At 45.7% G+C, this 61515-nt stretch overlaps 4 protein-coding genes and 1 non-coding gene across 6 annotated transcripts; all 5 read right to left on the reverse strand.

The window, feature by feature from the left end:
• Nucleotides 1-2831: 2831 nt before the first annotated feature.
• LOC111946795 (protein FEV) lies at nucleotides 2832-6359 on the reverse strand. The gene is made up of 3 exons (XM_023951129.1): nucleotides 5497-6359; nucleotides 4918-4989; nucleotides 2832-4065 (listed from the first exon to the last, which is right to left on the reverse strand). Exons 1-3 carry the CDS (start codon nucleotides 5543-5545, stop codon nucleotides 3524-3526), a joined length of 663 nt encoding a protein of 220 aa, XP_023806897.1. The 5' UTR covers nucleotides 5546-6359; the 3' UTR covers nucleotides 2832-3523.
• Nucleotides 6360-8541: 2182 nt separating this feature from the next.
• On the reverse strand, nucleotides 8542-8637 carry mir1788 (microRNA 1788). The gene has a single exon (NR_107228.1). It is a non-coding gene; the product is annotated as a microRNA 1788 (primary transcript).
• A 3008-nt stretch (nucleotides 8638-11645) lies between these two features.
• On the reverse strand, nucleotides 11646-14111 carry cryba2 (crystallin beta A2). Of its 2 annotated transcripts, none has more exons than XM_004086934.2 (5): nucleotides 13871-14111; nucleotides 13155-13359; nucleotides 12393-12534; nucleotides 12135-12277; nucleotides 11646-11966 (listed from the first exon to the last, which is right to left on the reverse strand). In XM_004086934.2, the coding sequence occupies exons 1-5, from the start codon at nucleotides 14094-14096 to the stop codon at nucleotides 11819-11821; spliced, it is 864 nt and encodes a 287-aa protein (XP_004086982.2). In that variant the 5' UTR covers nucleotides 14097-14111; the 3' UTR covers nucleotides 11646-11818. The 2 variants fall into 2 exon arrangements, with proteins under 2 accessions (XP_004086982.2, XP_004086981.1); XM_004086933.3 differs by having other exon boundaries at nucleotides 13155-13342; nucleotides 13871-13960.
• A 9907-nt stretch (nucleotides 14112-24018) lies between these two features.
• Nucleotides 24019-28079, reverse strand: umps (uridine monophosphate synthetase). Its single transcript, XM_004086935.4, has 10 exons — nucleotides 27830-28079; nucleotides 26711-26864; nucleotides 26353-26477; nucleotides 26089-26276; nucleotides 25924-26018; nucleotides 25695-25855; nucleotides 25507-25624; nucleotides 25269-25444; nucleotides 25074-25188; nucleotides 24019-24901 (listed from the first exon to the last, which is right to left on the reverse strand). The coding sequence occupies exons 1-10, from the start codon at nucleotides 27977-27979 to the stop codon at nucleotides 24729-24731; spliced, it is 1455 nt and encodes a 484-aa protein (XP_004086983.1). The 5' UTR covers nucleotides 27980-28079; the 3' UTR covers nucleotides 24019-24728.
• A 4232-nt stretch (nucleotides 28080-32311) lies between these two features.
• Nucleotides 32312-57579, reverse strand: fn1 (fibronectin-1). Its single transcript, NM_001201524.2, is given in 49 exon segments — nucleotides 32312-33226; nucleotides 34531-34650; nucleotides 34736-34842; nucleotides 36113-36238; nucleotides 36643-36810; nucleotides 36892-37030; nucleotides 37108-37278; nucleotides 37363-37582; nucleotides 37679-37793; nucleotides 38450-38539; nucleotides 38606-38797; nucleotides 39340-39429; nucleotides 39521-39706; nucleotides 39775-39862; nucleotides 39975-40186; nucleotides 40264-40533; nucleotides 40631-40744; nucleotides 40831-40986; nucleotides 41065-41229; nucleotides 42047-42163; nucleotides 42245-42511; nucleotides 42584-42673; nucleotides 42751-42827; nucleotides 42922-43036; nucleotides 43320-43592; nucleotides 44014-44205; nucleotides 44275-44361; nucleotides 44441-44609; nucleotides 44731-44825; nucleotides 45151-45414; nucleotides 45692-45970; nucleotides 46644-46838; nucleotides 46923-47012; nucleotides 47319-47447; nucleotides 47534-47719; nucleotides 47791-47959; nucleotides 48040-48161; nucleotides 50822-50965; nucleotides 51266-51394; nucleotides 51609-51764; nucleotides 53518-53694; nucleotides 54032-54214; nucleotides 54316-54498; nucleotides 55375-55533; nucleotides 55752-55889; nucleotides 55972-56103; nucleotides 56214-56348; nucleotides 56425-56550; nucleotides 57441-57579. Coding segments are annotated over 49 exon segments (7512 nt in total). The 5' UTR covers nucleotides 57577-57579; the 3' UTR covers nucleotides 32312-33157.
• Between the last annotated feature and the right edge of the window lie 3936 nt (nucleotides 57580-61515).

The raw sequence follows: 61515 nt of genomic DNA on the forward strand, positions 1-61515 counted from the left end.
AAGATGGCATAAAGCATATATCAGATTCACAATAAACACTTCTATGTTTGGGTCAGAGGGTCTGCAACCTGTAGCCCCTAAACCGCCACGCACCCGGTTCAGTTTACCCGCAAAATCCCACTTCATCATTCAGAAAAATGAACTGTATCTATGTTTTTGTGCCTATTAAGCCATTCCTTTATGATTTCGGCTTTTAAATATTTACAATTATGAATCACAACAGTGTTTAGACATGTGACAATTCCAACTTTTGACAGCAGCACACACAAGTTCTTTTCAAAATAAAGCACACCCTGTTGCAGCAGAAGGATCTTATTTTACACAGGATATGTTTTATTTTAAATTCCAAAAAGTCAAACATAGTATTTTCCCTGCTGACTTCGTGTGCGCCCCTTCACGCTTTTTCTTCTTTCCCCATCAAACACAAGCATAACGTCATTGGTGTAGAATCCATGTGTTAATCTATAGATGTAGGAGCAGCTGTGTGATTGAAGAACTGCCTCTGATATGACTTCAAGCTCATTCTGACAGCAGCTTCTACCATCATTCTGCTCATTTACCTGACGTGTTATAAATCTAAAAGTAGATGAAAAAACAAATGAACCCCCCCAAAAACAATATTTATTCCGAATGTTACCATATTTCTTCAAAGCCAAAGAGCCACATGGAGGGATGAAAGAGTCGTTCGTGGCTCTGGAGCCTCCTGTCTCCTGATGTAGGGAATGTTTTACAAAATATATATACATATGCATCCATCTTCTTCTGCTCATTCAGGGACCGGGTCGTGGGGGCAGCAGTCTAAGCAAAGATGCCCCGGCCACTTGCTCCGGGGGGGGGGGGGGGGGGTTGGGGTTCCCAGACTGGTGTTCTACTGGGTCTTTATAAATATATATTTTTAAATCAGACAAAACTTGTAACTATTTTAAGTTTATTTTGGTTCAAATATATTTTTAAAATTTTATATTTTAAATGTATTCTGTAAAACTCATGATTATAGATTTCAACCTACACATATTATTAGTATTGTGTTGTATTTTCTTTTAAATTTCAAAGCAAATGTAGTTTGTGAAAAAGAAAAGAGAATCTGAGATTTGAAAACAGACTGAAACGACATCTTATCAACAGCAGCATTAAAGTCAACATTATGGGGACCTAAACTCTAAAAGTTACAGTTTGTTCATGTTTTGTATTTAAATGTGTTCTGATTTCTTACTCCCCACAGACCAAGAACTTTCTGATCATTTCTCCTTTTCTTCTGTGACATTCCTGCTGATCTGCAGATCGGGGGAATTCAATAAACGGTTCAGCTCTTCTTCAGCATTAACAGAATTTCTCTCCAGCCGTCGAGTCCAGTTATCAGAACCTCCTGGGTTCCTCCATTCTGATGTTTCTGAAACCAACAGATGGGTTTTAGCTGCATCTCAAACATCTGTGCAGCTTCTCCCTCATCCTGGTTGATTCCATGCAAAAACAACGTCAGAAAACCTTCAGCCAGACTTTGTTTCTCTTCTTATTTATGTATTTTTCATCTTGTAATTGGTGCAGACATTTGATCTATTCATTCTGTGATACAGAATGTATTTCAGATTAGTTTAGTTTTACCCAATACTTCACTGGATTTCAAAGCAAACGTTTAAATTAAATACTTTTCACAGATGTTCAGAAATGGAACCGACATGAAATCTTTCCACCTTTATCCACCTTTGTCATGGTAGGGAGAACACGCCAATGGAAGGGGGGGGGGGGGGGGGTCATCTAAGATAGCACAAGGGTAAGAGAGTGCAGGAGGAAGAGGAAAATGTGAAGAAGGAGGAACAGAAGGAAACCAAACTTTATGTTCTGAGTTACTTCTGTGAAACAGATCGACCCCTTCGGGTTCTGAAGGAAACAGAAGAACTGAAGGTGGAGACTCTGCTGATGACATGAAGATGAACCAAAGCTCTTTGATGCATGTGAGGGGTGAAGAGCGACCTGCGAGGTCCGACACGACCGATGATGTACTGCAGCTCAAACGGATGAAGTAGTTCATGTTGGTTCTGATGGAAAAAGCTGCCATGGCAACACCTGCCAGTGCGGAAAGCACCAGCAGAGGGCGCACTAGCCATGAACTGCGACCTGAAGAGTCCCATCACGTCACCTGAATGATGTCCATCACCCAGGAAACTCGGCCCACTGTGGGCAGAAGGTCACCAGCGGTTTCATGGAACCGGTCTTCACCTCTTTGGGGTGTTGACCTCCTGACTGTCCGGACGTCACTCCTGCAGACTGTAATGGGGGTTGCTGGGAAACGAAGCTCCTTCTCTGTTTATTCATGAAGAATCTGCTGCTGGTTTCTTCCTGCCTTCAGGCTTTGAAGGAGTCTTTGTTCTTCCAGTAAACCTGTTTTCTTAATCAGCTGTTTGAGTGTCTGTGCAGCAGAACAGCTGCCTTCACACACAAGGAGCTGAAACCTCATTCAGGAAATGAGCTCGGTTTAAATAAAAGATGAAGAAACAGGACTTTTGGCAGAGTTGTTGAGATGAGAGGCAATAAACACGATTCAACGCACAAAATACGATGAATGGATTCTTTTTTTCTAAACTAGAGGGTGCAACCTTTCCCTTTTCCCAGGATTGGACTCAAACCTCAATTTTTGGGTCACGGTTTGGTTTCCGTTCGACATATGATTTTGTGTTTGACAAAACAACAACAAAAACAAAAATATGAGAAAAAAACGCAGCGTCGCTGTAGAAACTAATAATCCAGTGAGCTGCAGGAAGCCTTGCAGCAGAAACTCTGAGTAAAGGTTAACACCAAAGCACACATGAAGGGTCTGAACACGTTTGTTTTCTCCATTTCCACCATCCCAATCTTTATTCGTCTTTTCAAAGTATTAAACATTCTCCTCGGCAGAACCAAATACTGCAATTTAGCTCTGATTTGATTGATTTTCCTCGTTTTCTGCTCCAGTCTGTTGACACGACGGCAGGAGACGGTCAGTCTGAAGAAATCAGGAAGAGGAGCAGAAGTTTTTCTCCGCGGAGACGCTCCTCTTCTAAAGTCTCTGAGCGGTTCTTTCCTTCTCCGTGTTGGAGTTGAACTAAATCTAACGTTAATCTTCCGTTCAAAGGTCAAAGGTCAAAGATGGATCGGTGACTATAGATGAGGATCCATCCATCTGAGGGGCGAATGGACGGTTCCACCGCACAACCACGAGGTGGCGCCAGGAGTCCAAACCTTCAGAGGCGCAGAATCAGGAAAAACGGGATTTTCCAGACGCGGAAAGCAGCTGTTTAGTCGGGTTAAATGTCGTCATGATAATCCATTACATTTAGAATTATAAACGGCAGATTTTTAAACATAAATTTACAAATTAAATTAGGCTAAAAAGAAGAAAAAAATTAAATGTATAATTTAATGCTCTAAATCCTGTGAAATAAAATAAAACATCATTTTTTAATAACAAAAAGGAGATTTTTCCCCCCGAAACGAGACTGTTTTGGGTCCAGGGTTTTCCGTGCGCGTGCGTGCGTGCGTGCGTCGGTCAGTTGTAGTGGTTGTTGATGTTGCTCAGGCTGTTGATGTTGTTGACGCAGCTGATGTGGGACGGGGACACGGTGCCGAAGGGCCCCGCGGGCTGCAGGTTGTGGCTGTGGTACAGCGCCGCCGGGGCCGAACCGGGCCAGTAGGAGAAGCTCGAGGGCCCCACGCCGGGGGTGACGAGGTTTAGTTTGGAGATCCCGGAGAAGGGGATCGGGGAGAAGTTCCCCTGGAACTTGTAGATGGCCTGCTCGGTGGTGGTCGGCTGGCACACCTGCGCCAGGCCGTGGAAGTCAAACTTGTAGGCGTACCTCTTGCCGTGCACTTTGGTCATGATGTTCTTGTCGTAGTAGTAGCGCAGCGCGCGGCTCAGCTTGTCATAGTTCATGTTGGGTTTGCTCTTGCGCTCCCCCCAGCGCCGCGCCACCTCGTCCGGGTCGATGAGCTTGAACTCGCCGTTGGTTCCCTCCCAGGCGATGCAGGACACGTTGGTGCTGTCGGACAGGAGCTCCAGCAGGAACTGCCACAGCTGGATCTGCCCGCTGCCTGCATCAACAACAACACAGCCACCGTTTCAGTCATCCGTTCATTTCCAGCCTCTCAGTCAGTGAATCTGGTGCGTAATTTGAACCGATGATGACCCACAGACAGACACGCAGTCCTCCTTTGCAGCTTCACATTTAAAACATCAGATTCTAGGAATCCGTTTTATTTTACAGCCTTTGGGGCGCAAAGCATCAAGTGGATCTTTCTGCTTGTTGTTTTTCCATCAGGGCGCCGTGGAGGTGAAGGAGATCCACGGCTCTGCGCGCGCTTCCATCCAATGTAAGCACGGAACCAAACGCTATTTAAATCATAAAAACCTTCACATTTCTTTTTTAGAGCTTTATTGCCGTAAGGTGCGTCATGACAGACAATTCACATAACGTAGTGAACGCGCTGAGATTGGGCTCATATAGCATTATTCAAGGATCAAACAAAAATCAGTCCAAATCCATAAACAAACATATTTTAAAGAGGAGAGATGAATTCAAATATATAAAAAAAAATTCTCTAAAGCCTAACGTATTTTTGTAGATTTTATTTCGATGAGACAAAATAAAATCAGGAAAAACTATTAAACGAGGCCTCAACAATCCGACAAGAGAAAAATAACCCTTTTTTTTAATTATTTTTATAATTTAAATGTCAAATTTTAGAAATGTTTCCGACATAATTTGTTGATTGATCTCATTTTATTTGTGGAAATAGAATGAAAAGTGGTTCATCGTTTTAAACTAATTATTTTTTTGTAAAACAAAAACAAAAAAAAGAAAGACCGTTATATTCTGTGTTAACGTGCAAATATTAAAAAAGAAAACAAAGGCAGCAACAATGAACATTTGGTCTTTTTTTTACCTTTTTGGACGCCTGTGTTTAATGGACCCCAGGATGCTCCTTTGCTTTCTTTCAACAGATTTTCTGTTGGATCTGAAAAAGAAAAGAAATCTGAATATTTTTTATCTATATTTACATTTATGAAGAATAATTAACATGTATATGATATAATCAATACAAATAAACGAAAGGGGGGGGGGTGTTGGAGTAAAAATGTCACAAAGATATTCTAAAATATTCTTTATAAGTGCCGTTTGGTTTAGGAAAAAGATCAAATCATTCAATCAAATCTTGTCAGTTGTGCAGAAGCAAGAGAAATGAGTTTGAATCAAACGCGCGCGCGGAATCGACCAAAACTCCCCAAAGCCCATCCTGGCGCGGCTGGGGTCCAATGCGGTTCCGTCTGCGCGGAGCAGGAAACGCGTCCAGGAAAGAGGATTTCCGATTTCCGACAAAAGAGCAGCCGGGCTTCAGAGGGAAAAAAAGGTTCCGTGACGCTCTGCGCCGCGGACGCCGCGCGCCGGACGCGCAGCCCAATCTCCAAAAAAGACAGAAAAGATGGGACGTTTGTCTGATTCCTGTGAGGACAAAGTGACGAACCTGAGAGATACATGTTGAACATGAGCTTTCCTCCGCGGTCCAGTCTCATTGTGTTCGGGTGTTCAGAAAGGGATGGATTTCATTTCGGTGGAGGCGCAGGAAAAGATTTTTATTAAACTTTATCTCGTAACTGGGATCTGGAATAAATGCGGGAGGACAGATTGAAGTTTCCAGGCAACTGTCACTGGCCCCCATCTCTGAGACAATATTCAGACAGCAATTTCCCCTGCTGCATTGCTTTAATTAAAAGAGCAATTTACCTCTGTCAGCCCGCCTGGTGCCCACAATAAAAAGAGGCCGATAGAAATTCGGCCTTATCAATCCGCCATCACAGTTTAATAAAGTTTCCGCGTTAAGATCTGAGTTTCTATGGTGAATTGAAGTGTTTGACATGGAAACCAGTTCAGATCCTCCTCACTTTTCCGCCTCTTTACCTCTCGGTAAACAACAAAGGCCTGCCATTTCACCTTGGAAAAATAATATTTACCTTGAAAAACGCGTCAGTGCGCACGAGAAAACAAGAACATTTCATCCCTCCTAAGCTGGGCTTGGAGGTTATATGGCCTCAATCTGGGGGGTTATGAGGTCGTAAGTCCAGAGCTTCTGATGCCCACTGACGCTCTGCTGCTTTTTGGAGCCACGCGGGCTTTATGGTTCTGCTGCAACATCTGCCTCAGCCTGAACATCTGTGCATCTGCAAATTCAACAGTTGCTGCTCCATCTTGGCCGTTTCTCCAACCAAGATCCCTCTCAGCAGCGAGTCAGCCAAAAGTAGGAAAACTGAGAAATCAGTACAACCTCTTTACTCGCACTTCCAAAATGTCCAGTCAGTTTTGTAGTCCACCAAAACTTCAAATTCTAGAGCCCCATCCCTAACGTTTGGTATCATTGAAAAGCCCCAATCATCATCTGTAGATACTAAATGGAGTTTATTCAGTAGAATGCAGAGTTTAGGAGAAACCATTGTCTTCTACAAAGCTTATTGTCAGGAAGTCAAAGGAGGAGCTACTGATCATCAGCAGATGCAGAATCTGTTTAAATAGTTACAGAGGAAGTTCTGAACCAATGTCCAAAGAAAAGATGAGAACAAATTCTCTCTGAACCAATAATCAAGCACGCTTTAGAGGTTCTGGAAATGTCTTTATCTTGAAAAAAGACACATTTCTAGAGAAAACAGTTTGTTTTTTTGACATTGTGGCCTCAGATTCCAAACATGAGTAGATCTCCCTCCCAGCTGAGATAAATCCATGTCTTCAGACGTCTTAAATGTTTCAATCTGGAAACTCAGTTTTGGCTCTGAGACTCAAACCAGATGATGGAAAACGTCATCTCTACATCCATTGTCAAGCACAGCAGTGGAAGTGTGATGATTTTTAGTTTGTAGTTTTTCTTAACTTTAAGTCATCTTCAACCTTCTGCATTTACTTTTCTGTTTTGTTTTAATTAAAAAGCATTTGAACAAGCTTTTCTTCACAACTGTCAAAATTGCTGTAGTGCTGTTGAGCTCTGCATTAAAATGTTTTCCTTTCTTGTACATTTGTCCCAAATGGTTTACATCACCAAAAACACATTTTAGTCAAGAATCAACAGCCACATTTTATAGATAAAAGGTTTTTCTGCAGTGCGAGTCAGTCTGCGATTCTGAAGTGTTTAATCTTTTTTGTTCTGCTCCAGTTTGGAGAATTGTTTGTTTCTGACATGACTGGAGAGTTTTTTCTGCAAACACCGTAAAAAGGTCACTTCAAACCCCACATCTGTTTGTTTATGTCATCCTCTCAGAGACGGACTTCCTCGTGGTTGTCCTGCTTCAGAACCCGAATCCCGTCCTTTGTTATGATCCACAGTAAAACATTTAATCAAGCCCGGAAGTGACGGTTCTGATGTATGTGGTAAAATGTCTACATGTACAAAGCAACCCCACACCATCACACTACCACCTCCATGCTTCAGTGTTGTCAGCAGATGTGGGAGGATACAGACCTTCCATAAATATCCTCTTTTGTCCCCAGAATGTTGGTGCTGATGGTTCTGGTGGGTTTGTCAAATAATGCACCACATTTAGTTTTTTTTTTTCAGTTGTCGTGACCCTTGAACTGCCTGCTCAACCAAATGGTAGAGCACATCACCAAAACACAAGTATTGTGTGTGGTATAAAGGATTGAGGATGCATTTTTTAAAATAATGTCGTTTTTTCATCATCAGAATTCTTTGGTTTGGTTGGGGGGGGGGGTCCATCTTGATCACTTCTGTATGCACTGACAGCGCCGCCCCCCGCCCCTAAACATGAATAATTATAAGCAGCACTGAAACCCAGAGGGCGAAGGACGTCAGCGAGTCCAGGTGATGCAACTCGAAACTGAACTGGGGGACTTTTCCTCAGCCACGGCGTCATCACATGATGCTCCACAGCTTAAGGTTTAAAAACACAAATGCTGTTGCTTTTGTTGAGATATTTTCTCACAAAGTAACACAACAGAAACACATCAGAGCGAGTCAACTTAAACCTTAAAGGTAAAGAATCCAGCTCGAGTCAGACAGCAGAGGAACCGCACAGATGATCACTATTAGTCTCCAAATTCTAGTATTCACCCTTTTTTGGACCCAATTCCAAGATATTAGTGGTGGTTTTGGAAATCACTACTATTGTATGATGTTTAGAAAAAATCACAAACTGTATTTAAACGTGTCACGTTTATGTCGCCATTATGTTTAATATTTAACCTTAAAGCTAAAGAATCACCACTTTTATTTCTCCACCTTTCTGTTCATCCAGCAACCACACACACATCATCACATCAACGCTAAAATGACGACACCGTCGACAAAAGATGATCCATCAAGGAGAAACGTTCAGAGACCGTCTCTTCTGAGCTCCATGAGTCGGCCTTCATCTCCAGCGATGGTGAAGCCTGGCAAAGTGTCTCGACTGTTTGAGTTTCTCCTAAAAATGAAGAGACACTTGTCCTGCCTGTCCGGTTTGGACGTGAAGAAGAGCAGGTTGGTGGTGTTCCTCCTCTCTTCATCTTCATCTTCCTCCTCATTCTTGTGCGTTTCCAGCGTTCCAGACTTGCTTTAGCTGCCTGTGTCCATGTACGAGCCGCAGGCAACTTAAAACAAGCCTCGAAAACTGGACTGAAGCTCCGAACCCAAGCAGAAGAACGTCCATCAAGTGATGAAGCCAGAAGTCCACCGAAGACTGAGAAGAAATCACACAAATTCACGTTTGACATCAGACTTTAGGCAAAGAAAGTTCTGCAGGCGCGTGATGCTCAGGTGAGTAGAAAGGTTTCCACTGAGCGGGGGGGTCTGCCAAAGCGTACCTGTGTTTACCTGTGAGCTCCCAGTGTGGCTGCAGCTCCTCTCCCAGGTGTCTCTGCCCTCTGAGGCTCTCTGCTGAAGCTTTAACTTCGTGCAGAAGAATGTATGTTTGAGAAGGGTGTGTGTGCACGGTTACACATTTATTTAAAGATCCTGTTGTTTCTAGGTGTGGGGCCGTAAGCCGGGGTGTGTAACAAGGAAACTCACGTCCTGGAGGAGCGAGAGTGGAGCAAACAAACTCCAGGATCCAGGTGTCAGCAGAGAACATGATGGTGTCTCATGTCGATTAGCAGAAACGACCAAAGATTTCCTGATCAAACCTCCCATCTGTAGAACAAAATGCAGCTTTTTGTAGTTTAGGGGCTTGAAGTTTTGTCGTTTTAGCCGTAATTGATCACAATAAACAGCATTTATGACTCAAATTCCTTCCATTAGAGTAAAAATGTTTGAGACTGACTTCCAGAGCAGTGGGCTGCAGTTCTCTCTGGCCTCTCAAAGGTCCAACAGGTCTTGTTTTCATGAATAAACTTCCCTTATTGTTTGTCGTGTTCCATTTATCAAAAGCTCCTTCAGTTACTGACAAAACCTAAATGTAAAAGAAAAAAGTTCTTTTTAAAAGCTGTTATGTTTTCCCTCTGTGATTAATTCTCAAGGAATCAATCAAACAATCAAACAATCAATCATTCAATTGCTTGTGTTTTGAAAAAACAAATGTAATTTTCGCTTTCCCCCGTCTATGGTTTGTCCATAAACACACCATCAAAAACTATCTGTAACCAGACCAAGCTGACTGTTTGATCATCCAAAGTCGGCTTTTTTGGACATCAAAAAACCTTTTGAAAGTTTTTAAAACATAAAATAAAACAGATGGTTGTTGCTCTGCCACTTTATTTTCTCAGTAAAACCCTGAGGGGAAGATAATGATGATGTCTAACCCTTGTTTTATCTTAGATGACCCCCCCCCATCCATTGACGTGTTCTCCCTACCATGAAAAAGGTGGATGAAGGTGGAGAGATTTCATGTAATCCATGGACACCAGTGAAGATCACAAATCATTGAAGAAAAAAGGTTCAACCATTTGATTGAGTTAAAGGGTTCAAATACTTTCTAGACCAACAGGTGAACCCTCAGGAAGATCCGTTACTCTGGAGTAAAACCTCAAGCTTACAGCAAGAGCACCGTCCTCTGAGTCCAGCATGGTGGCAGCAGTTTGATGGTCTGGGCTGGATTCATGGTAGAACCAAATGGCATTACTTCACGGTGCACTACTACAAAAGAGGGAAATCTATTTAGCTTTGGGGAACGAAAAAATAAATTTAGATTGTTAAATTGAGATTTATTTACTACAAATTCAGGACTTTTTTACAAAGGAAAGGAAACCTGATCTAGAGCAAAAAAAGGGACAGCAATAACTTAAGTAATATCAGATGCTTATAAAAACAGCAAAACAAGGGTTATTTCAACATTTTACCGTTCTTTTACTGCAAACGGGAAAAGCTCATCACTACACTAAAAGTAAATGTGAAGCTGAGCTCGATCCAGAAATTCTGTCTCAGTGATCTTCTACCAGCTCTCAAATATGTAAAGAATTAGTATGGAAGAATCTTACACGGTATTTTAGAACGCCCCAAATCAGAAGCAGACTACTGAACACGCCAAAGTCTTGTGGGAGTCAGGAAGGGAATCGCACACGTATATTTTGGTGGTGTCCCAGACTGCTATCCTTTTGGAAAGAAACAAAAATGTTTGGGACGGGTTTACATTCAGTACTTATGGAATATTGAAGACTCCTGGTAAGGATGTTACTCTTGGCAGGCGAGAAAAGCAGTGACAAAACAATGTCACAAGGTGGACACACACACACGCACACACAAACAAACACACACGGAAAGGATGACTGGGTGAAGATCAAATGTAACATTTACTCAATGGAAAAAATTGATATTTCAACCAAAACTAAAGTTTGACATTTACCAAAAAAATGGAGAAAATGGTGCCAAAATGTGGAAAACCACTAAAAATCTAAGAGATTTCAGAAAAGAAAAACACTATTATTATGTATTTTGTTTCCTTTTGTTTTTTGTTGTAGTTACTGACCCATGTCTGTAAACACTGACAACTGGAAAACCCTCAATAAAAACCAAGTTACAAAAAGTCAGAACCTTTAGCTTCTCTGCAGCAGAGCTGGGGCCCAAAAACCTGAACTTGATCCAAAATGAAGTTTTTTTAGTTGAAGTCCAGAATCCGTCTCACTGAGATGCGCTTTCAGGAGGTTTGTACAAACCGTCCAATGAAGCTTAAAACAAATCTTTTTTAATTTAATCGGTTCACGATTGTTGTAATATTCACAGTTTCAACAAAAACGTTTATGAATTAAACCTTTTGTTTCAGTTTTAACATGACTTTCCTCTGGAGCTCAAAGTAGGTTTTTCACAATTCTGTAGGTTTGACAGAAAAGAGGAAACTCTCTCTCACTATGATCACGTTTTCATATTCACCTTTTTTCTGCCACATCTAGCATCTGCTGCTCCTTCTTTAAAGGAGACAATTGTTTTAACGTCTACACTCAGAAATGCCTGATGCTCCGGTCATAGATTCTGTACGTTTGGCCTCATGTCCCAAGAAAATCAAAGCCTCTGGAAACTGGCGCTCTTATTTTATTGGAAATAAGAATCCAGTCTGCCAAGAACAATATCACCCTAAATAAGAGCTAACAGAAGCAGAGGACTCTCCTCCTCTTCATCAGGCTAAAGCTTCAGATGAGCAGTAAATGTCTGTGCGTCTTTCTCATGGTGGTGATGAAAGGAAAAGAATGCAGACAGACAGTCTCTAGGGTGGAAGAAAAGCCTTTATTTCCTATTTCAAGAGCATGAGAGTGGAAGCAGGTACTTAGATTTCCATACATGCAGAGCCACAGGGCGATCGAAAGCATTTGTCCATCTACTGATCTGTGACAGCGGTCTGTCCAGGTCTGGGGGGGGGAGAGTTTCTTTGTTTTCAGGCTTAGTGCTGGATCCTGCGAATGGACTGCACCTGGTTGGTGTGAGCCTGGGTGCTGTACTCGTTGTAGCATCTGTACTCGCCTTGGTGTCTGTCTCTCTCCAGGATGTACTGGTATCCACGGTAACCAGGGAACTGGTAGGCAACCCAGCTGCAGAGAGGGAGGAGGGGTTGGAGGTGAGGCCAGGTAGCTGGATTCAGTGAGACTTTGTGACACGACACGCTCATGCGGACTTTTTAATTGGCACTTGTTTGTAAGCCGGATTGTGTGAGCAGGAAACTCCAGCTGCACTCTGAGGAAACAGGAAGAGGGACTCACGCGCCTGAGTTGATTTTGATGGAGGGCACCTCCTTGCTGCACCAGCCCATGGCCTGTAGGGAGGGGTAGTCGTCGCACAGCTCAAACTTGCGACCCTGGAAGTCCTCGCACTCGTACAGGGTCACCTTGCTGTCACTGTGGTTCTGCAGAGAAAACAGACAAAAAAGGCCTCACTTTTCTGCCCCGGATCTTCGCAACTCACCTGAAAGAGCAAAAGGGCGGAGCAAGGAGCCGGGGCAGGGGTCCGGACGGACTCACGGCGCACTTGATGGGTCTGAAGGAAAGCAGGTGCTCAGTTCTGTAGCTGCTGTTCCCACTCCAGGCCTCGTAGCGAGGATAGTCGCCCTTCTCCAGGATGAACTGCTGCCCCTGGAACTCTGGGTACTCGTAACCCACCCAACTGCAGGAGACACATGAGGGAGGTGCAACAAGAGGCAATTAAACCAAAAAGGAGAGACCCCCGCCTCAGAATGCGAATGTATGATGAACTGCATGGTTAAACAGAAGAGCGGACACTAAACACAGCTCCTTTTGTCTCTGAGAGGCGCAAACAAACAGACGGGGCCGCCGCTGCCGCCTCCGCCGTTTCTGCAGCAGCCTGCGCGCTTTATCTGATCTGCAGTCAGTCAGTCAGTCAGACGGCTTTCTGGCTCCCAGACGGCAGCTGCACACGGCCAGCTCATATCACAACAGGGTCACACTCGGATGAATGCGCACAAACGCACACCAAGGTCCTAAGCCAGCAGATTGTGATTTGTAGATTTTCCATCTTTTGTTCGCGTGCACATTCAAGCCAAGTCTGCTTTAATCAGACTTTTTCAAGCAGATGACAGAAAAAGCCAAGAAAGCATCCCAACATGTGAGACCTAGAAATGATCATATTTCATTTTAAGAGGTGGTTCCCTCAGAGACGACTGACAGGAGGAGCCAAGCCGAAGAACAAAGAAGCCAAACAGGATCCATTCAGATGAGAGGAAAGTCCAAGAGGGACAGAGAAGCCATCCGGCAGATCCCACTTACGGTCCATTCTCCACCTTGATGGAGCGGATCTTGTGGAAGCCCCTCTCCATGATGTTCTGGCACTCCAGCATGAACTCACAGCGCTTTCCCTGGAAGTTCTCCTCCTCCCAGACTGTGATCCGGAACTGGCCCATCTGCTCCATCTGTTGAGTGTTCATGGCTGCCGCTTCTCCCTCAGGGGTCAATCTCTGTAGAAGAAGATATACTGCAGGTGAAGGGTCAAAAAACAGATTCAGAAAGCAAACTTTAGTTACTTCGACATTTTTAAGTGAGAAGATTTCATTTGAAAGTTCTTGACGTTTCTTCAGCTTCCTGCATTTCAGTCTTTTACAACAAAAAGCTGCTGATATAGCTGTAGATATTCCCCAAATGAACGTCCCTTTAAAGTGTCTCTGCTGTCCTCACAAAAGCAGACAGTGGAACTTCAGCATCACACCTTTAAAATAGCAGCTAGATGGATTTAAAAGCTCCTTTGGACTTCTTTCATTTGATTTGAAGGTGACGCACCATCCCAGGTTTGAAAACAGCTGCTTGTGTGTTTGTTTTTTTCACGAGCAAACCTGCACCTCTCTGACCCATTTCTAATCATTTAGCATTTCAGAGTTAAATAAAGATGGAGTGCTATTTGTATTTTTAACTCCCATCAATCCAGTCATCGGTTGAGGCTCCACCCCTCCACGCACTTTCTAAGCCTGAGGCGGCGTGATGATACTTACAGACGGTACTGATGTGGGACAGATCCAGTATAATCAATGTCGGGGAGGAGAGCCTCGCCTGCGTTTTTATAGGGCCGGGGCCCCCTGGACCCGGGACACTCCATTTGCCCCTCAGCCTTGCACACTCAGCAGCTGAGCGGGCCGGCTGAAAGGGCAGCATTAGCCTGGCGCTTTGTGGAGGCTCCAGAGCCCCTTTGTCCTCAGAGCCCCAAACCCTCTGAGTCATCAATACGGCAGAGGCAACCTGACCCGCCGCTATACAAAGGCAACGCACTGACACAACAGTTTGATTGGTGTGGCAGGATAATAGACACATTCTGGGAGCTGATCCCCTCTCTCCCTCCGACCCAGAGGTAAGCCGGACCCTGAACCAGAGGAGGGGAAGCGGTCCGAGGCTCCCACCGAAGTGAGGACGAGGGAGCGTGTCCATGTTATCTAGAGGGCACCTCTCTGTCTGTTCCAGATGATCTAGAGAGAATGGGCTGAAGGGAAGCTCTGGATGCTCGGTTGGGCCACACATCATCTCACGCTTCTGCAGAAAGTGACATGAAGTTTTAGATTTCCTGCAGTAGTGATGGTGACAGGGAGATGTTTAATAAAATCTGTGCTTTTTTTATGCCGTTCATAGACGTGTTGCTGTGAAGGTTTTCTCTGCTCTCTGAAGGAGCTCCATATTCTAAAGGAAACAAAACTCAATGTTCCTAAATGAATCATTTAGTTTGACTTAAAAAAAAAGTTTAAAAGCTAAAAGATCAGGCTTTGAATTTCTGCTTGGTGTCTTTAATCTGATTTTTTTTTTGATTGATTTCATTTTTTCTAAATTATTATTTTGTTTTTTCGGTTTTCTATGATCTCCAATCCTGTTTTGCTGCTGCAGCAGTGACACCTAGTGGCCAAAGTGTTTATTACAGCCCGTGCAGCAGTTGAACCTGAGTCTGGCCTTCAGCTCCTGCTGCAGCTGAGAGCTGCAGATGGATGGAGCCTCTGCGGTCGGATGATGTGGATGTCAGCGTCCCAGTCGGAGCGGGTTAGACGCTGAAGTTGGATGTAGTTTCTCAGTGGGGTGGGGGTGTTGTTTACATATGTGAACAGCTTTCTCTTTGTCCTCCGCTCACTCATCCTTTGTCTTTCTCTGCTCGTGTGCGTCTGCCTGCTTCCCCCCAGAGCAGGTGATGGGCAGGTGAAAGGCTGGGCTTATATAGACACAGATGTTTTCTTTGTGTTTTATTGCAGGACGGAGAATTTTGTTTACCTTGATACACTGACCCAACATGCCTTGTTCATTTAAAAAAAAATAAACAGCAGGTCAGAATTAACACAAGTTGTTTTTTATTTTATTATATTTCACCTTAAATTCTGAGCTCATCTGGAAAAAGGAATCATTTTTGTTGTTTTTATAAAGAATTGTGATGTAATTTACATGTTTTTCATTAATAAAGTAGTTTGACTCATTTAACCTCAGTAAATAAAACATTTCCGGTTTGATTGGTGATTGTTTTATTAAATGTGTGACAAATGTGCAAACTTCGGCTCCCGTCTGTGCAGGAATGTTGGCAGATCCCTTTGGGAGGATCATTTCAGTTCAGCCACATTGGAGAATCAGTTGTTTTGTTCTTCATCATTCAGAGGTGAACTTAAATCTGAAAGAACCCAATTGCCCTTGAGCCAAAGTCCATGAAGTGAAGTTAAAGTCCCATTCACATTTGACCCCTCCCTTGGGGGAGCTGCAGGCACAGCAATGCTGAGGAACCCCTTGTCAAGAAGGGAGGGGGTCGGGTTCTATTTTTAGTCTGAATCAGTTTGGATTTGAACCCATGACCTACTACTTTCAGGGCAGACACTCCATCACTAGGCCGCTGTGACAGACTGTTGGATCCATTTTTGTCCCGGAATTTCTTCCTGACTGGGATCGGAGTCACTGACGCCTCCTTCCTCTGGATGAGTTCTCCGTGTTCTCCTGGACTCACTGTTCCAGCGTTCCATGTCTGCATGGAGGATGGATCTCACATCTCTATAGTCCCAAAGATGGAGAAACGTCTTTCCGACTTTGTGGAAAGACTTCATGTTGGTTTGTTCTTTTGAGGCCTGTCATCTGTTTCGCTGACGGCTGCGGTGGTTCTCAGGTCTGGGCGTGGCCAACGTAACTCACCTTCACAGAGTTCTATCAATCATTGTTCATTCCTACTTTTCAAAACATGGAATAGCTTCGTTAAAGTGAGATTTGAACAGTTAGATTTTACTAAATTACCTTTATAGATTAAAAAAATTGTATATGTCTGTGTGTCACAATAAAACTGTTTTCAGTGCATCTGAATGAGAAAATTGTAGAAGAAAGCGAGCGGCAGCCTTGTCACATGACCAACCCGGATCCCTGTCTGCAGCTTTGGAGCTGCAGACAGGGATCTTTGAACCGAACCTACATGAGTCCCAGACAAAGGAGAACACACGCGTGCGCCCTTCATTTCCCTGTTAAATCCAGCCGACAGCAGGAATTTGCATGCGTGAGGTTCAGTGTGCTTCAGTACAGACTGGGTACTGTTTGGTTCTACTTTGAATCCTTATCTGGCAATATAACAAGAATCCATTCACGTGCGCTCACTGATCACACGGGGAGGCTGAGCTGTGCAGCCTGTGGGTATCCAGCCGCTCGCCACCATTTTCAGATAACAGCGAGGAGCAGCGGGCAGGCCTCACAAATGCAATCAAGCTCCAGCTGCACCGATCCAAACACAGCTGGTGATGAAGCAGACGCCGTTTAGGGTCACACAGGAGCCAGCAGGCGAGGAAGAGGAGTCTCTGCTGAGAGACCTCTGACGCTGAAGATCAGAAGGCGGGAAGAAGAAGCTGAAGCTTCCATCTTTTCTTATTTCCCCCTCTCTGCATCCGTCATCTCTGTTTCTGTTGCTTTTCCACAAAAACATCCAACTTCAATGTAATTCAACCCCAAAATAAAGAAGAGGAACTGTGTTCTGCTGTGTGTCAAACAGGTTCAGGTGAGAACAGTTCCTGCATCCGTCTGCCCTTCTAGACTTTAGAAAGGTTCAGTCAAACACAGGGGAAGTCACTGCAGAGGCCTTGCAGTGTCACTGGGACGGGGGCGTCATTCAGCTCCTGACAGGTGAGCTGTGCAGCAGAGGCCGTTCCCGTTCTACGGACTATGAGGTCAGCTGACCTTCATGGGTTAAGTCTCAATTTGTCACACCAGACAGATGTTCACTGTTCCATAAATATCTGTTAAAAACGAAGCGGAAAAGTTTAAAAGTCACGACCAGCTCGTGTAGTCCTAACATTTGGTGCAGCCTTTGGTTGTGGCGGGGGCGTCTCTGTTGGGGAAACAAACCCTGCCGTTAACAAAAAAAAGGGCTTAATAAGTCTCTGTCATCCTCCAGCTGCAGACTCTGTTTCCATGGTAACTTTCCGTGTTTTGTCCTGCTGAGATGCTCGGCTGCATGAACTCAGACAGACAGGTGTGTGTGAACGTCAGGCCCAGTTTTGACAAAAGGTCCATCAAACCTGTTTGTGATCCAAATCCATTGTTGTTCTGAAGAAAAACTCACGCTAAAAGGAGAATTTGAGAGATTTTAGCCTGAGTTTGTATAAGAATGGTCCTAAACGCGGCCTGGACTCCAAGGATTTGAGCAAATCTGGCCTGATGCTTGTTCAGAATTTATGGAACCACTGTCTGGATCTCATTTGTGTCACAGAAACTAAATCAGGAAAAGTTGCAAACATCCACAATGCACCTTTGCACCTCCATTCATCCACCCATCTAAACCTGATTATTGCTGATCGGGGTCATGGGGTTGCTGGAAGACACCCAGCTCCCGGCAAACAAAGGTGGGGTGGATCCCGGCCAGGTCTCCAGTCCGTCACAGGGCTACACAAAGACACAGACACACTCACAACTATGGAGCAACATGAAGTCACCAGTCAACCTCTTCATGGAGCATTGAATTGAATAGACAGAGCTCTGAACCTTTGTTCTTCAATGATTTGTGATCTTCACTGGTGTCCATGGATTACATGAAATCTTTCCACCTTTATCCACCTTTGTCATGGTAGGGAGAACACGTCAATGTAAGGGGGGGGGGGGGGGGTCATCTAAGATAGAACAAGGGTTAAGTTTCATTTTCATTGAGCAATACAGCATCCAATCCTGCATGTTCTTCTGGAAATGCAGCTCCTTCTGCAGAACTCAGAAGTGGGGAACTATGATTTATGATGAAAAACAAGGTCGAGACTCTTCTGCAGACGAGCTTTTCATCCGTCATGAGGGTTTTGTGAACGAGTCCCTCCTGGGTTTCTGTACAGTGTGTCCAGATGCAACAGGACCGCTTCCGGGTCTCTGTGTGCAGCTGCATCCCATCAGGATGCTGTTCAGGTTTGGCACCATGGACACGTAAAGCCACACGGAGAAGGGGAGTCAGACGGGAAGAAAGTGCAAAAAACATCAATTCCCTGCAGAAGAACTTGTTAACACGCCAGACACCCCAGAAAAAACAGGCTCTCTGCAGTTTTAAACAGTTAAGACCAACCATCAAAAGGTTTTTCTGTTTTCCATTTTCAGGTCCATTTACTACATCATTAAACAGAAAATTACCAGTTAGTAGCAGTCAAATGCTTTCTTTTTTTTTAAATTGTTTCTGCAGAAATTCTTTTCCTTCACCATCTGGTTTTGTCAAATTTCAGTGAAACATTCCAACTGAATCTGACCTTTTTCATAAAATCCTCTTTAGACCATGAAGTTGTTTGTGGTGGTGAAAACTATCTTGACTAGTTATAACCAGTTCACAGCTGCGACACACACAAGTGTGCTGCCATGTGGATTGTCCTGAATAAATGCCCTCCTTCAGGTGGAACGTTACCATGGAAACTAATCCAGCTAGGGGTGATGTGAGCAGGACATCTGCTCGCCGCCTCCGCTTGTCCTCGCTGTTCTCTGACCAGAAACAGCATCTGGACACGAAACACGGAAAAATCTCACATGGATCCTGGTGGGTTGGTTGTTGTTGTTTTTGGAAGCCTCATGAATCATTGCTGGGGGAGGCAAACAGAGATAAACCCTCTGCAGAATTAAAATGTGATGACAGCCCCCCCCCCCACGGTGAGGCCGTGAACGCAAACAGGCTGCAGTGAAGAGGCCGTTTCAGCGGGGAAAAGAATCAACTTTTAAGACTTATTCAGTCCAGCATGACAGGGAAAAGGTGAGGGGGGAGCCACCTGGAAACAGGCCTCAGGGATTTGCATGACTCTTCTTTATCAGTAACTGTCAGAGGAAACAGCACACGGCCTGCAGGCAGGGTGTGCACGTGCACACACACTCACAGCCTGTGGGTAGCCGCTCGCCACCATTTTCAGATAACAGCGAGGAGCGGCGGGCAGGCCTCACAAATGCAATCAAGCTCCAGCTGCACCGATCCAAACACAGCTGGTGATGAAGCAGACGCCGTTTAGGGTCACACAGGAGCCAGCAGGCGAGGAAGAGGAGTCTCTGCTGAGAGACCTCTGACGCTGAAGATCAGAAGGCGGGAAGAAGAAGCTGAAGCTTCCATCTTTTCTTATTTCCCCCTCTCTGCATCCGTCATCTCTGTTTCTGTTGCTTTTCCACAAAAACATCCAACTTCAATGTAATTCAACCCCAAAGTAAAGAAGAGGAACTGTGTTCGGCTGTGTGTCAAACAGGTTCAGGTGAGAACAGTTCCTGCATCCGTCTGCCCTTCTAGACTTTAGAAAGGTTCAGTCAAACACAGGGGAAGTCACTGCAGAGGCCTTGCAGTGTCACTGGGACGGGGGCGTCATTCAGCTCCTGACAGGTGAGCAGGTGGGGGCCCAGGAGGGTCCCAGGCGCAGCAGTGACAGCAGGAGCCGTCTGAAGGGTAACCAGGATACCGAGGAGCGCGCGGCGTCCCCTGCCTTTAAAGCAAATATTGACTGGATGTTCAGGCAAACAGGCCTTCAGGTGGAGCGGGCTTTCTCCAGAATGACGTGGAAGCTGGTGATAATGTCCTTTTATCTAATGATGCGGTTTAACATGGACATTGGGGGGTGTGGGGGGGTGTAGATTGAGAAAAAACCCCACCCCCAAAATGTTGTGAATCATTTCTGCACAGCTGATGTTTAGTGTGGTTTTGTTTGTGATTGTGTGAACTTTTTTCTGCTGCTGATGGAGACGACAAATCCTTTTTATTTTCAGCGAAGCAGATCCGTCTGTTTGTTCAGTTTATTGTCAAAGCCCCTGAAGGTGTTTGCTTCATTAGTGTTGAACTGGAAGCATCCTCCACAACATCCAGATGGCTTGTATTTCGTGTGCATAATGTTTAGTGAATCATTAACATCGCCTGCCTGCAGCTCCTCTGGATCTTTGTGATCTGCAGGCAGGTGATGTAAATCATCCCGGCGGCCCGGAAGAACCTGCAGCTCTAATGAACGTGTCAACATCAGAGGAGATGCAAATCCAGGCAAATGTCAGCCTGTTGGGTCAGAGCGGGGGTCTTTTGTGCAGACAGGTGGGCCCCTGCAGGTGTGTCCTGACTAGGAAGCAAAGCTGCATCTTTTCAGTGAGGATGCTGGACAAACAGAAGCACACAAAACCCCTGGAAAACTTTGCCCCCGACTTAACTCTGACATCCCAGCTGCCCTCCTCTCTGCCTCTGCCGCCAGTTTTATGCAAATCTCCCGCCTTCTCACTGGATACCTGCCGTCACGTGATCTATTCAACTGATGCATTTTCTGAAAAGTCACATTTTTAGCAGATGGTTTTGCTTTGCATGCAGAGCCAGCCCCCCCCCCCCTCCCCCGTCCGCCGGTGTCTTTTCCCGCCGCTGATCCGTACCTGCGTAACGCGAGCCGAACGAACAAAACTTCATCTTCAGGTATTGTACGTGAGGCTCAACGTGAAGCAAATACGGACAAACAGGAAAAGCCACAAAGGTGGAGGGGCTCGTGCGTGCTGCGCGCGCCGGCGGCCTCCTTCCGTCCTGTTTTATTAAGGACAAAAACAAAATTAGAAAGTTTTTGCAAACTCCGGATCATGAAGTGAAATGACGACATGAAATGACGACCTACCTGTGTGAGAAGAGCCTGACCCCGCGCGCCGAGTCCCGCTGCTGTGACAGGTGTGCACTCTTTATACCTGTGCCGCGCGCGCACTCCCAGTCCTCTCTCCTCCCCCCTGAGGTGGCTCCTGGGTGCGCGCGCGGACACCTGTCGCGCTTGATCCAATATTGACTTTGGGAGGGAGGGGCTGCCTCCGTCTGTGTCTGTTGGAGGTGAGGGGTGAGACATGCACGTGCACGCACGCGCGTGAAATGAATTATCTCAGAGCCTCCTCCTCCCTCCTCTCCTCCCCGGTGCCAGGCAACAGCGCGCGCGGAGGGCCTTGCGCGCGCGCGCATCATTTCCCTGCAGCTTTTGCCTTGCAAATGACGGCGCGGGCGGACTGAGGAGTCGTTTGTAGACCCGAGACAGAAGGACCACTTGGACCAGCTTTTACGAACCCAAACATCTAATGATCCTCCTGGGATCCCGGACCTGTTGCTGTGGGCCGCGTGCACAGAGTGACACCTTTTTCAGGTGTACACCTGGAGAAGAAAAAAAACAGTGATCGGATCCTTTGGCTTTCAAACCACCAAAGTAAAAAGTAATCCGGGAATTTAAGAATTATAATGACCTTAAACTGCTGTGGTTTACTTCTTCTTCTTCTTGTGTTTGAGGTTGTTAAAAAGCCTGTAGCTTATTGACGGACGGACAAACAGCTGAAGTGGATATAAATGACCTTATTCAGGAAAAAAATACCTACAATCTTTTCAATAAGCAGATTTTTGGCTCAAAGCAAACAAATGTTTAATGTTTTTGTAAAAAATAAATAAATAAAAGTCTCATATTTTAGCCTATTTTGGTAAAACGTCAAGGGAAAACTCCATTTGGACAAAATATTATTATGCATTTTTTAGAAAGACCTTTTCTGAACCTATTAGGCACATTTTCCTGTTAAACATTCGAATAACCCAAATTTATCTTTATTGTTAGTGAAGCAAAGATGGAAAAAGCTAAATGTAAGTAGAATTTGGTCCAAACTCCTTTGTCTTTAGGAAACATCTGAGGTCCAGTTTATTTAAGCTTTATTTAATAGGGACAGTGCACATTAATGAACATCTACCAAACAATGATAAGCGTAAACATGCTGGATTATAGCAATGATGCTAATTTGCATCCATAGTCCCTAGGCAGGAAACATAAAACAGGACAAAACAAAAGACAGAATCACAGATACAATAAGAACACAAGAAGGTGGTACATTATGAGAGTTAAAAGTTTAGTTATTAACCAGCAGATCTGAATTCTGTCCATCAGTTTGGGGGGGTTTTCCTTTCAGACCTGGATCATGTGTGCTGTACTTTTTTTTCTTCACGGGGTCTCTGTGGGCCCACGGCCACAGCTGACCTTTGCCTGACGCTCCTGTGCTTCTGTTCATCCGCAAACACAGCCGGCCAATCAGGCGTGTCTGTAAGTGAAAGCAGCTCAGGTTTCTCCCATAATGGTCAGCGGTAAACATGTTAGATGCATCATATGCATTATCTGCCTGATGGAGCTTTTACAGCTCAGGCCGTGTCCTCAGGCTCCGCCAGACCTGCCGTGTGACAGAAGAGGACGAGTCATTCCAGGATCAGAAGAGGACATTCATGAAAATAAACCTCCACTTTTCTGCTTCATGCTCATCATTAATAGGTAATAAACTGTCAAAGGCTGACCACAACCTTTAGAAAAATAAGACATAGATTTGCATTTTGGCTTTTTTTTTCTTCCAATTATGAAACAGATTATGACTTTGGACACGACTTCCTTTCAAAGTAAAAGACACCGTGTACCACATAGGATCCTCTCAGTGCTGCAAATGTAGAAGTCATTTGATGATCTGCTTCATTCTGTCGTTGATGATGCATCTCAGCCAGGAATAAGTAAATCCAACAAACTAAAATTAAATTAGAGTTTAATTACGTGACCTGTACCTTATTTTTTGAGTTCTATTTGTGCTTAACAGATTTTCTGTGGTCAGTCAGCACAAATCTCTGTCAGAAGGCCTCAGCATCAGGACCAGCATCGTCTGGTGCTTGGCAGATGCTGTGCTCCAACTCTTGATCAATGTTGGAGACATCGATTGTTTTGGTTTTGTGTGATGCACCATATCAGCCCAAAAATATATGACAACATGTTATTTTTATTGAACTAGAGAGCCACAAAGGAGGGGTCAAAGGGTCAGATGTGGCTCCGGAGCCGCAGGCTGCAGACCCCTGATAGACTGACTAAATGTGACAAATAAAAGAGAGAAGACACCTTTGTTCCAGCCATCATTCTTTTGGAAAACGGTTTGATTTTGTCAAATCCAGCAGATGGACATTTATTATTGGAAATATTATATTAAAGCAAATGTTACAAAGAAACAACGTGAAAAATAAGTTTTAACATCTTTATTTCAGATTTAATTAGACCATTAGAGGGGGGGCCAAGACAAGCATGGCATTTAGGGGGTAATCCAGATTCATTTGGCTTTTTAAAAAATATTTTTCAAGCATTTTCCTGTAGATTTGTCAGAAAATACATGTTTTAATATTTTTTGTGTGTAAATGTTGATGAGAGGGACGCAAATTTTGGAATGACCCATAAATCCAGGAAAATTTGAATAGAGAAAATCTATTACTGTTTACACTAAAATAAACATGTTTCAGTTGTTTTTGTGAGCAAGTGCTGAAGATTTCCCATCATTCTGTCGACATCGTCATAAACTAAATCAAGAAGCTGCTTCACAACAGGAACAAACTTCAGTACTTCAATAAAACCTAAAGTCTGATACAATTAACTCAGAATGAAAAAGTAAAAGCTTTGGTTTTGTAAATGGAAAACTTTGTTTTAAACAGTTTTTATTGTTTGGGGATTTTTTAGAGGAAAACTTGGATGAAACTTCTGTCACTTCAGACAGTTTTCTGTGAAGAAAACGATTTTCTTTTTTAAAGAACAGATTTCTCATGAGCTCCAGTCACAAAGAAACTTCACAGGAACCGGTTTATTTTCAGAGAAGCTCTTATCCTTAACAACTGAAGCTCTTTTACACATCTGGAAATTCCCATGAGGCCACGGAAGAAACCCGAGTCAGAATGAAAGAAAACAAGTTTATTACATCAGATTTAGACATGAGGAACGTGGACGGCGCATGACTGACAGTTCTGATCCCACAACCTGGAAGAGAGGGCGTCAGTCATCCATGAATACTGAAGCAGAGAAGCCTGTAACACACGTGCACGCATGGATACACACAAACACGCACAAGGATACACACAAACACACACTCATGGATACACACAAACACACTCATGGATACACACAAACACACACTCATGGATACACACAAACACACACAAGGATACACACACACACCTACAATCTCCGTTTGACCCTGACCGAGGATCAGGAGGATGCATGAGGAACAGTCTGCACCAAAAACCAGCTGATCCCAACACACACACACACGTGCACACACACACACAGGTTTTCCTAATTGCATCATTTGAAGGGAGGAAGGAAGTGTCTTGACCCCTGAGGACACACAGAGCAGCAGAGACGGTCCAGCTTCACGTTCCCGTCTGCAGGAACATTCACAGAACGGAATCACTTGACAGGAAGTCCAGTCGTGACCAGGAGGAACCAGCCGAGCGGCGCAGAGCTGGGGGCTGCGATGGCGGGAAAGGACAGAGGCTTTTTTTGTTGGCGGCACTAACGTCTGCGGGTCAGCGATGTGTCGGATTGGAACTGCTAACGCAACTCCTCTGTGGGGGCCGAGTCTCCCCGAAAGGCTCCGTCCTCCTTACTGGCCGCTCCGGGTCTTCATGTACGCGTCCCAGCCCGACTGTCGGTACGACTCGGCAGCCTTCAGCCTATCAGGAGCCTCCAGGATACCCCGTCCCACGATGATGATGTCAGAGCCTCTCCTGCAAATCACTTCCTCAGGGGTGGCGTACTGCTGGCCCAATGAATCTCCTGGAAAGAGGAGGAGCAATCACAGGTGACAGACTGCGGGGATTTTTGACGCTGCAGCGCCACTCTGTGGTAAAACAGTGACATTACACCAGAAATGTAAGCGGGAATCAGAGGAGTTCCAGAGGCAACAGCCACACTCCACCTTCTGGTTCTGTCTTCACAGCAGATTTACCTCCAGCTTCCAGCTGCACCCCAGGAGTCATGTGGATGAACTGGGGGCTCTGGGTGACCTTGGAGCAGCAGATGAACCCCATCACAAAGTCCGAATGCTCCTCTGCCATCTGCACCTGTGGAGACAAACAAGCAAAGCGCTGCGGTAAAGCGAGCAGCGCTGCTGCAAACGCAGTTTCAGCGGCGAAGGGCTCACCGCAGCCGCTGTGTATCCGCCGGTGGCCAGGGAGCCGCTGGAGCTCATCTGAGCGAGGAGCAGGCAGCCGCGGCCCAGAGGCTTCCCCACCGCGCAGAGGCCCCTGACGACGCCAGGCCCCGGGACGGCGTGAGCGTTTACAATGTGGGACCACGAGGAGATCTGGTAAACGCCGCCTGCAGAAACACTCCAGTGAGTCGACCGCAAACGTGAAGACCAGGACTGCAGGCGGACTCACCTTCATACTGGTGCTTGACGGTGTTTCCGATGTCGGCAAACTTGCGATCTTCAAATATGAGGAAGTTGTGTTTGTCCGCCAAAACCTGCAGCTTCAGGCTGAAGTCCTGTGTGAAGTCCTGTCAGCAAACACATCATCTGTGAGGGTTCGTCTGCAGAGCTGCTGGTGCAGCAGCTGCTCCCTTCTACCTTCAGGATGTCCACGTGGGTCTTCAGGACGCAGATCTTTGGGCCGAGCAGGTCGGCGAGCTGCAGCAGCTCCTCGCTGCTCGTCACGTCAGCAGAGACACAAAGGTTGGACTGCTTCTCCTCCATGATCTGCAGAAGCTTTGAGGCCAGAGGATGGACGTCTGCAGACAACACGCATCCGTCAGCTGCCACAGTCAGACTGGACCCACTGTTCTGCAGAACAACCTACTCGGTAACTGGGCCCGGTCAGCGTAGCTCTGCTCCCGTTTCAGGTCCAGACACGGCTTCTTGGTTGCAGCTTCACCACCGTTTTCCTTTTTGGAGCTAAAACAGGAAGACAGAAGTTACCTCTGAATGTTGGCCAGCTGCTGCGTTCATCTGAGAACAGACGGACCTGAAGGTGTTGTTGTCCTGGATGAACCTGCGGACGCTCTGGGCCGTCGGCCCGTCGATGCGTCCAGCGGCGAGCAGGACGTCCAGCAGCTTGAACATGGAAATGACGGGCAGGAGTCTGATTCCCCGAGACGCCAGCATCTCCACGCCGCCCTGCTCTCTGTCCATTAGAACGACGGCGTCCGTCACCTTCAACAACAAGTTTTCCTTCAGTTTGTTGCGCCGCCGTTGTGCTTCACGCTGACACACAGCCGCTTGGCCGCACCTTCAGCCCTTCTTTGCAGAGCACGTCTGCCGTCTCCAGGATGCTGCTGCCGCTGGTCACGGTGTCCTCGATGATCAGACACGTGTCCCCCCCACGGAAGGACCCCTCCACCAGCTTCTTGGTTCCTACCAACCATAGGAGGGTTAGCCTGGAAATGAATCCAACACTAATCCACCTCTAAAAACATGTTATTGTGGTTGGATGTGTGTTCTTCTTTGTCCGCCCGCGACTGCTAATCTCCCAATGAGCGCCCCCTATCGACCCTCCGAAGAATCGTCTTACCAAAGGATGATTAATATAACGATTTACAGGGTTTTCAAACGTAAATAAAAGGTTGAAAACCGGCGGGAGGACTCACCATAGTCCTTGGCCTCCTTCCGCCTTATGAGCATGGGCAGCTCGTGCGTGGAGCAGATGATGGTGGCCAGAGGAAGAGCCGTGTAAGGAACTCCACACACCGACTGGAACTGAAGGCCTTCCTCCTTCACGCAGCGATAGATGAGGCTGGAGACCTGAAAAACGCGTCCTAAATGTCAGATCTCTGTGTGACACCACCATCTTTAAAGTCCCACCCCCTCAATAAAAAAAACCTGTGCCATTTTCTAGGACCCTGCTCCCCCTTTCCCTCCCTGTTGCTGAGAGCTCTCTGTTTACAGTCTCTCCTGCTAGCTTCCAGCCCATCACACCCCCAACCTAACAAAAATGGCAGCAACGTCAGAGCTATCCAGCAATACAGTTTAAATCCAGATTCCAGCTCAGACCAGGAAAACATGGATCTATTGGTCTGCAGGTGGATGATCAGAATGGAGCGGAGCAGGGAGCTTGTGCCCCGCCCAGAGTATTTTCTACATCACATGATTTTTTTTCAAACTACATTTTTTATTACATTATTATTATGTAGTCTAGATATCAATTTTCTTTAAAAATGCCACAAGAACCTGTTAAAAGCACCCAAAACACATTTTTTAAAAAATATATAAATGTGATGTGGTTCTTTTAAATGTTGATTTGTTTTTCCAATCAACTGTATTGATGGTTATAGGAAACTTTCCACAGAGTTAACTGAACTTTGGTCAAAACTTAACATCGACACTTAACTCAAAAACAAACAGAAAAGCGGTTTTTGTCTTTTTAAAAAATCGATTAATAGATTGAATGAATCAATATCACGTGGAGAAACTCCAGACCTGTTATTTGGGCTTAATCCATTTTAAATAAGGTTATAAGTGAGGTCCTGGTTTGATGCAGAGTCTGCATTAAACGTTGGTTCCGCCTTGTCTCGGGCGGACCTTTTATTCCGGCCCACAAGCAGCACGTTTTCAAACTTCCGAATGCTGAGCCCAAACCCAGAGAACTCCGGCTGCAGTTGACCTCTCCGCACCCCGAGAAAAAGCTTTTCTTAACACTGACACCGGAACTTCAAGAGGAGCCGAACTGGTGCTCGAACGTGGGTTTTTTTCTGGCGGCACGTGGGTACCTGGTTCATGAGTCGCGGGTGCGACACCAGGACCCTCAGGTCGATGTAGATCGGCGTCATCAGGCCGCTCTTCAGTTTATATTCTCCGAACTTCACCGCGTTCACGTCATGAAGCTTCAGGATCAAACCGTCCACGGAGACGTCGTCCATGACCGAAGATTTTGGAGCTTTTTGCCAACAAACAAAAAATTCGCGCTTGTGGAGGGGCCAGGAAGTGACGTACGATATTTCCGCTCATTTCCTTCAGAATAAGAGTCGCCCTGTAAGCACATAGAATGGTTTGTAGATTTTATTTTATTTGATTGAACATTTGCAGAATATTATTACAAAAAAAACAACAACAACATTTATAACTATAGAAGAATACAGCACAGTTCTGAATACAGAATTACATTTTTTCTAACTGTATGAAAATCTAAACTATTAAGAACAAAATTATAAGTATAGATTTTTAAGTTCCTATTTCAATTTTGTCTAATTTCAACTAAAAAATGGCAAATGAATTAGTTTCTATTTTTATCATTCATTTTCTCCGATTTTATTGTAACTATTTTTAAATGTTTATTTTATTTTAATCTGACTGTTAAGATGATGTTACTGGTGACTTTTCGTGCATGTTGGCGGGGTCACATTTTCGCTGAAAGTTATTGACTATGGAGTCCTATACTGTTCATAATTAAATAAATAAATATTTAAATAAATAAATATGACCTCATGCAAATACACAATCAACCAATAAATCTCTCATAAACATATAAAAAGATCATGAAATTGTGAAAAACCTGCACACAGATTTTAAATTAGCCATTGTTCATTTTGCTTTAAAAACCTGTTCATTATTTTAAAACAGCATTTTAAAATATTCATTTTAATCACGTGGAATATTATTATAATTCTACGTCTTTTTTCAGAACCTTGTATTTCAAAATCAATATTTTCCAAAGTAGCTTTGTTTTTATTTCATGTTGCTGTTTTTCACAATGGCGTATTTATTTCATGAAAAGCTTTTTCAGGAGAATGGGTCTGTCTGTCAATCAGTGATAGTGGGCGGGATCTAAACGCTCATTGGCTCATCCATGGAAATCGACTCATATTCCTAGATACCCGGGGCCTGTTTCACAAAGGAGGTTAAGTGTAAACTCTGAGTTCATAAACCCGGAAATCAGGGAAACCCTGGGTTTTCCGTTTCAGAATGGGAGGTTTGTCAAACCAGAGAAAGCAGAGTAAGTCAAACCCGTTTCTGAAAGAGAGTTAACTTTTACTCGGAGTCAGTATCCATGGTTACTTATGCTGTGAACCTAACCTGGTCGGGAGCAGGTTTTATTCTCCAAACTCGAAGTTTTTGCCGGTCCCCTCCCCTTTTTAAAGACGAAGCACTATATTTCGCTTCAACCTTCATTGCCCACATTTCCGTCACGCGATCTAAGTGACAAGAATGGCTTGTCCTTTTTTGGAGGACCCAATAGATGAGGAGGCTGCATTAATTCGTAGAGAATTACATTTACGTCGTACGAGGATTTTGAGACCTCGACTCGATGTTTTGTCATTTCCCCATACGTTTTTGTTTGAGCGTTACCGTTTTTCGTTGCAGTCAATTACATATACAAAATGAAAACAACATTAGGTCTTGCTATGTAGATGTTTCATATGTCAAATATTGTCAACAAAGCCTACATCCATGACATGCTCACATTTGACCTGATTGAATTATGTTTTTATACTTCATTTTTAGCTGCTGCCATGTTTCTTTTAATTCCTGCAGGATTGCATCTACATGAAAATGAAATCAGGGACATTGAATTAGATTAATGTAACAATTACTTTTTGGAAACACAATTTTCTAGCACTGCTTACTTTCTTAATCCCATATAAACCTATACCACTTGATCAATACAGGGGTAGTGTTGCAGCGTGTGTGTGCTGAGCGGGGTGCAATCCACGAGAGACAAGGGGAGGGGCGATTGCAGGTGCAGATGGGGGGGGGGGGGTGAGCACGGATGAGGAGGACGGAGAAGGTGTCATTCCCAGAATAACTGTTTTGGAGTCATTCTTATTCCGCTCTGGAGGTTGAGGGTTTCCAACGGGAAGTGAACCCCGAAGGAGAATTCCCTTCAGCCCTGAAGGAAATCTCCCCTGCGCTTTTGACCACGCACGGTCGGAAAGACGAGAGAAAAGAAGGAAGTCTTTGCGCAGCGAAAGGTTCAACAGTAGACAAAAGTTCACTTTTAAAAACACAATTGCATGTATTAATATTAAAATGACCAACGTTTGCTAGAGGGGAAGGTTAACAAGAAAGTCCTCTAAACATTACCGACGTTAAATGCATTTTCCCCCAGATTGGTTCTGTACACTATGCAGCATTTCATGCATTTACACCAGGAATAACACTTCAAAAGTACACCTAAATATCACCATTTTTTATTTCACACCTTACGCTATTTAAAAAGTTATTACAGTCAATATTTATAACAATGATTTAAATGCAAACTTAGGCATTAACTTGAGCAGCTATGTTTTCCACGCTAACTGTCTCTGTTTTGCAGATGCAGCGGTGTTGCTTTTCTTCTGGAATATGTTCTCATATTCACTGTAACTCTGCAGCAGCACGTCAAGTTCAGCTGGCGAAAAATACGCAGACCTCTTTGTTTTCACGGTTGCCATGGTGACTCGTGATATCTGCGCTCCATTGATAATGGCTTCTTATAGTCGCGGTGCTCACGCTCACCTCCGAATCAGTCCACTCAGAGTTGATTGATCTAACGCGGATCAGCTGCTCTGAAACTGAAAACTCAGAGTTGTCAATCTCTCGATTGACCAACTCAGAGTTCAGGTTTGACCTCAGAGTTGGTTGAACCTCCTTTGTGAAACAGGCCCCCGCTCAGCGGTGTGCCAGTCAGAGAGATGACATATTGATTGCAGCGATATCCGCGCGGCTTTGCTGACATTAGAGGATCAAATAGAGACAAACTATCTGTCTGCTGCAGAAGATGCAAACATCTACGACTCTGTTTTTGTAGTTTGAGGGTTTGTGTGGACCAAACCACAGAGGAGCTCCGGTCGTCCACGTCTCAAAGTCCCCGGTTGAAACACTCCTCATTCTTACGCAGAGCTGGCGGACCGACAGTCAGATCAGGCAGCTGCGCAAAGCGGAACAAGCCTGCTCGGGCCTCCTGAACCTTATGATATTTTTCTATTTTCATTGAGACAATGATTATAATCAGGTCCTCTGGTTTTATTTTTCCCTCTCAAGGAAAATGTTGAACCTTTCCTGCGATGACGTTTCTGACATCTTAACACTCTCCATGTACATTGTGCATCCATGCATTGTTACTGAGATAAGCACAAGCAACCGCTCCATGTGGCTATAAGGCTAAAAACATTAGCTGGTAGCTCCTCCCACACGCGGCATGGTGCGTTCATAGAAACTCCAGTTCATAGAAGCTTAGTGGAACTCCAACAACCACTCAGCCAAACTTAGACCACTACTATACGTTCATGAGAAGATAAAAATTGCCAAACCGACCACAAAATCACCTGAATTATGCACACTCGCCCAAAGCCACTTTTATCCGCAAATTTAGAACCAAAACTGCCCAAATGTCTGGTAACACTGTGGATGTGTTGAGGTGCATGCTCCCCCTAGTGTTGAGGGGTGGGCATTGCGCCGTCACGTTTGCTGGAGCATCTTCGATCGATATAGTCAGGGGAGTCAGGGTGCTGCTGCTCATGTCTGAGTTAAGGAGTAGCCAATCACAAAAGTGTCTCCGCCTTGTCTAGTTTGATTGACAGACAGACACATTCTCCTGAAAAAGCTCTTCATGAAATAAATACGCCATTGTGAAAAACAGCAACATGAAATAAAAACAAAGCTACTTTGGAAAATATTGATTTTGAAATCCGAGGTTCTGAAAAAAGACGTAGAATTATAATAATATTCCACATGATTAAAATGAATAATTTTAAAATGCTGTTTTAAAATAATGAACAGGTTTTTAAAGCAAAATGAAATATATTGAATAATATAATGGCTAATTTAAAATCTGTGTGCAGGTTTTTCACAATTTCATGATCTTTTTATATATTTATGAGAGATTTATTGGTTGTGTATTTGCATGAGGTCATATTTATTTAATTAAATATTTATTTATTTAATTATGAACAGTATAGGACTCCATAAGTGACGGCCGCGCGCCAGGATACCAGTAACTTATTTTTTAAATTTATGTAACGGTTTGGGGGAAATAATCTCCTAAATCTGACAGTCTTAGTCTTCATATGTGGAAGAATTTAATGTTTTTAATCTGATTTTCTTGCTTTTTGAGACACAATTTATCAGAAAAGTACATAGTAATTATTCTAAGATGCATTAAAAGGGTTGATGATGGATTTTTACTATCTGAAAAAGATCTTTACTGCAGTTTTGGATATCTTTTGTTTTTAATATTTTGTAATAAAATAAAACAAACTGAAAACTTTTTTTGTTTTTCTTTAGAAGTTTATTAAAAATATTCAGTCCACAGTAGTTCAATGTTTGGCTGCAAAAATATAAAAAGTTGATCAAAATAAAGTGTACACCCCCACATTAGCACTGAGCAAACGTGTCTGAGTAAAAAGGATAAATAAAAGAAAGACTGGAAAACATACAAACACGATCAAAACACAAATCGTAAAAAAATCTCAATAATTTTATTTTTGGTCTGGTTTCACACCTTCAGAGGTCTCAGCATTTTGAAGAACCTCGTCTGAAGGATCATTTCAGTAAAAAGCAGGGCAGTTTCATACAATCTCAAATGTTGGCAGTGCTTTTCCTTGAAAAGATGAGAGTGGGATTTCAGACCTGCAGCTGCTGGAGACAAATGACCTTCCTCACAAAATCTGCAGACTCAGCATCACAGAGATGATGGAGATGTTTATCTACCGATAAAACATCTAAAATACTGTGCGGCTGCCTTTGATCTGCTCTCTCCGCCGCTGACCTGAACATGTCCCAGATGTGACATCAGTCCTCGTCGTTCAGGGAACCGAGCTGAAAGTTCAGGATCCAGAGCTCCAGCAGTGACAACATGTGGCGTTTGGACCAATCAGCAGAGTTTGTGGAGGCGACGTTTGGGTGATGAAGCAGCAGGATGTGTGTCAAACAGAGAACAGGGCGGATCTCCACGGCGGCTTGGAGAGACCTCGGAACGAGTTCCGATCAGAAAAGTCCTGATAGGGCCCGGTGTTCGGTGAACGCTGGGAGAACAAGTGGGATGGAAATGTTTTGGCTACTGCAGCTGGAGGAGATGTCCTTCTGGGAGGGTCTCTCTTCCTCCATCTTCTCCTCACCATTCACTCCAGCTGGCTCTGAGCGTCTGCAAGCAGCTCTGGCCTTAAACATTCGATGGGACAGTGGATGTTCTGCACAAGAGACGAGCAACACAACAATGTTGTTATTTATATTTTGACTTTTCTTCATACATAAGATGCAAAAAAAAAAGGAGAAAATGAATTGTAGGAAAGTAGGTCAGCAGTGGGCCAGTTAGTTCCAGCTGCGCAGCCTGGAGCAGATTTGGATGTGGTGCATCTGCAACGCCAGATCAGACAGAGCTTTCCCAGATGTCAGCAAAGCTTTGATGAGGAAGAGGAAGAAGCCATTGAGGCAGCCGCTGAGACCCGGCAGCAGGGCGGGGCGATCCACTGTTCTGCACGCTGCCGCGTCAGCAGAAATGCTTGTTTGCCCTTTTTCTTTATTATTGTAATCATTGAACGCCAATATTTGTAAAATTTGTGATTTGTAAAAAGTAATTTATTTATTGATTGCTTTATTTTTACTGAATATTTGCATTTATGAAATAAAAAAATTCTAATGTCACACATTTATTGTTGTAAATTGGTGAATATTTCCTCAAACATTGTATTTTGTTCAGGCTTTTTCCCCCATACCATGTCAGACGTCAGTGGCTCCTAAGCAAACCTACTGCCCCGTCTAAACCTCTTAGAAAGTTGGAAAACAAAAGGAGGACACACAGAAAAGTGTCTGCATGGTGTGCAAAGTCCTGCTTGGAAAAGTGCGGCACAAGAACTTGACATTTAGATAAGCTAAGTCCAAACTGTTCTTTGATTGCTTCAGGAGGAACTTTTTCATTCGGTTCCAGGAAGTCCAGACGTCTGCTTCTCTTAAAGCAGCTTTAGCGTCACCTTTAGCACCATTGTCTGTTACAGAGGTCAGATACCTGCATCTGCAACCAACACGCTGAAGGTAATGTACACAGGTAGTCCGATTGTTTTTACTGAAAAGAATGGAAAATCTTTGCATAAACTAAATTCCTTTACATACTTGATTTTAATAACTTATCATTTTATTAAGTTCAGTTGTCCCTTGAACGTTTTTAATCAACTGCACTTTCTGCACTGGATTTTTTTTCACCATTTTCCTGACATTTTTCTTTCAATTTAAATTTTTCCATTTAGATTAGTGAACCATGATTTATAAGTGCAGCTTTACATTTAGTTTGATTACATCAGTTCTGCAGTTTAATAAGTTTGCAGTAATTTGACATGTTTGGCGCCCCCTGGTGGTAGCAGGTGGACTAACATGAAGAACCAGAATGAAAAATGTCTTTAAACCTCCTGACTAGCAGCAATGCAAACGAGTTCTCTGTAGAGAGTTAGGTGTAAATTAAATGTGAGTGTAGTTTGAAAACATCAGATTTGACACTGACCAGCTTCTTCAGAGCGTTTTCTCTGTAGCGGTTGTAAGCGTCTGACGGAGGCGGATGCAGCAGTTCAGCCTCCACATTTGTCTCTCCTCCCGGCCTCCTGCAGTTCTCGCATCTCCAGCCCTTCAAAGGAAGAGCAGCAGGACAGCGATGAACACAAAGCTCCTTAGAACACCCCACACTTTCCAGCAGCAGGCATCAAACGTACCTGCTGTCCTCCATAGCAGGTACAGGTGCAGATGGCCCCCAGGTATTCCTTCTGCCACTGGTTTCCCACTTGGTACATTTTCCCGTCATCGTAGCACGTCGACTCATCTACAGGTTGTTAATAAATAAATAAATAAAACACAATTTTGTGTGATTCGTTTGTGTGACTGAAAAGCAAAGAATTTAAACACTAAATTAACTTTTAACTTTTAATGCTCATATCAACTTAGTGGTGAAATCCAGTTTTTTTCACCTGAGACAACTGGCCAAAATTAAACCTCTCCTCTCTCACCATGACTTTGAGATTTTAATCCATGCTTTTATTTCAACACGTTTGGACTACTGTAATGCTCTCTATGTTGGGCTTTCCCAGAAATTACTTGCTCGTTTGCAGTTAGTCCAAAATGCAGCTGCCCGTCTTCTAACTGGTACACGGAAACAAGAACATATCACTCCCATTTTAGCATCTCTTCACTGGCTCCCAGTTCGCTTACGCATTGATTTTAAAATTCTCCTATTTGTTTTTAAATGTCTCCATGGACTCGCCCCAAAATATCTGTCTGACCTGATTCAGGTGTACACTCCCCCCCCCGCTCCCTTAGGTCACCCAATCAGACACAGCTGGTCGTCTCGAAGACCAGGAGAAAACTGAGAGGTGACCGAGCCTTCTCGGTCTTCGGACCAAAAATCTGGAACGAATTGCCCCTGTACCTCAGACAGATAGACTCACTTAGTATTTTTAAATCTGCTCTTAAAACATATTTTTTCACTTTGGCTTTTAACTGAGTTGGAATCCGGACCTATTTTATGTGTTTTATGCTTTATATTTTCATGTGCTTTTATTAATTTTTGTGTTGTTCAGCACTTTGGTGAACCTTGCTCTGTTTAAAGTGCTTTATAAATAAAGTTGAGTTGAGTTAAAGACCCAATCCAAAGAAAATGGTGTTTTTAAAATGTTCTTGTGACATTTTTATAATGACATATTTAACCAAATGTATGCTTAAAATTGCATTTCTGAGTATTTTTTTATTCGAAACGAATGAGGAGAAAAATGCAGTTTGAAAAAGGTCGCTGGGAAGGTTACAAGCTCCCTGCTTGGAGCAACGGGGAGGGGAAGGGGGGCGGGGTTGCTCCATGCCAATGGTGCCACCCAAAACTTAGATGTGAATTTCTAACAAACTCCTGCTGCCCTGCAGAAACTATGTCCTAGACAACGACCCAGTTTTTAAATTTTGTCTAAAAACGGCATCATGACCACTAAAAGACCACCGGGAAGGCTTTGAAAACAGTTCAGAAGATGATCAGAGTGGGGCTCCAAATACAAATATATCATGTTCTGCATCATCAGTTTAACATGCGATCCTTTCAGACAACTTACGAGGTTCACACTTGAACTCTCCCTTTCCGTTGCCGAGGCAGGTGCAGCTCATCATGTGACCGTTCTCCCCACGGCGGTCCCAGCGCTCGCCAACGCGGTAGTTGTTGCCGTTGTCATGGCACCACTCTGAGTGGGGGGAGGTGGGTGGAAGTGAAGGATCACAAGAGAGAAATGCAGATGAAGAAGAGAACAAATGAAGGATGAGGACGTCCTTCGCCGATGCAGCAGCGCCGCTCTCAGCTCTTCTACTGTCACGTTAGCCGTTCGGGACGATAACAGAGACTGAAATCGAAGCTCGGAGGAGATTTCTGTCTCGTCAACATGGGCAGATCTGTTCCTTATTAACCGAATAATAGTTCAAATGTTTTCATTCAAGCATCCAAATCTGGTTTAAACCATCCTCATCTGTGCTGCTGCCCATGCTGAAATCATATTATTCCACAGAAATCCATAGAATTTTATTTTCAATTCCATGGTTTGCAGCTGTGTGTTTTGCAAAGCATGCTGGGAAGGGTTAATAAGCCACTCACTGGATGAGTCACACCTAAAATGCCCACTGCCCAGCCCGAGGCAGCGGCACCACAGCTTGAAGCCCATCTCGGACATTCGCTCCCACTCGGCGCCCACCTGGTGGTGCGTGTGCGTCAACGTGTCGTAGCACACGTCCTGGCTGGCGCTGACGGGGACGTCGCCTGGAACTGAAGGAAACGACGACTCAGCATGAATAGGAGCTTGTTTTGTTGGAGCGCTGCTTTAGCTGTGGACAGAGAGGAGCGTACCGGCGTTGCCCACGGTCACGACCTCCTCCAGGACCTTCTCCTTGGTGCCCTCCTTCATGGCCTCCACCACCACGTTATAGGAGGCTCCTGACGTCAGGCCGATCAGCGTGGCGCTGTTGTAGGAGCCGGGGAGCCGCGTCTGTGTAGAGAAGGAGAGCGTGGCTCAGCGGGGGTCATTCTCCGCTCTGTGGCGCCCGTGAGGCGGCGTGCCTTTACCTGGAAGCCCGTTTCCTCCCGGAGCGTCACAGGGTTGCAGGACACCTCGTACTCGGAGGTCTCGGGGACGGCCTGCCAGGAGATGGTTGTGACGGTCTGCGCTTCTTGGGGAAGTTCTGTCTCGTTTTCAGGGAAAGCCAACGCTAAACCTGGCAGGTGACTCTCGCTCACCTGCAGGGTCAACGGGACAAAGTCAGCCCCACATCTCAGAAAGTCAAGCATCGGTGAGGCTGATGAGCGGTGAGGTCAGCCCACCTTAACCAGGGGAACTCGTTGCCCATCCGGGCCTGCAACAGGAACATAAACCAGGGGCTCTCTCAGAGTGGCTCTCTGGCCTTCTCTGGGTCCATTGAAGGGGCCATGAAGTCCATTATTGGGACCCAGGTTCTGGTCCTCTGTGTAGATGTGCTGCCCCTGCTGGCCTGGCTGGTTCTGACCACTCGTTCCTGCCAGGTGGACGTAGTTGGAGTTAAAACTAAAAAAAAAAGGAGACAGAGATTTTTCTTTTTAAAAAGACAGTTTCTGAGACAGAGAGGAGAGTTTTGGGTCAAAACGAGGAGGCGAAGCTCACAACTTGTCATCAAAAGATTCTGGAACATCCAGGATCTCGGTGTTGGTCCGGTGTGGGACGGGAAGATTAGGCATCAGTGGTTCTGAGACACGATGGATGGTAGGAAAGTCCGGTTCTGAGGACACAAGAGAAACGTGTGTGTGGAATGTTAGAGGCAACTTTAAAAAAGTCAGAAAAAAAAAGAAGCCTGTTAAGGTAAAAGCAGTCAAGACAGATTCCTAAAAGTCTGTAGAGACGGCATCAAAAAGAGGATTTTTGAGAAATGCAGCTCAGACTGTCAGAGAGCAGCCAGGTACAAAAGTACTGTTGCAAACAAATAGTACTTTACGTTTTTGACAAAAAAATGTGTTTTTTTATCAGTATCACATTTAAAAGCCATTCATAGAATCATAAATCTGGCCTCAATAACAAAATATGTGTTAAACAGCAACTGCAGTATAAACACTAAAGTATAAATACTAAGTACACATACCAGATAATAAATATTGAAGATACACACTGAACTGTAAATACTAATGTATACAAACATTTAAATACTGAAGTATAAATGCTAAAGTGTAAACACTGAAATATCGATACTGAAGGATAACTATAGAAGTACATTATTGAAGTATAAATAGTGAAGAGTAAATACTGAGGTAAACTGTAAAGATACTAAGTACTGGTGATTCATGGAGGATTTTGATAAAGGGAAGAAAAAAACGTGGATTTCTACAGTATTTGAGCAAAAGGAGGGAAGACCTGGACCCGGACCCGGCAGGACCGACTCACGTGTTCTGGCTTTGCCCACCAGAGGCGTGCTCCTCAGGGAGTTCTGGAGCGCCACGATCTTGATGACGTACTCCGTTCCAGCTTTCAGACCTGAAACCACGAAGCCTTTAGAAGTCTATCCCGGCTTTGAAGCAGAGGCACGTTTTCCACACTTACCCCGGATGGTGGCGGAGCTCTGGCCCGCATGAGGTCGGGGAACCAGCTCCAGAGGCAAACCCCCCGCCTCCTCGTACGTCACGTAGTAGCCCGTCACCCTCGGGCTGCGAGAAAGGTCCCATGTGAAAGAAATGCTGGTGGGGTTGAGGGAGGTGAAGCGCAGGTTGGTGGGTGGGATGATCAGAGCTAGAGCTGAACCACAGACAAGTAAAGGATTAGAAACCAGAACTGGACCCCCCCGATAAAGAGTCATAACTGATAACGTAGAGTTTTGTGTCACTTTTCCAAAATAAAAGTTTATTTTATAGAAACTGGAGGAATGTTCAGCATTCACGGCTCTTCTAGCTCCTGAAACGGAGTCTCAGATTTTACTCAGACTTTACTTTGTTTGTAAGAAGTGGACCTTCTGTAGTTTTGGATCAGTGTTCTGTAGCAGAACCCTGGTAAACCCTGATGCTCATGAGCCGATGAAGGACATCCAGCTGTTAGGTATTCTAGTCAAACTTGGTACCGTGGGTCATGCTAACTGTTTGGGGAGCTGAAGACAGCTCTAAACCATCACACTGCCACCACCGTGCTCCACAGCTGTCTTTGACTCACATGTAACAGGATTCTTCATTTTCTTTAAGATGCCATAAATCTGTCAGTTTAAAAACATCTGTGGTTTATGTTCCCCTTGCTGAGGTGCAACACCTCCCAGGTGAGTCTGTAGTGTAAAGCTTTGTGTTGGTTACCTGTGGTGGCAGTTTGCGTCTGAGGAATACTGCGTCCGTTGCCTTTTAGCGTGTAGATGCTGATCTTGTAGGAGGTGCCAGGCTCCAGACCTAGAGAAAGGAGCAGGTTGGGGAGAGTGAGGCTTACAACCTGTTGAGGTGGAACAGGAGGCCTCAGGCGCTGATGAACGCTGCTGCTCACCTGTGATAGTGAAGGAGCGCGAGTCGGGGCCGATTGTCCTACGGATGGGGACGTAGCCTGAGGGGGAAAGGGTGGGCGTGGCCTCAATCAAGAACCCAGAGATGGTCTCCGTCTTGTATCGCCACATGAGAGTGATGGAGGAGTCGTTTACGTCGGCGATGCGTACTCGGCGGGGAGGGCTAATATCTGCGGGGAAGAAAGGCCTTTAGAGAGGAGGAGGTTCTGTTTCTCCTGCTGTGGAGTCAAAGACTTACTCTCCAGAGTGGTGACCTCTCCGCGGACTGGCCTGCTGGTTAGGGAGTTCTTCAAGGCGTAAACGTGGACCTCATATGTCGTGGCGATCTAACAAAAAGTCATGAAAAGTCTAGTTTATTTTTCAGTTTTAAAGCAGCGATTTCTGCACAACAGGGAGTTTTTCATTAGCCTGAGTGTGGAGGGAGCGTGCAACACTCACCATGAGTCCAGAGATGTGCGCCTGAGTGGAGTCTGGGGCGAGGCTGACCTCTTTGGTGGGGCCGCTCTTGGTTTTTGGGTTTACCACCACACGGTAACCTGTGAGGCCGGACAGGCTGTTGATCCGGTTCTCCTGACCCGGTGCGGTCCAGTGAATGATGAAGGATGTGGGGCCAACCTGGGAGAACTGGAGGCCTGATGGAGCGGAGATGGCTGGAGGGGAGAGAAGAGGTCATGAAGATAAAAGCTGCCAACTCTCTGTTTTGTTTTTACCACCAAACCTTGGGTACCTGTGGCTTGTGTCCCGGTCAGCGGCGGGCTGACCTTGCCGTTGTGCGTGGCGAGGACCTTCACGGTGTACTCGGTGCCGGGCTGGAGTCCATGGATGACAGCGGACTCGGCATCTCCTCTGGGAGCAGGAAGCAGCTCCCGCTCCCCCTCCTCTGGACTGGAATACAGGACCCGGTAGGAAGTGACGATTCCCTCAGGACTGTCCCAGGTGATCCGCAGCGAGGTGGAGTCCACGTCTGAGAAAGTCAGATCTTTTGGACGGTCTACATCTAAAAACAGGCAAAAGTTGTGGGAAACATGTTACCCTAAAGCTTTTCCAGATCTAATGGTGATTACAGGGGAAGAACAGAACTACTGAACCCTCACTCGTTAGAGCGTTCACCACCAGCGGAGAGCTCTCGCCGTTTTGTCCGAGAGCGGAAACGCTGAAGATGTACTCTTCTGAAGGCATCAGGCCTGAGAAAGTCAGCTCTGTCTGATCTGGAAGAGAAGAAGAGTAGTTCTAAACCCGGCCAACGTTTGCTTCTAAAGCAGCCATGAACACAGAGTCAAGATCAGCACCACACCTGGAGCCACCTCCTCCGTGTAAGTCTGACCCTGGCCGTTCCTGGGGACCCCAGTCACTCTGTACCCTTTGATGGGGCCAGGGGCCGGGCTCCATCTCACCGTCACGCTGTTGTCGTTCACATCCGTCACCTCCATATCTGACGGAGAGTCCACGCCTACAAGAGGTCAAAGGAGGGAGAGATGAGGAGGCGAAATCCACAGAAATCCCAGCCACACCTGTGCGGTGGCTGTACCTGTCCTGTGGGAGACGTGGATGGGGATGCTGGATGCGGGGCTGTCTCCTCTGCCGGTGACGGCGTACACAGTGATGGTGTAGTCAGTGCCAGGCTTAAGGCTGTCGATGACGGCGGTGGACTTGGAGCCGGGAACGGTGAACTCCTTTGGATTGCTCTCACCTCCTGCATAGATGGACATCCACGTTACAACTCTGAATAATTACTAGACAAGTAAAAGAGATGTAAAATAATGGTTACAGTTTCCCTTATTTGAATTTTTTCTCTCACTCTATGCTAGAATAGTTGTAAATGTGGTGACCCAGGTGATCCAGCAGAAGGAATGTCAGGAAAAACCAGAAAACATGCACCGGAGTCAACCATTGTTTAGCCTCAGTCACATGAACATGTTGGGAAGGTTGACCCGTCCGGGTGCTGCGGTTTTTTGGGGGTTTTCCGGGTCTGTGGAGCATCGAAGAAAGGAGCGGCTGCATCTTAAGGGGAGCGGAGGTGTGTCTTGCAGTGTCCTTAAGGGTCGTACCTCAAGGGACATCATGTAAATAGATCGTACAGTCGTGCCATGTCCTTACGCCACACCAGTGGTTAGTAAAGTGCGAGTACCAAATACATAAACAAATGTAATATTTGCTCCAAACGCTCAAGTCTGCCTGGCCATCAGCCTGTAGACGTGGTGAGGGTTAACAGGAAAGCCAATGTTTGGTTTTTCCTGCTTCTTGTTAAACTTTGGCAGCAGTGATAGAACATGTACTGAGGAGCCAAGCGAAGTGTTTTTGTCAAAGCTGTAACTCTTGTGGTTCATAATCAACACAAAGGAAAGACGAATAACCAAGAATGCCAAGAATGACCCCTGGGGAACTCCACATGTCCGGATATTAAAAAGAGAGTTATGACCAGTTTCATGATCCTCAATGAAAACAACATGATTTCCAGCTTTTGAAGTCTATTAGGAGGCAGCTTTCTGAAAGCCTCTGCTGATGCTTACCCGTCTCCCCATGAGTGATCCTGTAGTATCGCACAGTCACTGGTGGAGGAGTCCAACGGACGGTGATGCTTGTGGGGGTAGAATCCAGCACTTCCAGGTCAGTGGGGGCGTCGGAAACTGGACGAGATGAACAAACATCCGCATTAAAACATGTATTGAGTCATTAAAATGATCAGGAAGTCCGGACCGGGTCTGTACTTGTTTTCTGGGTCCCACTGAGCGGCAGGCTCTCTTCAGAGCCGCTCACGGCATAGATGTGGACCAAGTACTCCGTCTCCGGAGTGAGCCCCGTCAGTGTGAAGTAGTTCCTGGAAGGAGGAAGCCTCTCGTCCTTGGCTCTGCCGCCGCTCGTCATCTGGTAACGGATGCGGTAACCAGAGAATCTGCTTTGGGGAGCCAGCCAGTGGACGGTGAAGGAGCTGGTTAAGATTTCAGAGAAACGCAACCCCATCGGAGAATCCAGAGCTGGAAGAAGAAATCCAGAAATCAGAAAAGAAAAGAAAATAATCCAGTTTTTAAAAGGATGCCTCATCTCACCTGTTTTCTTGGTACCAACCAAAGGAGAGCCCTCTCTCTGCTCGTACACGGCCACCACGCTTACCAGATACTCGGTGTTGGGCAGCAGATCTGCAGAGAAATCAGAAATGAAGAATCAGCGGTTCTGTCTCTGCTGATCAGCATCATTGGCACTCACAGCAACTTACTCCTCAACACGACTCGATCAGTCCCACCCCTCACACTGGTTTCTGTAATTTCATCCTCATCGTCTGTGGGGTGGTACCTGGAAACAGCAGCGTGTCAAGTCAGCCGGTGTCCAGATAGGATCTGATCCAACAATTGGTAAATATTCCTGAAAAGGGGGATTCTTCTCTTGCCTGATGATGAAACTGTTAATGTGAGCAGGGTTGGGCACGGCCGGGGGAGCCCAGGTCAGCTCAATGGTGTCTGGTCCGACCTCGCCAAAGCCCAGGTCCGTAGGAGCTGGTACAGCTGCTCACAGGAGAACGGCGTGAATGACGGGGCACAAAAGTGAGCCGCCAAAAGGCCAAAGCGTTTAAAAATAACAGTCTGTCTTTTATGTATAAGCTGGAAATTTTACAGCATCTTAAAAATTAAAGAACAAAGAGAGTCTGAAGTCAGTATGACAAACCCCCTAAAGTACAACCAGATGGTCTGTTTGAGCAGAGATGCAGGGCAGCTCACACAGCAAATTCATGTCTCATAGTGGTGATTCAAGTCAGTCTGGGCCTCATTTTCAGGCAGCAGATCTTACATGTTTGGTGAGTGAAGGTGGTGGGCTCGCTCTCGCCGTTCTCCGTTATGGTGATCACACTAATCTCATAGTCGATGCCCGGCTCCAGTCCGTAAACGGTGTAGTGACCCGTACCCGACGAGACCGTGTCCTCAAAAATGGGGAGGCTCTCTCCGGCGGTCACCACCATGATCTTGTACCCGGTGATGGCCGTGGTGTTGAACGGAGACCAGCGGAGACTGATGCTGGTGTCGCCCACGTCCTCAAAGCTGAGGTCGGTCAGCTGAGGTACCTCTGGATATGTGGAAGAAATGGAGAAAACCGGAAAAGACGGAGCCGAAGATGGAGGAAAAGAAAGGAGGCACAAACGGGAAGACAGAAACGCAGAAGGAAACACTGAGTCAACAAAGCAACTTGTAATATTCAGCAAATCCAAGTGTGTTTCTGCTCTTAATCCTCATCCAGCGATTAGTCAATGAACCATCTTTATTGAGGTTCTAAAGCCAAAAATGCGGGGAACACGGTGTTAGTGTGGGTATGCTGTATCAGCCTCTGCTACATGTTGAAAGTTGAAGCAATGTGACAAAACTTTCAACATGCTGTTACTTTGAGAAATGCTGAGAAGTCACAGTGTCTTTAACAACGTTTCTCTGGCTTCAGGTAGAATCTAGACCCAGTTGAAAACAAGCAAACCTTCTTAGCTCCTCCCACCCACCTGGCGTGATGACGGTTGACACCGGAGAGCTCTCCATGTCCCCCTTCACTGTGACCACACTGACATTGTACTCCACGCCCGGGAGGAGGTTTTCCAGGACCCAGAAGTCCTTCCCTGCATCTACGTGCTCCTCCACGCTTTCTCCTTGCTGTCCCTTGGTCGGAGCGCACGACACTCGGAAGCCTGTGATGTCTTGCAGAAAGAGACGTCAGATGATTGAGCGTCATTTATCCATCCATCGTTTATCTTGCCGCGGCTTACCTGGCACGCCGGCTCCATTCCAGCGGACCAAGAGCTCCCCGGTGCCTGGGATGGACTCCAGGTTCAGGTCCGTGGGAGGAGACAGAGCTGCAGATGACCCAATGAAGAGGTTTTAATCAAACAGAGACGCTAAAGATTCAGGCGGCACCTCTTGTTGGACACCTACGCGTCACTACGTGACTGGTGACCGGCGTTCCCTGATCCTGGCCGTTAACCACCGGCTGCAGGCTGTAGGTGTACTCCACTCCAGGAGTCAGACCGGAGATGTAGATGCTTCCCGACTCAGAGGTCACGTCTCTCGGGGCCTCCCCACCCAGACTGGGCCGAACCGTCAGCTGATGGACAAGCAGACCGAGTCAGCAGGTGGAGGGCTCTGGGGCGATCTGATCATTGTGCAAACCCGCGACAAAAACAAACATTTGGAATGAAATGGTCTGTTTCACACCAGGATCTGACCTTGTATCCAATATGAGGAACCGGAGTCCAGGAGACCACGATGGACGTATCCGTCACGTCGGTCGTGAACTGAGGAGCATTTCCCAAAGGTGGATCTACAGACAATGTGGTGTTAGAGTTCATTTACAACGCTTGCATGTCTGATGATCATATTAATGTTTTGAGCAGCGTCCGGAGACGACACTGCTCAATGGAGAAAACGGAGGAGAGAGGAGAAGCATTAAGTGCTGCAGGACTCATTAAAGCTTCCATTTCATTCACCAAAGGTTTTTCCAGCACAGGAACATCAGTGTCATCAGTCCTGGACTGAATCATGGAAAATCCTGTGATTGTCATCTTCATTTCAGGGAATGTGGACGTTAGTTTTTCCGACAGAAGCTTTTTTTCTCTTGATTTGAGGTACAGCTGAAAGACACTCACTGGTGGTGAAGCCCGCAGACTCGCCGGCGCTCAGCGTGTTCCCTTGCTCGGAGTGCATGGTGACGGTGTACTGCGTGTCGGGCTTCAGGTTCAGGAGGGTGTATTGAGACAGGCGGGCCGGCAGGCGCAGCTGCATCGGGTTTGAACCCTCAACGGTGATGAAGAGCCGGTAGCCGTTGACTTTCGCTCGGGGAGCAAACCACTGCACCACAGCGCTGTCTTCAGTCACATTGGTGAAATGGATGTCTGTCGGGGCGTCTGGCTCTGGAGGAAGAGACGCCATCAGTTTTGGAACATCCTGACTTCTATTTTTAGTCCTTTTGACCCTGGTAGTCTCTGACTCTGCAGCCCAGTTCAGAATAAAATGACCAAACTGGACTTTTACAATCAACTTTTTAGCAGAAATGTGTTCTCTGCTTCATAAAATTTGCAGTTTTCTAGATTTCAGTGAAACTAATCAATGGAGAAATAAAAAATGGAGTGAATCATTTTCTTTAGCGTGATTAACCAGGAGTTTTAGCGCTGACTGGACCAAACTCACTGGTGGTCTGCTCTCCAACCAGCGGCAGACTCTCCTCGCCGTTGTGGATGGAGTAGACGTTGAAGCGGTACAGCGTGCCGGGCTCCAGGTGCGTCACTTCACTGTAGGGGTTTTGTCCGACCGGCAGATTCATCTCAGTTTGGGGAGAACCAGAGTTCTCAACCGCGACCACAGTGACCCGGTAACCTGACACGCCCCCTTGTGGGCCGGACCAGGTCAAGACCACTCTGTTATCGGTCACTTCGAAAAACTGCAGGCTGGTGGGAGACTCCACTTCATCTGAGAAAAACAAAAGGTTTGTGTAGAAGTCATGAGTTTGTGCACAGAAAAATGCAGCAGTCCAGGAAGCTCTTTCATTAGACTTTCTGTGCAAAAACATTTTATTTAGCAAGCAGCTGAACAATTATGACTATAAATTTAAAATGCTCAGATAGTATGACAAGTATTTACTGATAAAAAAAAGAAACCAGTTTGAGGGAAAAAGACGTCAAATGAGAGGGATTTAAAGCAGCACTCAGTATGATTTCTGTTGCTTTTCTTCTTCCCTTTTAACACAACAAAGCTGACAGCAAAAACACAATGGTTGAACATTTTTTGCTCAGACTTACTGCTGCATAAAACCCAACAGATTCAAACTAACTTTCAAAGAAACAGACTGTTTTTAACTTTAAATTTTTCGTCCACAAGAGCAGAAATACTGTGGAATATAAAAGAAAAAAAACATCGAAAGTTTCATCTCAAAACTGGTTTCTTTCCGGTCGTTCCAGCTGTCAAGCAGTCGTGCGTCTTTTTTCCTGATTGTCCAGCCGATACTTGGCAGGCGGTGACATTTACACAACTGCAGCCGAGCAGAGCAGCTGTGAACTCACTGACTTCACTTTCCATCGGAAACCTCTTCTGCTTCTCGACACTCGGGTTGTCCCGGTTCTGAACAAAGATGTCTGGTGCTCACCTGGCAGTGGGTCTCCAGCGGTGGTGACCTGCACGAAGATGGGCTCGCTCTCCAGGCTGTGCTCCACGGCGTAGATGCTTATGTTGTATGACTTCCCGGGCATGAGGTCGCTCAGCGTCACGGAGGTCGCTGTGTCCGGAAGAGTCAGCTCGTTGCTCTCACCTTCGAGGGACGGCGTATAGACAACACGATAGCCTGCATGAAGACACACGAGTTCAGATCACCACGAGTCGGCGGAGGCCCACAGAACCCCATCGGACCATGTGACTGATAACTGACCAGTGATGGGAGCCAGTGGCTTTTCCCAGCTGATCATGATGGAGGTCTCTCCAACCTCCTCCACGTCGTGCTCTTTTGGAGCATCAGGTGCTGCAGAACAAGCACAACAGATGAAAGGGTTCGGCTTTTTCCCGCTCTTTTGATCAGGGTTTCTAACTCTGGGCCTCAAGGGCCAAATGCATTTGACAAACCGACAAAAAAAAAAAACTATAATTCATTAAGCTAATGTAGTGGTTTATATCAGTAGCTTTTGCAGGTCCTATCAGGTTTTTAAATGAGATTTCTGTTTAAGCATGCCTCACCATCTCTGGTGACCTGCTGGTAATGTTTGTGCTTCAGATCTAAAGGCCCAGAGCGGCGTGCAGGCACAAACGGGGCGTACACCACTCCACTCACCTGTTGTTTGAGAAGTAGTCAGGATGAGGTTTTCCTTTTCCCCATCTATGACCTCGTAGACATAAACTGTGTAGTTTGTTCCAGGCTCAAGCTCACTGATGATCACAGAGTTGGCTGTTCGAGGCAAGTCTGATGACAGAAAGAGGATTTCTGTTCGTAAACAGCTTCTTGGGGCAAAGCTGTGAGTCAAACCGCAAACTGTAAACCATGCTGACCTAAAACCATGGGTTGGCCCCGGCCCTGGCCCTGCTCAGTGAGCTCATACTCCACTCGGAAACCAGAAACTGTGTCTGAGGCCGAAACCCAGGAGAGGACGAAGCTGTTGGAGGTGATTTCTGTCACTGACTCCGAGGTGTCCATCACAGCCGGCAGCGGCGTGGCCTCGCCCTGAGAGGTAGCCACTACAACACAAGCACACGAGAGGTTTTTAGGATGTTCTTCATTTCTACACTGGAAGCGTCTGTGGACTCACGTGATCCATAGGTGGTGGTGAAGTCGAAGCGGGTGACCTCCTTGCGCCCGAAGCGCAGCACGCTGATCAGCTGGCCCTCATACGTGATGCCCGGCTTCAGAGAAGAGATGGTGTAGGAGTTCAGATGTCCAGGGATCATCACTTCCCTCCACGGGCTGCGTGAGTCTTTCTGCAGAAAGATTCAGACAGTTTTAGAGCTAATCGATGATAGTTTGACGTGGAAGGCGCATTTTTCATCCGGAAACTCACCACTCTCCATTTGAGGATGTACTGGACGATGTGTGCAGACGAGGGCGAGTTCCACTGAATGGGATGGGAGTTGGGCTGGTTCCCCGACTCTGTGATGATGACCTGAACTGGACGATAGCCGCCTGCAGGACAGGGAGCACACCATCAGAGCTGCTCCTCCCTCACTGTAGTTTTACAGTGAAGCTGCGCTGATGCAGCAGACAGCGATCCGTCCAACCGTCTGACTGACATCTGCACTTTCACACAGCCTGTGACTGGCGGTCAGATGTTTTCCCTGAACACGCCATACAGGCGGGGGGGGGGGGGGGGGGACTATCAGCTCCGTGTTAGATTCCAGCTCAGACTTCCACTCCTGAAGTGGAAAATGTTTACTCCTCTGCTCCTTTTCCCGTTTTACAGTTTTAGGACTCCCCAAACACTTTCCTCAGTTTTTCATGAAACATCTTTTAAAATAACATTTCAGATTTATTTGAAACTAAACCCAAAGAATGCCAGCAGATCATCACAATTCTCCCTTCAGAGCAGCACCAGCAGAACATGAGCTTCAACGTTGGGTGTCCATCTACGCTCACGGCTCACGGCAAGGCTCCTTCCTGAACTGAGAGCAAAATATGCTCCACACTCCAAAAGCTGCTTCTGTTTGGTTAAAGACCAAACAGAAGCAGCTTTTAGCCTCCAGTAAGAGGAAAACTGGACAAGAAAAAGGAGTCAGTGCAAAAGAAACAAGGTTGGCAGTGAATAAACATTTCCATCTTTATGTTTGGTTCAGTGATTGTAGTTTTCAGAGGCAGCTTGTACTTCTGAGATCCGTTCAAACCAAATTCTGCATCACGTAAACTTCTGAGCTCAATCCCAGGAATTCAGAACATACGCAAATTAAAAAAATAAAAATAAAAAGAAAACTGAGGCACTTTTAAACTAAATGAGCACATTTTCAATTAGCACGCTGGTTTGGTTCTTTTAAATTCCAAAACCGTGTTAAAAGCTGACCAGCCGCCACATTAGTCAGCGCCTGTTGGCACTGAAAACACACACACGAGTGTCCACACGGACTGCAAAGACACAAAGGTCAAGGAAACTGGGATGTTCAGCGTCATCTTTGATACACACAGCTCTTGTGGTCCTCACATACGCTGTGCTGATGCAGCCTATAAAGAACTGAGGTTTGCTAACCGCCTTCCCAAACTGCAGACCTGTAATCCACGTTTCTGAGCAAGTGGTTCGGTTTACCAGAGGCTGGAGCAGATACACAAACCTCAAAAACAATCTGGGATCAATTACCGACCCACAGGGCCATGTGTGTGGGAGGGGCTTGAAAACAAACGCACACTTCCAGTGGATACGGCAGCTTTGGGGCTCCTTCTTCAGGGTGCGTGAATGGACCCACACACCCTGATTCTGAACACACAGACACAACATCCATTGTCAACAGTGAGACAGAAGCAAATCAAGCGGTGATAAGGAGCCCTGAATAGACGGGTAACCACAGAAGTCCGGACATTGGACTGAAAAGCACAGCTGGCTCCAACATAAAACGCAACAACATTTCTGAGATCATATCAATGTAAATGCTCACTTTAAGGCTAGTAAAAACTTGTAAAAATGATCCCTAACTTAGGTTTTCCATTTTTTACCTTTTATGGCATTTTGAGAGAGCCAGCAGAGCTCGGGCTTGGATCTCAGCTGCCCTTAAATCTTTGCATGCTTGAGCACACACAGCCACAGATGGTTGCTATTATGGCCACTTCCAAAAGAGCACGGCCTTATATCCTGCAACTCTACGCAACAGGCAATCAAGGAGGCAATCAAACTGACCCAGAAACCAAGTACGTCCAACAATCAAACGTATACAGCTAATTTTCAAATATGTCCAGCAATCAAACTTAACTAACCGACAATCAAACCTATCCAACAGGGAATAAAAGTTATGCAGCAAAACAATCAAACACATCCACCAAACATCAAATGTATCCACATCAAACTTATCCAGCAAGCAATCAAACTTGTTCACCTAACAATCACAGTTGTCTGACAAACATTCTAATTTTAACGATCATCAATGAGTTTTTAATAACCAAGGTCACGAGGTCACGTGACCACATCCTAGGATGACATTATAGGGTTGCATTTCTGAAATCAATGTTTTTAACTGTCTTTACAAACAAAATAAGACATTGATTCATAATGTTCATGAGTCCAATCTATTTTATTATCATGTTTGTTTTACTTATACATTCAGAATTGTATTTTATTAATTGTATTAATTGTAACAAAAACTCCAGACTCTTTATTCCAAATTTAGATTCAGGAGTTTATCCGTGATTCCCAAACAATAATCATGGAATCTGTGAGAAAGATGCACAATAACCCAAAATGAAAAGTCTCTGGATAAACAGTTTACTTGTAAAAGGTGAGATTTGATTCAATGTGATGGAAAACACTCGTAAAATTGCACCGCAGACGTTCAGCCAAGGAGCTTTGGGCACGTCTTTCATGCAGCCATGAACCGTAGGGTACAGCTGTGGAAACAACCCAGGGATGCACCACATGCTGCCGGGAACAAAGGCTCAAACTGGGGGGGGGGGGGGGGGGGGGGTGCTTGTAAAAGAGGAAATGGCAAAGCCCCTCCCATCTCTGCCTTACATCAAAGTAAGGCCTGGTTTTGGAGGTGACTTAAAGAAGCAGGGCAGGCGATGTGGACGCGGATTCACCACGAGAGAAACGAAATGAGTTTTTTTTAACTGAAAATGAGTTTTAAAGAACTAAAAACAGAGCGTCTTACCGGAAAAGGACTGCTGGGGTTCACAGCTGAGCTCTCCAACTCCATTTCCATAGCAGTAACACTTGTACAGAATTCCCTGGATGACTTTATCCCAGGTGTCCCCAATCTGGTAGAAAGCTCTTGTTTCAGGCTCCTGGCATTGATCTAAAGGTGACGTTCCAAAAGATTAGCGTCCCTGCTCTGGCATTTCTAATTTACACTTCTACAGCAGCTTGTGAAAATATATCTGCATGTTTCTGACAGCAGGTGAAGCTTCAGTCATTTGGAAACAGAAACATGGTTTTAACTGAACCGATCTGGACCGCTCAGGGCCAACGTGTCTCTGTGTTTTCATGCTTTCCTTCCTGCTGGTATTGCTGTCTTTAAGGAAATACTTGAATTATGACAACATGCACGTCTCTGTGGTAACCGCCCCAAAGTTCTGCTTTGATCTGGAAAACCCACCGACGGCGTCGCACTTCCAGCGGCCGCGTCCCTGTCCGAAGCAGGTGCAGTTCATCATGTATCCTTCCTCGTGCTGTTTGGTGAAGGTCTGGTTGACCTCATAGGTCAAACCGTCCACACTACACTGGTCTGCCAAAGACACACACACACACACAGATGAAACCAAACGTGCACCTACACAGCCTGGAGATGCCCTGGACCTCTCCTCCATTAGCCCAGGATTTCTGAGGTGCAGGTGTGCAGGTTGACGTCCGTGATTTCACGTCAAAAACAACCTTTCACCTCCTCACTCAGGAGATACCAATACTGTAGGGTGGTTATAATAACACACACAGGTGCATACCTTTGAGCTGGGAGTAGGCGACACAGCTCCATTCTCCTCGCCCGTTACCCACGCAGGTGCAGCGCATCATGTGACCCAGAACGTCATGCCGTTTATCCCACTGGTCTCCGACATGGTACATCACTCCCTCGCTGCTTGTGCACGCTTCTTCATGAGCTGGAAACCAGACGCACGAGATGAAGAACTTCAGCTCGACTATCACACAGATCCCAAACAATTCCCCTCCGGTGATCTCTTCCTGTGATCATCTCAGCGGGTCTAACCATCAGAAACACCTGATTAAAAGCCAGAAACAGCTGTTCGTTGTGCCATCGCCGACAGTCACAGTATGTTCTTAGATCATCAAAAGCATGTGTGGATTTTAAAGATAGAGGTCGTGGGTGGGACGAGCAGATGTCTGCCTTTGTGAGACACAGGGAGTGTGGCTGTGGATAAACGGCTTCATTTCACTGAGGGTTTGAGGCTGAATCCATTTAAAGGACCTGGGGATGGGTGCAAACTGAGACTTTTACTGCAGAAACAGACAAACGTCAAGAAACTGAAGGCTGATGTTTGGTTTGGTGAGAGAAAAGAACAAAGTGTTATAACGGGATCCAACCACATGACAGGAAGTGACGGCTGGATGAAGGATGGATAATCGTCTCCAAAGTAATCGGTTGGAGTCAAATAAACTTCCTTCTCTGGTTAATGAACGTGTCTTTCTACTTCTATAAAGTATGAGATTCCTGGACACAACACGACTCTTCTTCTCACTAAAAGTCTTTTTTCTTGCCAATCACAAACCCGCTTTGAAACATCTGCAGCACATCTGGATGTTTTCAATAAGATGGAAGGTTAAATATTTTTATGATCTGGGTCTGATCTGTTGGAAAAAGTTAGTGATGTTCAGAACTGCTCCTCGGTTTGGTGTTGGTGTCCTGAAACTCATGTTGACGATGATGGGAGACCCGAACCAGGTGGATCAAGCAGCTCCTTGTGTGAACATCAGCATTAACATCTCAACAGCAGCGTTTGTTCACTGCAGCAATGGTTAACAGCCCTTATCTTCCCCCCGCTGTTCAAACTTCACAAGGTAGTTTCAGCAACAAACTGTGAAGCAAAAGGCATTTCAGGGACCCCTGAACGTTTAAGGTCTTGGCTCTCTCCTGCAGCAGGTCAGCCTGGGACCTTCTCTGATAAGTTACACAGAATTATCGGAACTACTCAGCAAAAAACTGTGTCAGAAATTTAAATAAAGAAATCTGTGTGGCCTCTGGCAGCCCGAGGCGGACGTGCATTTCACATGAGACTGGGAGGAACGCTGCAATTAGCCCCGCTAATCACGTTAGTTACCCTCATGACTAGTAAATTACTGATTGTATCTGCAGTTGGAAAGCTCACAGAGTCTCTAGGGGATGTTTGCTTCAAAGGGATAAAAATGAAACCAAAGAGACTCTGATCACGTCAAATCTGAGCAGCAAAACACGGCGGGATTCAGGAAGAGTCAGAGATCACAGCTTTATAAAAACACGACCTTGATGGTGTGAAAACACACAGATTCATCCTCATTAGTCTAAAAGGTTTTGCTGGGTTAGGAGATAAAATCAGCTGGAGGTTTGCTTTGTGAGGTCACTCCCTCCGCTACTTTTTCAATTTTATTCACTCCTTCACCATCCTTTTTGGATATATTGGGCATTCAAAGGGGAAAACCGACTCAATGTGAGATTGTCCTTCTGAAGGATTCCTGCAGCTCACTGGGTCGAGCTGCCTGTCGGTCAGGGGTTCAAATCTGAGACCGGGTCATCACCGAGCTCTTGGGAAAGTCCCCACATGAATTTAGACAGAGCCGGGAACTTTTTCAGGTTTGTAACAAAGAGACTTTGTTTTGGCTTTGGGTTGGCAAACCAAACAAAGGAAGCAACAAACGTACCGGCCATGGGGCAGAAACCAAAACGTTGCTCTGCATCATAGTTGGCCGTGGTGCCACACCACTTCATGCCGTCCCTGCGTCCGTCGGCTGTGCAGTCTGTATAGTTCCGGCCGTTGTAGAGGAAGGGGAAGTGACACAAAGCACCGTTGGAGTTACCTCCTCTTGTTGCCACGACCACTGGTTAAGAAAGAAGAAAACAATTCAAAAATATCAGTTTTTTAAAACATCTTTGTTCATCATTTCAAAATTGACTCCAGGTGCAGGTTCAACCCTGACCCTAACCCTAGCCCTCCACAACCAAAGGATGGCAATCATTCTTGACCAAAACCTTTAAACTGGATAAGAAAAGCCAAAAGATAAAAACTAAGCCTGTTTGGGACATAAAACTAAAATCCACACCAAACCTCTGTGAACAGAACTCATCTCTGCTTAAAAATGGAGCACCAAGCTCTTGTTTCAATTATTTTCTTTTTTCAAATTTACTTTCAAACAAAGCCACTGTCTGTCTTCTCACCTTTCTTCTCTGTGCAGAACGAGTACTTCTGGTCCTTCTCAAAGTCAGAGGTGGTGGAGCACCACAGCTGGCCGTCACTGCGTCCGTCAGAGGTACAGGACAGGTAGGTCTTCCCCTTGTGGACGAAAGGGAAGACGCAGGGCAGGCCTCCCGAGTTTCCACCGTAAACCGGAGCCGGTCCATCTGCACGAGAACATGAGAACACGGTTCAGCCGTGCTCCTCCTCCACCTGAACCTATAGTTCCTACAAGAGCTTCTCAGGGCGGCTTCAGCAAAGCTCTCACCCCACTGATCACAGCTTATCCCGTTCCCAAGGCAGGTACAGATCATCTGCCTCGCTCCCTGGTTCTTGAACCAGCGCTGTCCAACGAAGTACGTCAGGCCGCTGTCAGTCGCACAGGTTCCCTCCTGGGGGGTCTGAGGCAGACTGACGGGCTGGATGTTGGTGATGACGCGAGAGCCACTCCCTATGTTGTGAAGAAATCAGAGTTAATAACCCAGAATGACGGCAATGATGGACCCGCACTACCAAGACCAACTGTGGTCTACTCCATTTACCAAAAATGGGTCCAGAGAGAATCCACTCCTTGAATTTTAAATTTACCAAACTCCCAACAACTCTATGATTTTATTAGAACAACGGGAAAAAGATCAGAACCCTTGCTGCTTATGCACAAACCTAATTTAATGTGAGAGAAACCTTTCAGTTTCAGGAAAACCTTTTAAATACAGAGTCAGATCAGGGCCAAAGCGTGGCTGCTCTGAAAGTCCACTGCACTCTGGCAGATGCCAGAGCTCATCCACACTTTGGTGTCGACCAAAGTTAACTTTGGTTGCATGAAAAGACGACACAAATCAAAGAGTGTGTGGGATGAAGGTGGTCGGCGGAATGACATCCTTTCTTATAACCAAAGAGGTCAGAATGTGACATCCTCAGATGCAGCACTAAAGCAGGTGAACATGACCACAATTCTGGGCTTTCTCTCCAAAGTCCTGGACCAAAATGTATCCGTGAATTACACGGAACCATAGAACAGAGCGATCAAATGCACCCAAGGTGCTGCTCTCAGGATTTTTACTGACCTTTACTAAGTACAAGCACATGTTTTGGAGTCACGCCCCCAATCACTTCAATTGTCCCACCAGCAGTTACTTCCAGTCAGCAGCAGCCGGTTCCCACAGCCCCCCCCACACACACACACATCATTAGGGTCATAATCTTAAGACATGTCTGTCTCACTTTATCACTTTGACACTTATCTCCCTTTTCTTTAGAAGACCTGTCTTTGGCTCGCATTCTTTATCAGATAGAGTTGGGGGTGGAGTGGGGGGGGGGGTCTCACCCAGGCCTGTGGTGTGGAGAGAGGCGTGGCGCTCGCACTTCCACTGCCCGCGGCCGTTACCCATGCACAGACACTGCAGCAGGTTTCCACGGGCGTCCGTCTTGGTCCACGTATCTCCAATTCGGTATGACTTCAGGACATCCTGGTCGTTACAGCGATCTGGGTGGGACAACGGAAAAATGGTTCAGGTGCAACGCCAATGGGGGTGGGGGGCATTCAAAGGGTCACTGGCTTCTTGTTTTGCATCCTATGACTTTCCAAAAACTGTAAGAAGCAGGTGTTCTTGGATGCAACAGGCGGATCAAACGTTTATTTCTTAGCTAAGAAAGCTCGGTCACTTAACTACACCTAAAGTTTGAGGTGGGGGCGGGGCTTACTTCTTGATGTGCATGTGATTTGTCCATTTCCCTGTCCCAGACAGGTGCAGTCCATCACCATCCATCCCTGATATGGTTTCTCCCACGTCTCCCCAACAAGATAGGAGGCTCCAGCTGAACTGTCGTAACAGCGCTCAGCTGCGGGACACAAACTCATCAGCGACCTTTTCCTTCATCCACAAACTCCGACATGAATGAGACACGCATGTTTCTGACTCACCAACAGGTTTGCAGGTCCACTCTCCTTTGCCGTTTCCCAGACAGACACATTCCAGCATGTATCCTCCCGTTTCATGAGGTCTCCTCCAAGTGTCCCCTATCTTGTACGAAGCCCCGCCCTCATGACAGCGATCTGGGAGAATGAAAAGGAAAGAAGGTTTGTTCAGTTCCTGTAAATGCTGGGATGATGTGTCCTCTGGGGTTGGAAGTGGGCCGTTGAGCTGCAGACACAAATGCACGTACTGGCAATGGTGCAGCTGATCTTGCCCTTTCCAGACCCGATGCAGGTGCAGTCCCAGATCATGCCGTCTTTGGGTCTCTCGTAGGTTTCTCCCACGGCGTAGTACTGCTGGATTTCTTTGTCGTAGCACTTTTCCTCTGCAACCAGGACAGAAGTCGCCATTAACGGACATCCTGAATTCTTGGGAAACGTGATGCAGACACACAAACTGACCTTCAGGTTTGCTGTTGCACTTGATCCCAGCAACTCCATGGCAGGTACAGATGAGAGTGCTGCCCCGGAACGGCCGCTCCCACTGCTCGTTGATGCTGTAAAAGTGGCCGTTCTCCGTGCAGCCCTCTGCGCCCGCAGCAGGAGAGGAGACGACACGCCACAGAGCTCATTAAAACATTTGTATAGACTGAGGCAGCGGGGGGGCAGATGGAGCCTGTGGAAACGGACTCGCCCAAACCGCAGCAGAACACAAAAAGCAGCTCTGCTGCTCACAAGGTTTGCCTTCCCCTCTCTTCTTTCATAATTTCATGAAAGAAGAGCATTCATGTTTCTCCAATTACATAAAAGACCAACATCAAGACAGAATGTTGGTTTAGATTCAGAAAAAACAAAAGAAGATTTGAACTATTTTAACTCGGACACATCAACACATGCATACATAAACTTGGACGAGGATTCCCTGAAAGGAAAGACTGCAACTAAACTTACAGGAACCCATCAGTAACAGAAACATATCAGGGATGTGTCTGTGGCACCTCGCACAGCATTTTAGTGTACAAATTGAGGTATTTTTTTCCTTTGTTTTTTGAAAATGCTTAATATAAATCAAACAATCAAATTCTCTAAACTTTTTTCCAGAAACCTTGTTTTTTGGTTGTTGTTTTTTCTTTTTCTTTTCTGTGGGACAGGATTGTGTTCTTCAGGACTGATCTGGATGACAGATCTTCAGAAGCTGTTTAGAAGCTAAGATGAGCAGCTTTTCTGGCTCTGTCTCTAAAGTCCAGCTGAATAACAAAACTGGACCTGGATGAGAACCTTCAGACCTTCGTCTGCAGGAACTCTGATCACATGGAGGAAGCTGAAGACGAGGTTAAAGGTCAAACTTGTGACATAAAGACAGTCAGACCATCTTCATGCTGATTCAATCAAACTGAAATTGGATTAAATTTTCCTTTCAAAGTTATGAACCCATGGAGATCTTCTCCAGATTAGAAGGTTCTGCTCTGCAGGGTTACCTTGGTTGACTGAGGGGACGTTCGGTTGCGGGGCCTGCCGCCGGTCCCGCTCGGTCCCTTTGGGCATGCAGTTCACCGCGCTCCCGACGCACAGAGCGACCAGCACCCCGGCGAAGGCGCTGCTGCGACCGGCCATGGCGAGCAGAGCGTGCGTAAGCGTCTCCTTTGGTTCCGGAGGGTCTGATCCGGCGGGGCTGCTGCGGCTTTGTTCTGTGCGCGTCCGTGTGCGGGACAGCCCTCTGCGCGAGGAGCGATTTATGTAGGCATGCCCGACCTTCAGGGGAGGGAGGTGTCACGGGAGGGGGGAGTGACTGCCCACGGAACCGGGAACAGAAGCGGAGGATCCTGAGAAACACACAGTGCCTAAAAATGTGATCAAAAAACTTGAAACGCACACAAGGAGCTTTTTTTATGTCAGGACTCAAGAACAAAACGTTTTATGATGAGACTGATTACAAAAAAACTCCCAGAAAAAAAGCTCCCAGAGTCACCATCAGTGGTTGATGTATTTCTCCAACCTTCTTGTAAAGGAAGAGCTGGCTTGGCGCTGTGGTCAGAGACCTGCAGGGGTCCACGCAGCATCAGGGTCTGGAAGGCCTCCAGTAGATGCTTATATGCTTTCCTGAATGATCTCAGAGTAATCCAAGCTAACTTGTGTAAATCAGGAACCCCCCCCCCAACACACACACACATACCCCCTTCTTCTTGGCTCACCTCTTGTCCTTTAATTGTTTTCAGGTTATTCTTCTCTTCTGCTGCCTTCCTCAACTCCCATTGGTGCATTTGTGGTTTTGTAAGCCAGTTCCTCAGGTCCTCAACTAGGTCTTCTTCTGCCTGTGGGGATGACTCTGAGCTGGGGAGGGAATCTAATGATCTATTTTAAAATCCCATCAAAAGTTACGCTCTGCAGGATTGTTTGCTTTGGTAACAACACCAAACTCCATGGAGGCTTGAACGCATCGTCTCTGAGAAAACAAAGCAGTTTGATTGACCTAAAAAAATGGATTGTTTTCATGTAAATCCTGATGATTTACTTTTGGTTAACATGCAGAGCCAGTTTACAGAGCAACTGTGCTCTGCCAGCAGTGACGACTGTGTCTTGATGTCATTACTGTCTATGAGAAGATCCAGCTGTGACAGCTGGGATCCATTCCCGGGTTGGGTCTCTCTATATGCTGCAGTATTTTTGACATTTTGTTAATTGCCGTTTGGACCGGTTGAAGCCTCTTTGTTTAAACAAGAAGCTACAAATGGGAGGAGCCTCTGAGACGGTGCCGCTGCCAGCAGGACTTTTGGTGCAGGACGTGTTTTTAGTTTGGTTGGTGTTTCACGGAGCAGTGACAGTTCATACCGAATACGCTGCAGTATGCGCATCAGAGCCAATGTTCTCCTGGAATCCCACTGAGCTAGAATGTGACATAAACCTGTGCAGCTTTCACGAGCCATGAGGTATCTTTTTTTTAGTTTTCAGTTAGACACAAACATCTTTCGTGGTTCTGATCCCTCATAAAGTTGTCACATCCCATGTATTTTCTGATCAAGAGCAGTGAGCATTCACTGACTGGGTTGATCTTCACCAGAGTTGTTTCCATGGAAGGTCCGCTTCAGTGCAAGCTAACCTGGACTCTGGTGCTGACCAAAATAGAAATCTGTGGTCACCTTGTTAGCTGGCAACATGGGAGTTTAAATGCTGCTAAGATGAACGGCGAGTGTGGAGGGCCTTTGAATCAGAAGCAGCAGCCACAGTTCAGATTTCTGCACCATGGCTGCTGCTTCTGGTTCAAAGCCCCTCCACACTCTCGCCACAGTGCAGAAAGCTGAAGACATGCTGCAGCAGTTTGGATCAGCAGCAGAGGCTTGTTCCTGCAGGCTCCTCGTCCTGCTAGATGATCACTGCGGGAATCAAGCCCAGAGGTGACTGAACAAAGAGTGGGGATGAGTCAGGAGGAATGGTCTGATCTTCCTGAAGGCAAATCTCCAATAAAGTTAGGAAGGTCAATAGTTTGGTTGATGGGGGACAAAAGCTGAAGATCCCAATCTGATGGTGAAGCTGTGCTGCCTGAAGATCAAACTTCTGATTTTAAGAAAAAGATTTGAAGAGTTTTTTTCTGTGGTCCAAGTGGAGACGATGAAGATTCTGTCATGTTGTTTTATGGAAAATAGAGTCAGGTGGAATCATCGGCAAAGAATGAACCTTTTATCTTCTCACCAAACATGAATCATAAAAAACCGCCACCTGTTTTATCAATGTGTGTAAAACAAAAGACATCTATGCTCATGTAGTTTAATCTCTACAACAGAGTTTTAGGACCACAAAAAAGGAAAATAAGTCAAAATACAAGATTTAAAGTTGTAAATTTAAGAGAAAAAACTAGTAAATTTACGAGATTTAAGTCGTAGTGTTGTTGCAGAGCAGTAGGTGAACGCTGCGCAGCAGCAGAGCAGACGCACTAAACTCAATGGAACAGATGAACTGAACGTTTATTGATAACGTTCCAAATGCATGGAAGCTCATTTGTTTGATTTATGATTTATTAATGTTTGATTTATTGATGGGTGGTTTGCAGGATCTCTTGATGAAAACGTTGGTGTCCCTGCAGACAGACGTCCACTTCAATCCTTTCTTCCTCCACCAAAGACCAGATCTCTAAGTCTGTGTGATGCTTCCATCTGAGGAGGAGCACTGTTTGGCATTGTCAACGTTCTGATGCTAATATAACAGAATATTTTCATTCCTCTTTATTGTTTCATGTTGAAACGTGACGTTCCATCTGGAGGAGGGGGCGTATGGAATACTGTTTACTTCAGCTTTGGTGTTCTGTGGATGACATGTTCATGACGTCATGAGACAAATGGACTTCAGGTTATCTGTATGAAAAGGAAAATGCTGTAAAGTATTGGTCCTCTACACCCAAACGTGTCTCTTAGCTCCTAATTTTACAGATGAAACTCCGCTTTACTGACACCGAACCCCGGAAAGCTGGCTCCACTGAAAATAAACTGATTTTAAGTCACCAAAAGGTTCAGAAGTCTTTGTCTTTGAAACCTATCCGGCAGTAAAGCTTCACAAAATGCTCCACATCTTTCATCTTCAAGCTAGGCTCCAATGAACAGACAACTTTGGCTGAGTGGCTTAAATCTATTTTCGACTTTTTTTCCTGTAAGTGTGGAACTAAACAAAAAAAATTATCCTCCGGACTCTTTTTCTCACCGTGGCCCTAATACTCTGTCGTAGATCTCAGTGTGTGAGGCCGGTGTGGAGATAAGACCTTTCAGCAACGGTGCTCTGGCACAGATCGAGACTCACACTGCAGACACATTTTCAGAAGCAGCAAAGTCTCTGTGACGGTTCTGAGAAAACATCAGAGAAGTTTCATTTCTGAACATTTTTAAAACTTGTCTGCATGCTGGTGTAGTGGTTAGCACTCTTGCCTCTCAGTGAGAGGGCCCTGGTTCAAATCCCAGCTGGTTTCTGTCTGTGTTCATGTTCCTCCCGTGCATATGTAGGTTTTCTCCAGTGTCCTCCTACATCCCAAAAACATGCTGCATAGCTCCACTGGTGACTCTAAATTTCCCCTAGGCTTGCCTGTGGTTGTGTTGCCCTGTGATGGACAGGGAAGCTGTTCAGGAGGGACCTTGCCTTCCCCCATCAGCAGCTGGGATAGGCTCCAGCAACCCCGGGACCCTGAAAGGGTTTCAGCAGGTTTTAAAGATGGATCTTTAAAACTCCAGCTGGACAAGAGCAAACTGTAATCATCCAAGGCGATTAAAAATGCAAACATCTGGACACTTTCATCCAAAAATGGGCATTAGTGACTCATATGAATCTAAGTGGCTGATTTGATCAGCACCTTCCAAATCCACACAGTAGTAGAAATATAGAAGATTTGATGCACCTTTTACTGCATTTAGATGGGAAAACTCACATTTTGCAGCTAAATCTGAATGGATGTCGTCCTGCTGACGAGCTCAGTGTGGTCAGCAGGACGACATCCGTTTTGATCGATACTTGGCAGTCTGTGATCTGATCAAGGTTTTCTGCTTGACATCCTGAAGGGCAAAAATTAGATTATGT

The sequence above is a fragment of the Oryzias latipes genome, chromosome 21, assembly GCF_002234675.1.
Source record: "Oryzias latipes chromosome 21, ASM223467v1".
In the NCBI taxonomy this organism is placed as follows: Eukaryota; Metazoa; Chordata; class Actinopteri; order Beloniformes; family Adrianichthyidae; genus Oryzias; species Oryzias latipes.

Excerpts from the sequence above, each read along its gene's own strand:
- LOC111946795 (XM_023951129.1), bottom strand. The coding sequence starts at position 5,545 with ATGAGACTGGACCGCGGAGGAAAGCTCATGTTCAACATGTATCTCTCA. Across the intron at positions 4,990-5,496 it reads GTTCAACATGTATCTCTCAG|ATCCAACAGAAAATCTGTTG; the intron begins GTTCGTCACTTT and ends TTTCTTTTTCAG. Across the intron at positions 4,066-4,917 it reads AAACACAGGCGTCCAAAAAG|GCAGCGGGCAGATCCAGCTG; the intron begins GTAAAAAAAAGA and ends TTGTTGATGCAG.
- cryba2 (XM_004086934.2), bottom strand. The coding sequence starts at position 14,096 with ATGACTCAGAGGGTTTGGGGCTCTGAGGACAAAGGGGCTCTGGAGCCT. Across the intron at positions 13,360-13,870 it reads GTCCCACATCAGTACCGTCT|TATATCTTCTTCTACAGAGA; the intron begins GTAAGTATCATC and ends CTTCACCTGCAG. Across the intron at positions 12,535-13,154 it reads ATCAAGGTGGAGAATGGACC|TTGGGTGGGTTACGAGTACC; the intron begins GTAAGTGGGATC and ends TGTCTCCTGCAG.
- umps (XM_004086935.4), bottom strand. The coding sequence starts at position 27,979 with ATGGACGACGTCTCCGTGGACGGTTTGATCCTGAAGCTTCATGACGTG. Across the intron at positions 25,856-25,923 it reads TGACCGGGCCCAGTTACCGA|ACGTCCATCCTCTGGCCTCA; the intron begins GTAGGTTGTTCT and ends TGTTGTCTGCAG. Across the intron at positions 25,625-25,694 it reads CCCACGTGGACATCCTGAAG|GACTTCACACAGGACTTCAG; the intron begins GTAGAAGGGAGC and ends GTTTGCTGACAG.